Source organism: Humulus lupulus, chromosome X, assembly GCF_963169125.1.
Source record: "Humulus lupulus chromosome X, drHumLupu1.1, whole genome shotgun sequence".
Taxonomy (NCBI): Eukaryota; Viridiplantae; Streptophyta; class Magnoliopsida; order Rosales; family Cannabaceae; genus Humulus; species Humulus lupulus.
Window position 1 is genome coordinate 213,382,165 of NC_084802.1, and position 64,668 is coordinate 213,446,832.

The window sequence follows — 64,668 nt, forward strand, 5'->3', positions numbered from 1 at the left end:
GTGTGGGTGTTAGTGAGGTGCTAGCCTCTGTTTCGAGGCTAGCCGCGACGCTTGTGGGTAGGGTCGCGACTCTTAGTACCAGCTTGTGTTTTTAAGGGTGTTTAGGCTTAGGAACTCAATGGTTAAGGCTCGGGATGGATTTTATTACCCGGATTGATAGAATTCAAGGTCCCGGGGGTTAGGGTTATGGCTCAAAGTTATTTATTGGATTAGAACTTGATGGATGAGTATTGTTAATGTGTTGTGACTAGGGTTTCAGCGAGGCTCAAGTTAGAGGACTGTGCTCGGGACATCGGTGCTCGGAGAGCTCGGGACTCAGGTAAGAAAACCCTTGTTCCCATAGAGCTTGTGTGCAGGGCTGAGCCCAACGTGTTTGAATTGCAGGGCGTAGCCCTTTGATTGTATTTGCTAGTATTCTGTATTTGTCTATTATGCCATGAGTGCAATTATGTGAATGATCGGCAAGAGCCGGAAACGGTGTAGGCCGAGGTCGGCAGGGGCCGAGGTCGGCAGGGGCCGGGAACGGCAGAGGGCTAGGAATGGCGTTGGGCACGTTGGGTGCAAGGCCGAGTACGGCAAGGGGTTGGGAGCAGCGTTGAGCACGTGGAGTGCGAGTTGCCAGGGCAAGTCCCTAAAAGGATACCTGGGATATCCTCACGGTGTGGACCGCAAACCCAGGGCCTGGTAAAGCGCCTGGGACGGCTAGGCCGTATGTGTTTAGCCTATTGATGGCCAGTTTATATACTTGGTGTATGTTTTGCATGTGTTATTTGTTTTGGGTTTTCTTGCTGGGCTTCAGCTCACAGGTGCTCTATGGTGCAGGTAAGGGCAAGGAGAAAGCCAGCCAACCTTGAGTGTAGCAGACATGAGCAGCGTGTACATGTTTGGCTAGCCTGATTGCCACAGCCAGTGGATTTTGGGAGATGTTTGTAAATAAACCTAGATTTTGTCGTTTAGTCGACTTGTGTCAATTTATATGTTGTAATGTTTCTAAACTGTATTTTGGGATCCCAGGTGTTAAACTTTTATGATTTTCAATGAAATAGAATTGTTTCTAGAGTTTTTCCTCTGTTTATGGCTTAATTACACTATTTGACATAAAACCTCGATTAGCGAGTTAAATGCACGTTTTAAACTCACTTAGTAACGGCTCTAAGGAAGTAGGGCGTTACACAACGTGATTGTACATATGAGGGTGACCTGAAGGGAGTGGAGTTCGGCTATGTTATATTATAAATAAACGAGAAACTTGATTTTATATTTATATTTCATAAAAAAATATTTTGTGAACTTTATAGTTTACATAAAGCTTTAAAAGTATTTCATGAACTTTGTAATCTACATAAAGCTTTTAAATTTATTGATTTGATACATCTATAGTTCTACGTTAAGGTGTAGTAACGTCATGAAAATTATTTCTAAATGTATTAAGATTTGTATGTAAGATAAAGTTTTTATTTGGTTGTGAGTATTGTATGATTTAAAGTTATGAACATTAGTTTATATACTTTTTAATAAAGTTTTTTTTTAATTCATAATTTCAATATTGTCGTATTTAGGTTAAACTTTGTTTTACACTATATATATGTATGTTAAGAAAGGAAGTCGTTACAATATTGTTGTGAGTTTACAATCCTTAACTAACTACAATTTTGAACCCTCTACAAGGAGATACCCCAACCCTATTTATAGAGGTTTTGGTCATTAATGCTCTTAATGAACATTTAATACACATTCCCTCATTATTTGGGGAATAAATTGCTAATTAACCACATATGGATGCACTAACAAAAGCCATGGGTCCATGCAGATTGCACGGGGCTCATTTGCAGAAAGCTGCCCACCAACTACATGGGGAACAGATATCTGACCGTGTTAGGATACGGCGCACATTCGCACATGTCAAACGCCATTGTGGGAAATGCCGATTGTTGAGGGTATGAACTCTACACCACTAATCGAGGCTCACCAAAAGATGTCAAATGATTTGGTGGGCCATAGTCGCAACAACCGACACCTGGCAACAACTCTAGGCTCGAGGACAAGAATCCTAGTCCTAGGAGATTGGCGAATGAAGAGAGCGATAACCATCTGAATGGTCATCGGAACAGGGCCTCAATTGGAGATATTCAAACCGTGGAGATGGGCCATCGGAATTGGTCTTGCCTTGAGACATCCGCGCCACGAGGACAGACCTCGAGGCGTGGCCTCACTTTGAAGTACCCATTCCTTGGGGATGTGTCACCATATGTGGCCTTGCCTTAAGACATCCACGCCTTGAGCACAGACCTTGGGGCGTGGCCCCACTTCTTGACATCCGTGTTTGGTCAGGTCAAAGCACAAAACTTCATTAGTGCCTATAGAGCTTAATTACTCATCTAACGAATGCCACGTGTCATTTGGTGAAAACACAGATGACACTTTACTTTTTATAATTAGAGAAAAAATAATTTAGTTAAAGAGAATAGTGTGACAGAGTATTAGTCGGAGAAATAATAAGAAAGTTGACAATAATGGTAAAATGAAATTTAAGGGAAGTAATTATAAAAGAATATATATAGGACAATTTTTTTTATAGGGGCTTCACTTTAAGCCCTACTAGTGGGGCTCTTAATGTTTCTCGACCCGTGAACAGTTTTCGGCGTGACTTTTTTTATGACTGTGTATATTGTAGCTATTTAGAGCATCCTGCGAATTTTCAGAAAATTCCGAATAGTTTACAGTACCGAATACTAGGTTCAAACATGTTGTTTTTTACGCGCATAAAAAAAATTAGTCACGCATGCAACAACATATTTGAACCTAGTTTTCGGTACTGTAAACTATTCGAAATTTTATGAAAATTTGCAGGATACTCTAAATAGCTACAATATACACAGTCATAAAAAAAATCGCGTCGAAAACTATTAACGGGTTGAGAACACTGAGAGCCCTACTGGTAGGGCTTAAAGTGAAGCCCCTATAGCAGAATTCTCATATATATTGTAGCTATTTAGAGTATCCTACAATTTTTCAGAAAATTCCGAATAGTTTACAGTACCGAAAACTAGGTTTAAATATGTTGTTGCACGCGTGACTAATTTTTTTTATACACGTGGAAAACAACATGTTTGAACCTAGTTTTCGGTACTGTAAATTATTCGGAATTTTCTAAAAATTTGCAAGATGCTCTAAATAGCTACAATATATACGGTCATATAAAAAAGTCGCGCCGAAAACTGTTCACGGGTTGAGAAATACTAAGAGCCCTACCGATAAGATTTAAAGTGAAGCTCCTATAAAAAAATTGTCATATATATTATTTTAGAGTCTTACATACTACATCATAAAATATGCACCAAAAAACTACATAGAGAAATGTGTAGTTTTTTTCTTTTTTCTTTTTCTGATTAGTCACGTTTATTTTATATGAAAATCGTTGTGTATAATATCTTAATGTATGCACATATCATCACTCCTATATCACATTTTCGTAAAATTTTGGTGAATATATAATGTGAAAGGATCATTAGTCTTTCTATAAAATAGAAAAATGAGTATATTAAAATGGTAATTATTCGATGAGTAATGATATGTGCATCTAAAATATGCACTCAAATATTACACATATGATAATTTAGCTTAGTCAATTATATTTATTAAAACTGAGTCTCACTATTTTATTTTAAAGAACAATAACAAATAATTATGTGTAATATTTAAATAAATATTTTTGTTCAAATATCATTACTCTTAGTCGATTGCATTAATTAGATTTAACCGGCGATATGAGACAACATGATAGGTGCTAGTTTTTATTAATATCTTTTATTGAGTAGTGCATTAATTAAGATACTCAAAGAGTTTCTTAAACTCTGCATATTAATCAAACCAAAAAAGTTCTGTTTTACTTAAAAAAAAATGTGGAAATTATGCTCACTTGACTAATCCACTACGTCTTGAAAATTTAAGACTAATTAATTTGGAAAATTTGAATGGCAAATATCTAGAAGCTATAATTTTGAGTTTCAGTGAACTTAGAAATATTCATTTTGATTTTCAATTCTCTCATGTGGTTCGGTCAACGTTTGCTTTTTTATTATATTTTTTTAGAACAATTATTCTGTAGGGGATTCATTTTAAGCTTTATCGGTAGGGCTTTCAGTGTTTCTCGACCCGTGAACAGTTTTCGGTGTGACTTTTTTATGACTATGTATATTGTAGTTATTTAGAGCATCCTGTAAATTTTCAGAAAATTTCGAATAGTTTACAATACCGAAAACTAGGTTCAAACATGTTGTTTTCCACGCGCATAAAAAAAAATTAGTCACGCGTGCAACAACATGCTTGAACCTAGTTTTCAGTACTGTAAACTATTCAGAATTTTCTAAAAATTTGCAGGATACTCTAAATAACTACAATATACACGATTATAAAAAAAAAAATCGCACCGAAAACTATTCACGAGTTGTAAATACTGAGAGCCCTACTGGTAGGGCTTAAAGTGAAGCCCCTATAGAAAATTTCCCCTATTTTTTTATTTACTAATATGAACATAATATTTTTGGTTAATTAAAATTGCTGAAACAAAAATTATTAGATACCCCAAATTTAAATTCATTCTTAGCATATCTAAGTAATAATATGGGAAATTTTGAAATATCATTTTCAATTCTAAAACTAGGTGAGAGAAGGGAAATAATTGACCGTGGAAACATACCAAAAAAAAGTCATTTTCGTTCTTTTCTGGCTAACCTTTAACTAACATTTTCTTATTAATTATTTCTCAAATGAATATTCAATTTTTTAATTTTTTTTTTTTAAATTACTTTTACCTCTAAGAGCACTCCTAATAAAGAAGATAAAATATATAATTCTTTATAATATAGAGAAAAAATTATTAAATAGTTCTTCAATAGGTGATGTAAAATTATATTTTTTTACCTAAATGAATAGTATTTCTTTATATGTAGTGAAATACTATTCATCAAGGTATAAATATTTTTTTATTTTTTTATAAACTTTTGTATATATATATATATATGTGAGTGTAATACTATTATATTTAATTATTTTAGTTCTTAAAATAAATAAAATATTTTTAAAAATATAATATTTAAATGATGTAGAGAAGCTAATATACTGTATAATGTAAAAGTTTGAGGTAAATTATAAAAAAAATATGTTTTGGTGGTGTATTTTGAAATACACTTTCTCTATAATATTTACCTAAAACTCACAAAAACATCTTCCATCATCTCCTTTATACATATATTTATAATAGTTATACACAAATACCAATTAATCTATATCTATATCTACATTTACATAACATTTACATATCTTTTATGTAATATTTTAATATTATTATTTTTCTTTATAAGCTTTCTCTCTCCCGTATATATTTATTATTTCTTTTTTCTTTTTCAATTATTTTATTTTACTTTAATTAATAAAATATATTTAAAGATATAATATTTAAATGATGTAGAGAAATATATAGAGAATGTGATGTATGGTATAATGTAAAACTTAAAGGTAAAATAAAAAAATGTGTGTTTTGGAGAAGTATTTTAAAAGATGGAGTAGAACATCCATTGGGAGTGCTCTAAGTGATTAGCATTTTACATCTGATTTTTTTTTATATATATATGTACGCCCTGATTTTCCACGGGCTATTAGCGAGTTGAGATATGACCTAATTATATCAGCCACGTGGATACCACATGACCGGAGCTGCTGTCGTCAGGTCCTACTTCTTTAGCTCGAGGTAGCCAAAGATTCGCCAAGATTATTTAAGGGCCGAGACAGGAAGATAAAGACCGCAGGTCAGGAAGGCGTCCAGCTCGGTACACGAGCTGGAGTTGGAAGCCGTGACCCCTTATAAAGTCAACCATACAATGTAAACGTGCATATATCAGACATCACGTGTCTGATATATCCCTGAATTCTCGGACACGCAGCATGAACGTGCGTATTCAGGCACCCACGAATGGGTTGGGTCGTGCAGCCCATTATCCCCTTACCTGTTGATTAGACCACACTTCATTTGTCAGGTTTTAGGAATTAATCATGAATGTCACAGAAGTGGCATGATGGGTAAGGGGGTCACGGGATGACCCCCCTTACCAACTCCCAGGTGCCCTCTCCTATAAATATGGAGACACTGGGAGTTGCAAAGGATTGGATTCTATTGTGTAAGGAAATATCCTGGTTGAGTAGAAGGATTTTAACATTTGAACCACCTAAAAACGTAGTTGTGTCATCAGTCCATTTTAATATCATTTATCTATTTCAGTTCATTATTAAGCACTGATCTCTTTCTCTTATTTTCTTAATTACCTGGTGGTGAAGAACCGCGTCAACAATATATATAAATATATTTTTCTAGCTTAAGTAAAATATATATATACATTATAGTTTTTTCTCTTCTTTTTTTGGGTTTTTACCGGCGAAAATACACAATGTTTTCATGTTGTTCCACTTATACACCCAATCTTTATTTTTCGCGGTGAATATACCCAAACCCACATGAACTATGTCTCCGTCACTACTTAACCCCTAACAGCGTTAAAAATGCTTACGTGGCCAATTGCGTGTACAAACCCAGACACATATGCTTTAAAATATTAACTACAAATCAAAAAAAAGTTTTCCAACGGCTTAAATAGGGAATGCTTTCTTTATACCCACATTTCATGTAGAAAAGGCAAACCCACATTCAAAGTTTTTTCTAAAACTAATTTCTTGAGACTACGAAGATCACAGAGGAGGACGACGAAGACTGAGGACGAAGAACCCCCTGCTTTTTACCATTTCGGATTGAGGAGGACGACGAAGACTGAGGACGAAGAACCCCCTGCTTTTTACCATTTCGGATTGAGGACGATGACGAAGCAGGAGGAGGAACTAGAACAAAATGCCCATGCTTCGGACTGAGGACGAAGAACCCCCTGGATATGGTGAGCCCCTGACTGTGTTGTGCATGTACTTTTGTGGGATATTCTTTGTTTTGTTTGGGTAATGTGTTTTGTCGTATATCACATGAGTTTGTCCATTTTCCCACTAACTTTCTTTGTATTTTTTTATTATCTGATATGCTAGATCTGTGTGGGGGCCATTTTACTGTGGCAATGCACCATGGAGGAAATTTCTTCACTCCATTTGGCAACAAAAGGTATCATGGAGGTAAAATTTCTTTTTTTGACTGGAATCACACTGATTACTTCAGTAGATATGAGTTGGATTGGATGGTGCAATGCTTAGGGTATAAATTGCCTGTGGGTTTTTTGTGGAAGCCTAAGGAGAAGCATTTGAATTTTGCTGAAATGGTAATTGGTGATAAACAAGTTATTGAAATGGTTGAAGATATGATGAGGAGAAAGTATAGACAAGTGGATATTTTTGTGGTCCAACCAGAAAGAACTTTGGAGTTGGAATGGAGTAAGGAGAAAGATGCAATTCCTTATATCCCAGAACTTTCTAAGAAGACGGTGTGCACTATAGAAGAGTTGCCTGATGATACAACTATCCAGCAGATGTAGTGGTCAACCCATTATCAGATGATGAAGATCCTTGGTTTGATCACAATGAAATTAGATATGAGGATGGTCCTGAAGTTGTAGACATTGACTCTGTGAACTCTGAAGATGAGGACCCTTTTCTTGTTGTCAATATGCCAGAGGAATGGACACAATCTAGTTGTGTCATTGAAGACTTGCCTGATGATGCAGATGTATTTGTCGATGTGGTTGTCAATCCAAAACTCAATTGTGCTGCAGAAGAGGCCCAAGTTGGAGAAGAGGTTGAATATGAGTATGGGTATAATGATTTTGGCCCAAGTCAACATGATGAAGCTGATGTTAGTGAGAATATTCAGAGTGAAGATGATGTTGTGAAAGGGGTCTAGAGAGTCAGCATGATGAAGCTGCTGTTAATGAGAATGGGCAAAATGAAGGTGAAGGTAATGAAGAGTCTGAATTTGTTATGGAGGAGGAGGAGTACATGCAGAATGAGGGTGAGGCTGAAGAGATGTTTGCTAATGCTAATCCTGCAACATGGTGGCATTCAGTTACAGACGGTTGTAGCCAAGCTGATCCAAATGATGATGAAGGTGCTTATGTTAGTGAGGAAGACCTACAAAGTTTGTCTAGTTCAGATGAGGATGGTAATGCCAGGAGGAGAAAAAGATCCAACAACCAATTCAATCATGCAACAAACATGGATAACTTCATATTTAAATTAGGCATGTTTTTTGCTATCGTGGACCAATTTAGAACTGCATTGAAGGAGCATTTTATTAAGATTAACAGGGAGTATGTTTGGCTGGCCAATGACCAAAGGAGGGTAAGGGCAAAATGCAAGAGTGAAGGCTGCAATTGGGTCATTTATGCAAGAGTCCAACTGTCAGACAAGCGCTCATTCAGGGTAAATACATTGGTGGATAGGCACACGTGTGGATTGGTTTTCAACAACAAACATGCAACCTCCAATTGGCTTGCAAAGCATTATCTTGAACAGTTCAGAATAAACCCAAACTTAACTTACACAGGTTTCATGCAGCTAACAACACGTACTCAGTTTTCAAGAACAACAAGGTCAACTTTCTACAGAGCAAAGAATTGTGCAAAAGTGATGTTAAAAGGGACTATAAGGGAACAATATGCCATACTGGAAGATTATTGCAAGCAACTGTTAGAGACAAATCCTGGGAGCACATCAATATTGAAAACCAGAATGCAGGATGGAAAGAGGTTATTTGAAAGGGTGTATATATGTCTTAAAGCTTGTAAAGATGGATTCCTCAATGGTTGTAGGCCCCTTATCTGCTTGGATGGTTGTTTTTTAAAAGGATATTGCAAAGGAATGTTATTAGCTGCAATTGGCATTGATGCAGCAAATGCCATGTTTCCAGTGGCTTATGCTGTAGTGGAGAAGGAGTACACAGGCAGCTGGACATGGTTTTTAAATTTATTGAAGGAGGATTTGAAGATTGATGAACCAGAGAGAATAACAATGATTTCAGATAGGCAAAAGGGCTTAGAAAATGCATTTAGTACTGTATTTCAAGGTTCGGAAGTGAGATTCTGTGTGAGACATATGCATGCCAATTTCAAGAAGCAATTCCCTAGACTCTTACTTAAGCAAATGATGTGGGCTGCTGCAAGGGCAACAACTAAAGTGGAATGGAAAAATAGGATGAATGAAATTAAGCAAGAGAATTTCAAGGCGTATGAATGGTTGATGAAAAAAGACCCAGAAGAATGGACCAAGTCTCATTTCAGGGAGCATGTGAAATGTGACATTCTTATTAATAACCACTGTGAAAGTTTCAACAATGCCATTCTTGATGCCAGAGATAAATCTATTATCACTCTGCTAGAAAATATTAGGCATTGGATGATGAGTTTGTTCTGCAATAGAAGAATGAGTGTCTCTAAGTGGGTGCATCCTGTTTCCAAAAGAATTATGGACATCATTGAGAAAAGCAAGAATATTGCTAAGCATTGTTTCCCTATGCTTCCTGGAGGTGGTAAGTTCCAGGTAAATTTATTGCAAAGCATCAATGCTTAGTCATTTGTTGTGAACTTGGAAACGAAAACATGCACATGTAGGCTATTCCAATTGTCTGGCATACCGTGTGGGCATGCTTTAGCTGCTATCTGGTTTTCAAACCTAGATCCAGTGAGATTCATAGATGACTACTACAAGAGGCAAGCATATGAAGCAACTTATGCGACACCAATCGAACCAATGCCTAGCCCAGATAAGTGGCCTAACACTGGTCTGAATCCGATACATCCTCCAACAGAGACAATTTTACCTGGAAGGCCTAAAAATTCTAGAAACAAAGAGGCAGATGAACCACCACCTACTACTGCAACAAAAGCTAGGAGAGTTGGCCAAGTTAATCACTGCAGCAATTGCAAGCAAACAGGCCATTCACGAGTAACATGCAAGAATGCAACTATGGAGGTAATCTTGGTACACGGTATGCCAGACTTGTATTCATTTGCAGTTAAAATGAATGTGATTTGCTTAAGTATGATGAGTTATGTTTTTGGTTTAATTACAGCCTGCAAGGCAAAAAAAGAGAGGAAGACCACCATCTCAGAATCCTACTACTGAAACTATTAAAAGGAAGGAGCGAGCTAAGAGACAGAAGCAAAGGAATGGTGGTTCCACATCTCAGACCAACTAAGAAGCTGCTCTTTAATCTTAAACCCTTTTGATGTAGAAAACTTGTTTTCTTTTTGGTGTAGTCGCCATACAATATAGGCATTACCATACTTTTGACATGTACATATTCAGTCTGACTTTATCAATATTTTGGGACATCTTGGCCATTAGGAATACTTTTCACATGTAGACATTATGCTACTTAACAATATGTCATATGTTTGCTCTGTAAAGTTGAAAATATTAATCAATGACAAAATATCTGGTTTGGTGCATCATCCTATTATGCTTGAAAGCAACACTAAATAAATATATTTCTCTTACATTATTTCAATGAAGCCATGATTTTTTTTCAGGGAAGGGTCGAACACTAAATAAAATACATCATTTTTATTATGCTTGAAAGCAACACTAAATACAATAAACAGGGAAGTCAAACATTACATAATTTTTTTCAGCCAATACACAATTACAAAAAAAAAAAAAAAACAACATCATCTTCCTCACATTTCCCTTTACTAACCAGAAACTTGCATGAACTCTTCCATCCAAACTTCCATTCATATAGCCACAATTTTGACATTGAAAAGGCTCCACACTAGGTTCAAAGCAAGACTCATGTCTATCTTCATATTCATAATATCTGCCCAGATCACCATCAAACTCACGTACTCTTCTTAGCAAACCACGTATCACCATCTTTGACCTTTCACACATAGGGGGGTCAATCCATTGGAAATAGTTACAACCCCCATTCCACTGTTCACAAATAGTTTTCTTGAATTAATTTATTTCCAAGCTAATAATATATAAAGGAAAAAGAAGACAAAAAATATAAACTGACTCACTTTCATCCTATAACAAGATTTGAACCGTCTCCCTGGATTATCATCAGTCCATGATGTCCTCTCCACTGTTTCTGCCCCACAATCACAATGCTTACGACAAGCTTGAAATACACCTTGTGCCCTAGATCTCGACGACCTCATTTTGGCTCCACCTCGGTTTATTGATTCGCCCCAAGACACACTTGGGTCTTCCCCTTTCATCTCTTCTCTCTTCTTCTTCTTCTTCTTCTACAATGGAGATCTCTCGTGCATATGGTATTTAAGGATTTAAAGCTTTTTTTTTTTTCAATCAATAATTAAAAACTTACCTGGGCTAAATGATGTGTCTGGTTTTGTACACACAATTAGCCACGTAATCGTTTTTAACGCTGTTAGGGGTTAAGTAGTGACGGAGACACAGTTCATGTGGGTTTGGGTATATTCACCGCGAAAAATAAAGATTGGGTGTATAAGTGGAACAACATGAAAACATTGGGTATTTTCGCCGGTAAAAACTCTCTTTTTTTTACTGTGTATTTGATATATTTTAACACGTGTTATTAATAGCAGATAAAAAAAACATATTATATTAAATTATAAAAATGACAAATAATTAAAAAAATTTGTTATTTAAAAAATGGTATGATGCATATTTGATATAGTATAAACATAATTTTCTGATTATTTTTTTGTTTGCTTTTTTTTTTTGGTATATAGTGATTGGATATATGTTTTGTTTTTCTTTATTAATAGTACGTTGGTGTACTCTTGCTTGAGATGGATCCTGGGTCTATACTTGAAATATTTTCATAATGCCATATTTTATACGGTTTTTTTTTTTCAGTCAAGTTTTAAAATTTCTCCCATTCTCATATTTCGTCTCCATAGAGATATCAATTTAACCCACATGGTAGGGTTCCCGTGGGGACCCGCCTCTAATGGGGTGAGGGTGGGGAACATAATTTCTATCCCGAATCTGTCTCGTTTACATTGGAATTTATATTTTTAATATAAATATTATTAAAAATATATAATATAATAATTTATATAAAAAATATATATTTATTAATGGTATAAATCATTGTTTTTTAATTATTTTATATTAAAAAGTATTAATTTTTTTTATTAATTTTAGAAAAAAAAATTAAATATTTTTATTAAATGGGTATCCGATAAGGCCTCGACCCCGAGACGGGGCGGGGACGGGGGAGGCATCCCTACCCCGCCCTGACCCATTTACATCCCTACGTCTCCAACTACAGTCTTCAATTCCTCTATTTATTTCTTCCGTCCATCGTTAAATAAATAAAATGCATAATTTAACTTTGGATTCACAAGATTCATCCATAATTTCGATCAATTTTATGTTACCCAACATCACATTTAGTCAATCTATAAGTTATCAAGACTAACAATCGACTCCTAGTAATGCAAATTTTTTTATTTTAGTTGTAGACTAGTACTCTATTACTAAGCCTCAACCCAAGGTTCAACCCAAAACTCTATTATAAGCTTCTTCTTTTCTTTTTCTTTTTTTCTGGAATTACAATGGACTAATTTGATTGTTGTATTGTTTAAATATGGAGATTTTTAAAAAATATGGCTTTTTAGCCATCAATGTGCAAAAATATGGGAGTTAAACTTTATTTTATTTATATGGGAAAATTTAATTAAGAAAAACTTAGTTTATGGGAAAACTAATCTCATATTGGAAATCAAAATTAATCAAAACAAATGAGCAAAAGGAGGGATACTATGGTAATTAACATAGCCAAAACTCCTTCAGCCAAGTCCATCTTCTCTTTCATTTTGCCCTAGCCGCCTCACCATCTCCACCATAGCCAAAACTCCTCCACTCGGCTGCCTCACCATCTCCACCATCATCTCCCGCCACCCACCCTCACTACCTACCAAGAACACCCCAGTCACACCTCCGTGAAACCCAGGCACTCCTCCACTCGGCTGCCTCACCATCTACACCATCATCTCCGCCCACCCCCTTACCACCTGCCAAGAACACCCCAGCCGCACCTCCGTGAAACCCAACCACCTTCACCACCTTAGGCGCGCACCTCCATGAAACTCAGCCAAGAACACCCCAGCCGCACCATCGACGAACACAAACTCAATCCGCGCATCTCTGCGCAATTCCATTCGCGAGCCCCAAATCCAAAACGACGGGGATAGGCTGAGGTGAGGGATGTTCTAGTGGTGGTCGGAGGCGAGGAAGAAGGTGGTGTTTGGGCTGTGTGCGATTTGTGGTGCTCGGAGCTATGCAAAACAATGGGGATGGCTGGGTTTGCGACACCCCTCCTGATACATGTTATTTAACATCTAAGATTATTTTTTACATAAATGTGAAAAAACACAAACAAGTAACTGGTTACCCCTCTAGATAAATGTTATTTAAGCTAGCTGTAGGATTTTTTTTACATAACTTTGAAAAATTAATTAAGTAATTGGTTACCTTACCCAGGTTTTAAAAAAAAACGTACAACCTAAAAAAAAAGGAAAAAAAATGTTTACAATAAATAAAAATAATAATAAACACAATTCATATTACAAAAAAAAAATTTTTGCAAAACAACCATGGAAAAATTTAATATAAAAATAGTTATATAAAATTAATATAAAAAATAATAATCAAATAAGCTAAAAAAATAATCAAATAACAAACACACCCTTCCAAATCCATAAAATTTGATTAAGAGTGAAAATATGATATAAACAAATTTTTATACACAAATATGAGAAACTAAACCCATAAAAGTGAAATTAAAACAAAAAAAGCCATAGATTAACTCTTCTTGAAAAAATGTCATATTTTTGCACAATCTATTAAAATTCCCATATAATATGTAATTTTCACTTTAAATAATAGCTAAAAGTTGATAAAAATAAAAATCAGAACTCATTAACAGGACAATGTTTGGGCTTGTTAAAATCAGGCCCAGCCCAATTGATCGTGATCCATTCTATGAACGAGCTAGCGACGGTTAAATAATGGGAGGTGAGCGAGAGACCGTTATATAGTCATCCAAGAAACGTTTCGTCACAGAAACGCGCGTATTTCACCACTGTGAATGTGAGATTTCTCTCTCGTTAGGACAATACCGCTAAAATTTGGACTTAGAGTCCGGAGATCGTGAAAGCGAATCAGGTAGTGGAAGCAATGCAAGGAGGAGCATCAGGCATCGGATATGGTCTGAAATACCAGGTTCATAAACCCTCGAAACCCTAACATTTCTTCTCCATTTTCATTTCTCAATTCTTAGGGAGTTGTCAAGATCTGTCGAAACAATTCTCATTTCGTTTTGGTGCCCCAGGCTAGGTGCATATCCGATGTGAAAGCTGATACAGATCATACGAGCTTTCTCACCGGCACTCTCAGTCTCAAAGAAGAAAATGAGGTTCTTGTTCTTTAAAATCAATTCTCGTTCTAATTTTGATTGTAATTGTTGGATCTGATTGTAATGGAGTCCGGTGTACAGGTGCATTTGATCCGGATGTCGTCTGGAGGAACTGAACTAGTATGCGAGGGCTTGTTTTCGCACCCGAACGAGATCTGGGATCTTGCTTCTTGTCCCTTCGATCAGCGTATCTTCTCCACTGTCTACTCTACTGGTAATTAATAGGGTTTTAAGATTTTGATTTGTCTTTAGTTAATATTATTCTCATATTTGTGTTATGCTTCTGATCAACTGATCAATACATATCTACCAAAAGTAATTAAATAAGATCGCTCATTTGATATGCTTTTCATTGTTGTATAAAAGGTGAATCGTATGGGGCTGCAATATGGCAGATACCTGAGTTGTATGGCGAGTTGAATTCTCCTCAGTTGGAAAAAATTACCCAAATTGGCGACAATGTTGGTAAGACTAAGTGGTGAGTTTGCTTATCCCTGTTTTTTCTTAATATTATTTTAGATTTGACAATTATCCCAGGAAATGGATAAGGTCTTAAAGACATAATAATCTATATCATTCATTTATGTAGTTCCAGACGGATTCAAGTTGTTGTCTTGTTGAAATGAACGAACATTTATCGTGGTTGATCATTTTAGAGCTTAGACCCTTATGTGCTATTTGTGGCTATGAACAGCATTCTTTGGTGGCCATCTGCAAGGCATGATAAGCTGATTAGCATTGATGAGGAAAATCTTTTCTTGTGGAGCTTAGATATGCCAAGAAAAGCCATCCAGGTACAGTCTTATGGAACTTAAAAGCTACTCAAAAACAGTTTTCCATTTCTATCTCAACGCACTGTTTCAAAATATGTGGAATTGACACAGCAAATACATAATTAACTAGATAATATACTCCTCGTCCATGCTGCTTCAAAATTTGTTCTGATGTATAATTTATATAAAGGAGACGTATTATTTATTTATTTACTTTTAGACTACCAGTTGACGTGTAAAAATTTAAAATAGTTGACGCGAATAACTTTTAGAACTGAATTTATTTTTAGCTCAAAGTTATAATTCACTCTACATGTTCGCATAATTTTGTATTTAGTAGGTACAATCACAAGAATCAGCTGGTATGATGCACTACTTATCTGGAGGAGCATGGGATCCACATGATGTGAACGCAGTTGCGGCGACTAGTGAATCTTCACTTCAGTTTTGGGATCTACGAACAATGAAGTATGTTTTATTTCCAAACTAGTTTCTGTTCCGTTTTTCTTTGGGGAGTAATTGAAAAAACTGAAGCGGGGATGAGTTTGAGTCTGTATTCCTCGACCCTTAATAAGCATAATAATGGTAACCTATGAGTTTGTTTTATTTTTTTGATTCCCCCATAAAAGGTAGCTGAGGCTTCATACTACAATTATTAATTATAAAATCACCTGCCTATTTGGAATTATATTAAAATTTCCTCACATTAGAGCCTATTAAGATGGGTTGGATATGGTGCTCTCTCATTTACTGCCAAACAAGATTTTCTCAAATTTCAACTACGTAGTACATTGAACACTTGTCAATGAACATGGATGAAAACTTTTGGGTACAATTAGCTGTTTTGTAATCACCTTTTTATAATATTGGTCATTTAATGCAGGAAAACAAATTCAATTGAGCGCTCTCATGTGCGCAATGTCGATTACAACCCCAAGAAGCAGCACATACTTGTAAGACTACATTTTTCTATTCATCTTATGGGTGTGAGTGAAAAAAATTAGCTAGCACCATTTTCCATATGAAAAGAAATTCAGACTATTGAGTAAACTCAACATCAATTATATATTCTTTTGGTAACGATTTTTTTTAAGAAAATTCTTATTGGATTACTTGAGCCAGGGAAATAGTGTACTAATTTTTTTTATTGAAATTTATGTGCTTCCAAATGCTTTAAAACAACTAGGGAAAACTTTGCTAAGTCAAGTTGGTAACCAAATGTGGCTGTCAAACAATCCTCACATCTATATAAATGGAGAATGATGGTCTTTGAAAAATATTGATGGGGTGTAATCTCTACGTTGCAAATGGATGTGATGAAGAAGTTGTAAATAATTCGTCATGTTTTGAAATTTTTACATTGGCCTATGGATTGAAATAAAAATTATTAATATTTAAGAAATCCATTTGAGAAATTATTTCAAACCTAGGTGATCTTTTTATGTATTTTGTTTCCTTTTATTATTGTATGATTATCACGACTCATTTCTTTTCTTCATGTTATCATAGTTACAAGTTTGTGATATTAATGCAGGTCACGGCAGAAGACGAATCTGGAATGTGCATATGGGATCTCAGGAAGCCAAAGACTCCCATTCAGGAGCTTCCTGGGCACACACACTGGTATATACATTTTTCTATCATTGGGTCCATGATTCATCTATTCTACCTAGTTGTGACCTGATGAGAATTTTTATAGTGATTTTTGATTGCCTTTTCCAAAGAAGATAATCTGATTTTTTATTTTTTGTCAATCTTTGCCAGGACGTGGGCTGTCAAGTGTAATCCTGAGTTTGAAGGGCTTATTCTGGTTGTTCCTCTTTCCTTTTCTAACTCGTGTAAACGTGCTTGCATATTCTATTAATGATAACGAATGTTGTTTTCCACACCCCTCAAGGGAAAATTCATTAGGATACTTTATTTGAGTGGTGATAGGGTGTAGTGATAGTATAAAGTAAAATTGTTGTTATTATTATTGTACATGTTGTGCCGTATCTGTATAAAGTAAAATTGTTATTATTAGTTTAACTCATACAAGGTGTTACAGAGTTCTGGGACAGACTCAACGGTCAATTTGTGGCTGGCTTCTTCATCCAGTGAGGATGAGTTTACATCTGAAAGGTATCTTTTCTTACCCAGAGAACGCTTCCAAGTCTGATCCATGTTTGACTTTATCTTATATCCTGGTATATTTTTGTTTATTTTCTTCACATGTTTGGCAGACAAGTTGATTCACCAACTAGAGCAAATCAGCTAGAGCCGTTACTACATCCCTACAGTGATTATGAAGACAGTGTTTATGGTAATCGCTGCTAACTCTAATTTTTCGAAAACATGATTAAAATGCTCAGAACTAATGTTGTTTTCAACGTAACTTACAGGCCTTGCTTGGAGTTCCCGCGAGCCTTGGATCTTTGCGTCATTATCGTACGATGGAAGGGTAAGAATTTTTTAATTAATTTCTTTCATTTGTTGGATGAATAACCAATTAAATTAGTTCTAGTTTTCCATTATGGAAGTGACTCAGCCAGGATCATGTCAATATCATATGATTACAGCCCTCCTTTATTTTCATTTCCTCAAAGAATTTTATGCTGCTCTATTACTCCTTGCTCTTAGTGGTTATTGATACCAATTTTATAGTTTTATGATTTGTTTTCCTATGGAAAAACAGGTAGTCGTGGAGTCGGTAAAGCCCTTTCTATCCAGAAAATGAGAGTTCAATACAAATTGCACCAACGCAGTTGGTGGGATTTACAGCCACCTCTTTTACATCTTTGCGCATTTTTCTGTCGTCTTTGGAGGGCGACAAGAATACTCTTGAAGAATCGGATTCTAGTTCCAGATTTTGTTTAATCGCCAAGTGATTTTGTGCCTTTTACAGGCTACATTTTCCATTCCCTTTTCCTTGTATAGTGTGGTCGAACTCTGAGTGAGGGGGTAGTGTATGAGTCGAACTGTACAATAAATGACAGGAAGATATTTGAGGACAATTTAGAAGTACTTCAAACCATTTCTTACTTTTCTTGTTAGGCTGCTCCTTATTTTGTTGGTCTATGGGGTTTTCATGCTTAAAGGTTGCATTTCAAACCATCCATGTGCCCCGATGGCCCCATCTTTAATAAGATTCCAACTAGAATCGTACAGCTCCATACATTTCTCTTAAATTGGATTTAAAATAGAGCTACTCTTTAATATTAGTTGGCTTATCGTTAGCTTTGAGAAAATGGATAATCTTCAAGAGTAAGAGTAAAAAGTGTGATTAATCATCTCTTTGAAACTTTTAAATAGTGTTAGCATCGTCCTAAGTGAGTCTCACATATTGTAATTTAAAAAATAAAAAAAAACAACTTTTAGAGACAATTTTCAAGAAATTGGCAATGCGTCGCTGCTTGTATGGTCTCGGGTGACGTACTGCCTACCATTTGGTGACGCACATTGCCATGTGTGCTTAATGTTGAAGATGCTAGGTAATACGTCTCTAAAAGCAAGCGATGTATCGCCACTAAACTTGATTTTTAACCCCTAAAATTATTTCCAACTCGATACGTTTAAATACCTAGTTGTATTAATTTAAACTTAACTAGGTCATATTTTGATGTTTATCACAAAATTTAAAATTCATACCTACTTGTATTAACTCTACTTATACATAGTAATAAATAACTTTAGTTACAATAAAACTAAAACATGATATTCAATAAAATTTTACAAGATTGATAAAAAATTTGTAGTTATATATATCGGCCTATTTAGTTTGAAACATGTTAAATAAAATTTAACACAATAAATTGGTACACATCGACCTAAAAGTCCAAATAAAAGACAAAAGTAAATAAATACATAATCTTAACTTTGGGACGAAAATGCTATTTTTTGGAAATAGGATTAGTATTCCAACAATAAAAAATATTATTAGCCATGAGAACAATTGTATGTAGAACAAGGTCGTGGTTGTTAAGGTTCTACGATTGATCAAATTGTAGGATGTCAATATATGAAAACGAAGTCTTGCTCTTACGAAAAGAATCATGGTGAGAAGATGTCCAAGTGGCAAAATTGCCTTTGTTTTAGATTCTGAGTATTAAAAGATTGTGTAATATAATATAATATAATAAAATATAATTACCATCACAAACTTTTTGAATTTGCTAGTACCCAAGTATTCCACATGAAGTGACCTTAAGCTTATCCAAACACATAAGGGCATGAGTCGGATGAAATTATTATATATGGTTTCCTAGTCCACAGCAGAGACAATTGTCTTACATTTGTTCTCGTGCCGACACGTGGCACCATCTTTCACCATAAATGTACTGCCACGTGCTACTTTACACGTAAGCTACAACACTTCCAGCCTGATCCACAACCTCCACCAATATAAGCCACAGTCAAATAGTAACCCCATGACATGTCAAACTCCACCACCACTTGACACGTGGTAGAACTTGGTAGGGTACAAAAAGAGCCTCGTTATAGGTATCTATAATGTCTAACACTACCTCACATTAATTATGGGAAAAAAAATCAGCTGTCGCAAAATACTTATTTTTTCACTGTCACACTAATAAAATGCATATATCTGTCTATTTTTTTTATTACACGTTAGTTAGTGTAAAATATCCGTTAGCTTCAGTTTATAGTTATTGTCTTAAAAATATAAATTGTCATTATATTGGAATAAAAATATTTTATATTATTTTAAGAAAAAGTTGAGTCATACTTATTTTAAAAAAATTATTCACTTTTTTTTTTATATATTTATATAAATAGTGTCCTATTGTATTGTATGAGTACAAAAATCATTCATTTTATTTATATATGTTGCAACGTATAATACTTTTTTATTTTTTTTTAGAAAATATAATGTTTTTTTTCAATTTTATAATTCTATATATATATATGTATCCTTTGATGGTTTTTTATATGATAATTTGCTTTCTTTTTTTTGTCAGGATTATAATTTGCTTTCTTAGTAAAACGTTTTAAAAACAATTTTATGTTGTATAGTTTATTATTTTAGATTTTTTTCTTTCATTTTTTATACCAATAATAAAAAGAAAGAATGAGTTTAAATTTTCTTAAATTTTAATAAAAAAATTACTTAAAAAATATAATTAAAAAACTCCGTTAATTTAGTCTTGGAATACTTTTTTTCTGAAGATAAATATCTTTGTATACTTGTCATAACTATTTAAGCATATTAAATTATATTACTTTACTTTCTTTATTTGTACAATAAAAAATATTCATATGTTTATATATCTTTTTCAATTTTTATATAAAATATTTAATTTTTTTTAGATAATCTGTTTATTATTGTAATGTTTTTAACAAAATAATTCCCTTTTTAAGGAAAATTATTATTTTATATTTGATTAAGAAAAATTTATGTGTATGTAAACATACTACTCCCCTATAAAAAAATAAACATATTATTTTACTAAAATTATATTACTATATCTTTTGTTTGTTTCTTTATTTGCAAAGAGTAAAAAATAATATTAACTTTGTTTCATAATTTTATAAAAGTTTTTATTTAATTTTATATTTCTTCCAATAATTTGTATGCTCTATTGTAGTATTTTAGTTTTAAAGTATTTTTTTTATTAAAACTAAAGAAAATTTAAACTCGTGCTTTCATTTAATTATTGATAGAAAAAATGGAAGAAAAAAAATCTTGGATAACAAATTATATAGCATAAAATTAACATCTTTAAAAAAAAATGCAGATCATTCAAAAGATATATATAATTATAAAAATTGTAAAAGCATTATAAGTTGCAACATATATAAACAAAATGAATACATTTTGTACTGATATGATAGGTGATATGATAGGACATTATGTAAATACGTAAATAAAAAGTAAATAAGAGTTTTCATAAAATGATTTTTTAAAAATAAATATGACTCAACTTTTTCTCAAAATAATATAAAATATTTTTATTCCAGTATAATGACAATTTATATTTCCAAGACACTAACTATAGAGTGAAACTAACGGACATTTTACACTAATGTGCAATACAAAAAATAGACAGATGTATGCATTTTATTAGTGCGACAGTGAAGAGACAGGTATTTTGCGACAACAGATTTTTTTTTTTCTAATTATAGGATGTTTGTTTTGAGTAATTAAGTCAATTTGAAAAGTGTAGAAGAACTTATGATGAATGTGATATTAAATTATTGTGTATAAAAGTATTTATTTACCTTTAAAATACATGTATTTGGTTTGAGGTAAAGTAAATGTGAGAGTGAGAGTATAAATTCCTTTTTGGTTCAAATTTTAAGAGGGTAAAGTTAATAATTTGTGTAAGTCCCACATGTATTTTAAGGGTAAAGTGAACCATTTTGTACACAATAGTTTACTATTGCATTCATATTGCATTCATTTTAAGTCAATTTACAATTTTCAAAGCAACTCAACTATTCAAAACAAATACATTCATAATGTAATTTACCATCAAGTTTACATAGTATGGTGAATCAATTTTTTTTATAACAATATTCATTCAAGTTACAACAAATGTTTTATAAAATTTCAGGAAAATGTAAATAATTTAGAATGTCAAAATATAGTTCTAAATTTTTAGTATCGCCACACGCATAATGATGTTGTTTTAAACTTAATTTTTGGTAACTTAAATTATTATGTGTGTAACAAAATTAAGATCTCTCTGTATAAAAATGTTAGATTGACAATGATATTGGACAAAAATGTGCAATAATCCTCATTTAGTAATACTCATAAAAAAAAAAAAAAAAGTGTGAAGAAGGAAAATATTTTTTTTATGTCTTTTAATTTAAAAAAAAAAAGAAAGTTTGAGTTTGCGGGGGTTATTTGGCAATGGTTTTGGATAAGGTGTCGGAGAGAGCTTTTGCTTTCCAACAGGGATAAAAGTGGCCTTTGGGAATCCGTCGTTTGGGTAGTCATGTAGGACTAGGCCACGCTGTCCATTTCCCAAAACTACTGATTTTCAAGATCTGTCTGATTTCATTTTCTCTTTTTAAACTAAAATCTATCTTTATCTATTATTATCTACTTTAATTAATCTAATATAAAATAAAAAAGTGAGGTCACACGTGTCACAAATGTGTCAATTTTTTTTTCTTTAAATAGATTTAATACGATGAATTTGGTCTGTCTATAACTGGATTGGATTAATTAAATTAGTATTATTATTTTGACAGAAAGATTAATTAATAATTTATAATATTTTTAAAACATAAAAAGATATAGTTATGCTCACATATAAAATATTAAAACATATTTAAGTATAAAAGATAATAGTGGTAATGATGTTAGGCATGATGGAATTAATTCTTATTATTTGTCCACTAATTATATTTATATGTGCACACAAAAATTATATTAAAATATTACACATTTTTGTGGCAAGTATTCTTCTAGATAATGATGTCATATTTCTCACTTCTTTTTTTTTTTAAGAATATTTCTCACTTTTGACATATAAAGTGTTATTTATTATCACCAACTAGTAAAAAAAATGAAGATACATATAAAATTAGAATAAAGGTTAGGATATGAATTATTGTATTTGGGTTCCTACGAACCAATCATTTCAAATTATTATGTGAATAGAAGGATTTGACATGTCCCCTAAAATATGTCAAAATATTATAAATAAATATTTATTTATTTTTTAAATTTTTTTTATAATTTCTGATCATTATTCTCCTGGATTCAAGTTTTTCACTATTCCTCTTTTTTAAAGGAATATTTTTTTTACTATTCATAGAGCCTCAATCTTCCCCACTGCGTTGTACCTTGTTTCTAGTGAAAATTTGTATTATTATTATTTTTTTAATTTATTTTTTCTGTTCATCCCAATGCCGTTTACTTTAATAATTTAATTTTGTGAAAAATTTGACTCCACTTTGCACGTTATCTTGTGAAGAATAATGCAGACATTTTTTTAAAATTTATTATTTAGAATGGAATGAATACCTTTTGGCTACATTAGACAAAAACAAGGATAATATCCTACTGTTATGCTTTCCTAGATAATAATATTTTAGTGTCGGTGCATATTAATAATGCTGCTCATAATTTATAATATTATAAATAATAAATGGACAATATATGATTGATTGATGAGTTTTGTTGATACAGAAATTAAATTAGAACGATATTATCATATGAGTTCTTTGGGTTGAGTCGCGAATTTAAGACGCTTCGCGATTTTACTGGGTATATACAAGATAGTTTATTAACCACAGCATCCCCAGCATAAAACAATCAAATTCTCTGTATTGATATCTCTTTACAACGAAGAAGACAATTCACATACTTTTATTGCTCAAAAAATTCGAGAGGAAGGAAGAAATTTTTTGTTTGATAAAAGCATGTTTCTTCTGTTACGGGAAGAAGAAAATGTTTCTGAACGTGGGGGAGGTGGTTTCTGCTGAAAATTAAGGAGAAATAATATATTATTCAGTTTACTAATTTGACTGCTCTAAACACGTTTTTAAATATAATTTAATGAATAAAATAAAATTTATATTTAATTAAATAATTGTCTAAAAATAAAGTGTGACATGAATCGATTGGACGACGGCGGGTAGCGCATGAGTCCTCACTAATTTGCACAAAACTGAATACTCATTGGGGCACAAAACTAGACAATATATGTAGAGTTAGAAAAAAAAGGAGGGAGTATTAGTTAATTGATTGAGGAGTTTGTTGATACAGTATTTAAATTAGAACGATATTATCGTATGAATTTTTTGGGTTGAGTCGCGAATTTAAGACGTTTCACGGTTTTGCCTGATATGTATAAGACAGTTTATCAATCACGGCGTCTTCAGGAGAAAATAGTCAAGTTCTCTGTATTGTTATCCCTTTGCAAAGAAGAAGACCGTTCACATACACACTTTTATTGCTCAAGAATTTTGAGATGAAGGAAAATATAAATATTTTTTTTTATAAAAGCATGTTTCTTCTGTTACGGGAAGAAGAAAATGTTTCTGAACGTGAGGGAGAGGTGGTCTCTGCTGAAAATTAAGAAGAAATAATATATTATTCAGTCTACTAATTTGACTGCTCTGAACATGTTTTAAATATAATTTAATTAATAAAATAAAATTTATATTTAATTAAATAATTTTCAAAAATAAAGTGTGACACGAATCGGTTGGACAGTGGTAGGGAGCGCGTGAGCCCTTACTCATTTGCACAAAACTGGATACACCTTGAGGCACACCCTAATAAGTAGCACATGCATTGTATATACACTCCTCCAAGAGTGTTTTAAATCCATGTGAGACTCTTTCTCCTATCACACACCAAAATACACTTTTTCTATCTTTTTAATAACTCACTTTTACTTCATGCAAAAGTTCCAACAAGTTTTAATTCTCGTAAAATGGAATGATTTTTTATTTTTTTAATCCTTTCTTGGGTTGTTACGATGGTAAATTATACTCACAAGGAAAATATCAACAAAACAAAATACTCATCATAAAAACAATACGTAAAGTTTAAACAATTATGATACACCATGATGCAATTTCTTATATTGGAACTAATGATTGTTACTCAATACTCCTTACCAATTTTCCTCAATGAGTAATAATAGGCACATCCTTAATTTACATATAAAAATTATACCATATGATATATTATTGTTTGTAATCACAAAATTTAAATTGTGAGAAAGACCACTTAAAATTATCAAATGGTTAATATTTATCACACATTATAGTGTATAAATTTTATGTGTGAATGGGGAGTATGCTTTAGCATTACTCTTTGATATAATATAAATATATATTTTGAGATTTTGATGTAATATAAATATATATATTATAGTATGCTACTAGTAGATTCTCATTAAATAAGAAAGCAACGACAAAGAATAGAACACACGGCATACAAAAAAATTATAATTGAAGGAAAATTACTATAAAATATTTTAACACACTCAACATTATATAAAGAAACATTTTATATAGTGTTGCATTTTGGAAATAATTGTGTAATTATTAGACCATGTATTTTAAAATAAAAAATGTGTTTGGATGTTAAGTGGTAATTATTTATGAACTATTTATCAATACAGTATGTAGTTACAAAAAAAATTGTAATAAATATTATTTAAAAATTGATAGTAATTAGTAATTACACACAATTTTCATGAGACTATTAGAATTAAAGAGTGTAATTAGGACCCATGTCAAAATTAGTAATTACTCAAAATTACACTTAATTCTAATTAGAGGATCACGTTCCAAACACACCTTAAAACTATTAAATCCAATTCATACAATGCTATCTTATAATTTTGGGTGCCTAAGCAATACTTTAATCCAAAACAACATAGACAAAGACAGATTTATACAACATACTATATATATATATTTTCAAAAATTTTGCGAGCATGGTAAAAAAATGATATCATTCACAGTCACGATCACTTATAGAATAATGTATAACCATTAAATAAGAAAACGACGAGGACCAAAATTAAGACACTTGACACACAAGAAATACATAATAGATATAATATTTGCTATAAAACTTTTTAAATACTCAATTTTAGATGAGTTGATATTTTTTCAAGTAATAATAACTTCAATGGTAAATAATATAATGTCGTACCACTTAAAAAAATCTAAGGGCTTGATTGGTAAACAATTGAGATACAATTTTATAAATTTGAAAACTCAAAATAAATAGGTCCCACCAAAATAGTTGATTGGTTCATTATTTTGAAAAAGTTTTTCAAATCTAAACTCCAAAACTAAGGCAAAAGTTGAAAACACAAATATATCGTTTTCTCAAATTTTCAATTATCAAATCCAAAATCTACAGCACAATATTATTTTTCTTTCTACCGTCTATTCTGTTCATTTCAGTTTGATGGTGTCTTCTATTTTTCGTATTCTTCTCTCGTCTTTGTATTATTTTTTTAGTCATCTATATAAATTTAGTAAAATAATTAATTATAAAATCATATAACAGAATATAATTTGATTCTAATTTACAATATATTTGCTAAAAAAATTTATTGATCAAATAAAAATTACAACAAATAAATAAAAAAAAAAATTCACTTCAATTACTATTATACCAAAAATAAAAAAATATATATTTACATATTCAATTTTTAGATTTTCTACCAAAAAATTATTCAATTTTATAAAACTAAAAAATAATTAACGGACAATACATTCAATCACATTTTTATAAACATATTTTCAGACACTAAATCTAGATTATTTTTTCAGAATCATACTTTTTCAAAATACAATTTTTAAATCATTAACCAATCATGCCCTAAAAAAATATAACTTTAATTTATAAAAAAAATCAAAGTTAATGACAATGTAATATTGTTATGAATTTAATTAATGCACTATTATTAAATTTTAATTTATCAATATAATTAAATTTTACTTTCAGCTGAACCAATCACGTATTCAGTTTCTGTTATATTTTCAAATTTAATACCAATCACAGATTTAGTTTTTTAAAACTCAAAAACAGTTTATTGACATTGAACCAATCACATTTTCAGAAACATGTTTTTAGTCACTAAATTCAGATTTTCATTTCAGAATCCCACTTTTCAAAAATACAGTTTTCTAATCGCGAACCAATCAAACCCTAAATTTCTCAAAAGAAGAAAAATATATTTTCTAACTAAACAAGTTGTCTTTACATTTGTACAAAAACTTGTTATAATCCCAATGTAATTATAAAATGTAACTCTCTTTGTAAAAGTAGACACAACTACTAAATAATACGTGTTCACAACATCTTCCGAAAGATCTGACTAAAAAATCAGATCCAACGTTACCATCTACTCCACACATTCTATTAAATTTAATATTTTATTTACTATTAAATTTAACAATTGTGATCATAAACATAACATTAGCATAAAGAGTCTTGGAGGAATGAATGTAGTAAGATTGAAGAAGATAAATAAGTTATCTCGAAAATAGTCTTCTTATAACGATGACTAAAGAATATCCATTGTCAAAATTAAGATAAAGTCTGCTGGAGGTCGTAGAGGGTCAAAAAAAAATCACGAACAATAATTTAATAAAATAAAGGTAAAATAAAAATGTAAAATGCATGATCTGGAAGATTATTTTTCTGCTTATTTTCTTTTTCTATAATTTTGACCAACTCTAATATAAAAAAAAAATTCATAAAATGCAGATTGATTGCGTTGATACGACAATGAAATGGGAAGGGCAATCTCTTCCCAGCCACTGCTACTAGGAGATACTCCATCTAACCATCAAAACAAGAAAGCAACGGCCAAGATTAGAACACGTGGCAATCCAGAAAGGCCTAACAGAAGAGGTGGGGCCTTAGGTGCTCACGTGTATAATTCAAATCCCGGGATTTACAGCCACGGCCGATGGATCTCATCTCGCTCGCTAGCTCTCACCACACCACCGCCTTTCTCTCTCTTCCCTCTTCCTCTCACTCTCACGGAGAGTCCTCCTCACTTCAATCCCTGAAATGCCCCACTCAAACAAAGATTCCCCCCATTTTCACTCCTCCATTCCTATTGGTCAATATATTTATTTATCAAATTATTAAAATAAAAATAAAAAATAATTAAATCGAAAGTTTCTCTATAAATTCCCAAAACGCAGCCAGACGGTTTCTCTTTCCCGTTGGCCTCCCATTTCTCCTGTTCTTCTCTCTCTCTCTCTGTCTCGTGCTCTGCTAGGGTTTTTCTCTTTGTATGGCATTTTCCTCCTGACCTACACAGATAAAGTGTTAATGGCGGCGAGTTCTAGAGGTTTCGCGACTCAGTTCGATTTCAAGCTCAGGAGATTCGCCTTTCTTCACCATTCACCGCATCGTAGTAGTAACAATGGTTTGGAGTTGAGGAAGCGGAGGAGAGTTAGTTTTGAAGTCGACCGAGCCGGAGTCACTAGTCGAGTCGGATGTTGCTGTTCCGACTCGGTGGTTCCGATTCGGAGAGCGACCAGGCCAGGGAAGAGCGTTGAGAAGAACGAAGAATGGCGGTTTGATCTCAAGAAAACCCCTCGCAGAGTTCGAATCCAGGCCACCTCTCCTGCATTGCCTTTCGCTTCTCCTCAGTACGTCGCGATCTTTCTTTCTTTTTTTCGTTTTGATGATTATGATTGTGATTCTTGTTTACATTTCGAATTTAGTTGATCGGAAAGTGGCTTTGTTAGGTATTTTCTTACAAAGAACGCGATGTACTTGGGATTGTTTGAAGGAAATCTGTGATAAGGGACCTATTTAGTGTTTGGATCATACAGTGTTAAATGTTAATGCTACTTCTGTCTAAGAATTTACTATAAATAGAATCGCAGTTTTGTATCAATTTCGTTTTAGAACCACAGGAAGAACATTGAAGATTTGGAAAAAAGAAATCATAAGCGATGATGTAAACCTTGTGTTACGAACGAGAGTATTTAGATGGTCCTTCTTTTATGTTATGCCTTATCCGAGTTTGAAAAATCAAGATGCAATTTATGACGAATCTTTATTAAATTTTCCATGTTTTCATCTATCATGATTACTGCAGATATCGTTTTGATTCTAAACAAGAAAAATACTATCCTCGATGTAGCCCGAGAAATTCTGGTCCACAGTCCCGTGATAGTCCACCAAAAAGAGGTAATTTGTAATATATTTCAAAATAATTAGAAATAGACTTTTATCACAATGTATGCTATTCGACTTAAACTATGAAACTCATGAGTAATTCTTTCCTGTTTAGCATGCATAAATGTGTTGACTGGCATTTAAAAACTTATCTGATGGTCATATGATGTTTGCTGATGCCTTCCCTGCAGACACTGGTATTGCTAATGAGAAGGATTGGGGCATTAGCTTGTTAAATGAAAATGTCAATGAGACTGGTACAAATGAAGATGGCAGTACTTGGTATCGAGAAAGTGGAGAAGACTTGGGAGATAATGGTTTCAGATGTAGATGGACAAAGATGGGCGGTCGTTCTAACGATGGTTCTTCAGAATGGAAGGAAACGGTATGAGTTGATTTGTCTTATTATTGTTATTATTATATTGCTGTGGTTCTTGAAGTGAACCAACATCCATTAACCCAATTTTCAAGTTCAAAATAAGATGTCAAGCGGATGAATAAAATTAAAGGCTTTCTGCACGGGCTTCATTTTTGTTGGTCCAGTTGTTGACTAACATCTTAAAGTATAGAAATGCAGCTGATAGTTACTTTCTTTGTCAGCAAAATAAAACCAGCTTAAAAAATACTACTATCAATGGCAATCAGCTCCTAGGGCGCCTAGAAGAAAAGTATAATGTTGCCTAATCTGATTTTGGATTTTCAGTTGCACATAGTTTTCAATTTAAACTTTTGTATAAAGTTTTATGCACAGGTAAAAATATCACTAAATGAGGCTTATATAAGGGGGTTATATTTCTATCTTTACTCCTTTTTTGAAGTTTAACAGTTGATTTGTCACATGAAATTGGAGAAGGAAGTTCCCTGTATTGTCACTCAATACTGTTTTTAATTGACATTCCCCTCTATGTATCTTATTAAGACTTTGCCTGCTGCTTGTAATCCAAGCTTCATACGTTTGGTTGTTATTCTGAGGCTACAGTTGAGTTTCTTAACTTTTATGCTTGGTGTTGTTATATGAGAGATTAGATCACTTTCCTCTATTAGTTTTTATTTGTGATAAATAGAGCTGCTTCGAAATTTTGTTGATTTACCAGTTTTATTTTAAAATCGTGCAAATAAGGTTCTGCTGTACTGATGTGTGTACTTTTAGGAATATGATATCATACAACTAGTCAATTGTCATTATATTTCTATGCTCACTACATTAACTTAATTGAATCTGTTATGTATCACTAAGTGGTTGCACTAAATGTGGATTTGGTAGACAACTACTGCTGATAATGTACTTGTAGTAATAAGGCATCATACCTAGTCAATTGCCATCGCATTTCTAATGCTCATTACATTAACATTGATTATATGACCCTATTAAGTATCACCAGGTGGATGCATTTAATGTGGATTTATTGATCTCATTGACAGTGGTGGGAGAAAAGTGATTGGACTGGATTCAAAGAGCTAGGTATTTACCTTCTCATTCTATATGTTCTGGTTAATATTCCAATTTAGTTGGTAGTATTGACCCTTCAAACACAAACTTGTAAGGGTTATTTTTGTCATTTGATTTATTTTGCCCCTTTTCTCCCTTCTATTTTGTACAAGCATATGTGTATCAATAATTCTGTCACAGTAGTTTATATGATAAGGGTTATCTTTGTCATTTGTTATTTTGCCTTTTTCTCCCTTCCCTTTTGTGCAAGCATTTGTGTATCAATACTTCTATCACATTAATTTATATGATAAAATCTTATTGTTCTGTTATCTCAATTATACATTTCATTTCCATATTTTATATTTGAAAAATACTTTAATGCCCAGATGTAGGAATCTGTTATTTATGTGTACCACCACGCTTGTGCTAAGTCAGTTTTACTTGTCTTTTTCATAGGTGTGGAGAAATCAGGTAGAAATGCTGAAGGCGATTCATGGTGGGAAACGTGGCAAGAAGTACTTCATCAAGATGAATGGAGGTTGTTTTCGGTTACCGTACTGTATTTAATAACCTTTTACTTATTAACATTTTGAGATATTAATTTAGTTTTTGCTTCTTTTTTTTCCAGTATCTATTTAGATTACTTTACCGTTCTATGATAGGCATGCTCGCCAAGTTTGGTTTTGCTTTTCTTCTTTTTTGGTTTTTCCTTTTCCCCCCGTGTAACTATTTAGTTTTTGATCTTGTAAGTACTGCATTATAATTTTGCAGTAATCTAGCAAGGATTGAGAGGAGTGCACAGAAGCAGGCAAAATCCGGTTCGGAAAATGCTGGATGGTATGAGAAATGGTAAGCATGTGTTCTAGAGAATGACATATATACACAGTGCAGTTGAGCAATGATGACACATTTAAGTATAGTATAATAATGGAATTGCAAATTTGGATACAGGTGGGAGAAGTATGATGCTAAAGGCTGGACTGAGAAAGGAGCACATAAGTATGGTAGACTTAATGAACAGTCATGGTGGGAGAAGTGGGGAGAGCATTATGATGGAAGGGGATCTGTTCTCAAATGGTCCTCTTTTGTTATTTATTTTTTACTATTTTAATTTAATTATCACATACCATTGCTTAATCCTACACACTGAAATTATTCACTAGGAAGTTAGTATATTGTTACCTAGAATTGTTAGAAATGGAGGTTCTTTTTTAAAATGGCTGTTTATTCATCCTTTAGAAGCAATATGGACAGATCATAAATTTGAAAGAAGTCTAGTGCTAATTAGGCATAAAATCGAACTTTTTCTTTTTCTCTTGGTTCAATTAAAACTCCCAGTTGAATTTCGGTAGAATCAGTATTAATGTTTCTGATTTTTGTTTTCTCAACAACCTTTTCAGGACGGATAAATGGGCTGAGACTGAACTTGGGACTAAATGGGGTGACAAGTGGGAAGAAAAGTTCTTTGCTGGCATAGGTTCTCGACAAGGAGAGACATGGCATGTATCTCCCAGTGGTGAACGTATGTCAATTCTTGTACTTTTTGAGTGATAATGTTTAATTAGACTATTTTTATTTGATTGTAAATCCGGATTCATAATACATGTTGCATGTTCTTTGAAACCTTCTCTATGTACAATTTTTTTTTCTATGGTCATTTTTAGAGTGATTACATTACATTACATTACTCACCATTAGTATCAAACAAAACACACACCCAATAATATGCACCCTGTACTTTATTTATTGAGTATTTACATAGGGCAGTTTCTATTATTGATACTTCTGCATTCTTCTTGCCTCCATTTATATTTTAACCATATATCCTAGGATTTGTTGTAACTGAAGACTTGTTTTTAAATTCTAATGTCTAGGTTGGTCAAGGACCTGGGGAGAAGAGCACTTCGGAAATGGGTATGGAAACCAAACTATTGATACTATGAACTTATTATTGTAAAATGTCACTGCTCTTATGTGGTGATCTTTTCTCCTTTTCCTTTTTTTTTTATCAGGAAAGTGCACAAGTATGGGAAGAGCACAACAGGTGAAAGCTGGGATATTGTTGTAGACGAAGAAACTTATTACGAGTACGTATTTGCCTTTTCTTAGTAAAGTGAAGTTAGTTATTACTCGTCAGTGTTAATGATTGTGATTTTGTGACAACTTTTGCTTTTTAATGAAAGGGCTGAACCTCATTATGGATGGGCTGACGTTGTGGGTGACTCGAGCCAATTGCTATCAATCGAACCTCGGGAAAGGCCACCTGGTGTCTACCCAAATATTGAGTTTGGGTCGTCAACACCTCCTGAGGAATTTCCCCCGCAATTATGAAATCTATTTTGATTTAAATTGTTCAGAAATCTCTCTTGCATCCCTGTCTCATCGTTGAAATTAGTGCAATTGCAATATTTTGATCTCAATTTTTTCATTCTTTTAATTGGTCATTGCGTAGGATATGATGGTATTTTTCTGAACATTATCCCTTGACTAGGTCCGCTGCGTTATTTGTTTTCATTTTTATTTCTGGATTTACACAATGCCGTACTTTTTGTTTGAAGGTATTTTGAAATGGTTTTTTAAGTTTTACGGCAATGGTTGTGAGCGGAGTGGATTTATTTCTTTATAATTTAGTGTTTTATTTGGTCGACTATGTGGGAACTTAGAGAGCGTAATGCCTCTCGCCTAGTTTTTATGTCGTGGGTAGGAAGTTAAAAAATTATAGGGCTGCGTATTAAGGCAAGGTCCACCAGTCTGATTCAGACTGTTATATAATTGTGGCTATAAAATTGGGCCAACTGATTCAGTCTGATCATTTTACATAAGCATAAAATTAGACAAGGGATAAATTGAAAATTAATCAGTTTTTAATTAAAATTATCTCCTAAATATTTTTAGTTTAGTTCTACTTATTTTTATCACAGACAATTTCAAAAATACTCTTGACTACATGATTTTTTTCTAAAAATAGTATTGACAGATTATAGGGGTATAATAGGTATATTGATTGAAATAGTGAGTATTATACTAAAACTTAAAATTTATAGATAAAAAAGAAATGACTTGCCTAAAAGTGATTCCTGATCTAATATCTACGTTAAAGAAAGGACTTAGCTAAAAGTGACTCCTGATCTAATATCTACTTTAGACATAGATGTAAAAGTTTTGAACCTAAAATTGGGCTGACAAAACGAATCTTTAGAAATAGGTCGGGTCAAGTTACGCAGGGCTAAATATTTAGTTTTCTGACAAAATTTGGTTTAAGTAAATAATAATGGAGCAAAACATTGTGCCGGACAAAAAAATATGTGGGTATTATAAAGTTAATTGGGAATCAAGTATGGATCAATATTTGAGCTGGATAAAGAACAATGAGGAATTTACATGAAATATGGGAAAATTCACTAAAATTTGATATATATGGCTTTTTATTTTGTGTGCATTTTTTATGGTTTTTTTTGTTGTTTTCCTTTTTTATGGGTTTTGTTTTCCCATATTTATCAAAATATTGCTTTTATATCCCATATTTTTTTGTATACGTTTTTTTTTTTCTATAGGGGTATTTTTATGAGTAAATTTTTGTCTTTTTATTTTTATTATTTTGGTAAACATTTTTGTAAGAAAATTTTAATTCAGTAGTGGTTTATTATGCATTTATGTGTATTTTTGTGAGGGCTTTTTAGTCATTTTATGTGTTTTTTTTATTATTTTATTTTATTTTATTTTTGAATTTTTTTTTGTAAGGAAATCAATTCCCAGTATGCATGCAGGTACTTGAGTACCCAGCCTCTATCACGTTTTTATCTTCTTCACGTTTTCTGAATTTTATTAGTATATTTTATTAAGTATCACGTTTTCTTCAGTGGTGATTTGTGTTCTTAGTTTTCGTTCTTGTGTTAGGGTTTATTTGAGTTCTTTGTTGTCGATTTTCTGCCCTCTGTGCGTGTGTTTCGTTTCGGTGAGTACCTGGTTTCAGGTATGTCTTTTTCCGTTTGCTTCAGTATCACGTTTTTTATATATCGTTTGGTTCAAATTTTTTCTTTCTTTCAGCATTTGGTTTTTTGTGTTGATTTCTTCTTTTTTTTCTTTTTCTTAGGATTTTTATAAGTTTCTCGTTGTGGATTTGTGCCTCTTTGTGGTGTTTTCGTATCGGTGAGTACCCGGTTTCAAGGTTTATTTTATTTTATTTTTTTTTAATGTAAATTGATTGTTAATTTTGCTTTGTATTATATATTTTTCTGTCGTGGGTGGTTGTTTTTTAATCTGTGTTAATGACGGTTTTTATATTTGGTGCACGATTTTATCGTTAGTTTTTTAGTGGGGTTTTTGTCAGTTTTTGATCAGTTTATTATTTGGGAAGTTTATGGGTAGTTATTTGTAATTTGTGCTCTATATATGTGTATATCTGTTTTTCTTTTTTCATTTGTGTTGTTTGTTTTTTTTTATGCAGTGCATTGATATTTCTCTTGCTCGAATTTGTGTGATGGATCACTGTGGTGAATGCGGTGGTGTTTCTGGTTCGGAGAAGAAAATTTCTGGTATAGTAGAGGATGAATCGAAGAATGTAGGGGATGATATTTGCGAGATTCTTTCTCGAAGGAGTAACATTACACATTTGAAGTCTGTTGCAAGGAAGAAGAGTAAATCCCCTTCCTCTGTTGCAAGGAAGACAAGTAAATCGCCTTCCACTGTTAAACAGGCGAAGGATTCGTGTGCATCTGGTAGTAAGGATGCTGGAGATGATTCTCATGAGACTAAACATGTTGTGGTATGTGTTTATTTTTTTAATTATTATAATATAAAATTGTTCATCTGTTTATGTTTCTATTGTTGTGTTTCACATTGGGTGGATTCTGTTTGTTTTATTTTTTTATGGTTGTGTATTTGGTTTCTTGTAGTTTTGTAGTTAATTTGTATAATGTTCAATTCTGTTTTGTGTTTGTTTTATAGTTATTGTTGTGTTTTCTTTTGTTGTTAAACTGTTTTTTTTTTGTACCTGGTTACATGTGTTCCTGGTTACATGTGGATTCTATTTTTTTAATTTTTTTTATGGTTGTGTATCTGGGTTCTTGTAGATTTGTAGTTAATTTGCATAATCTTAAATTCTGTTTTGTGTTTGTTTTATTGTTATTGCTGTGTTTTTTTTTGTTGTTAAGCTGTTTTATTATTTTTTGGTACCTGGTTTCATGTGTACCTGGTTACATATGTACCTGGTTACTTTACAGATAACAGTGAACGATGTTGCTTAATGAGTTTTGAACTTGTTTACCTTAGTGAATGAATTGTTTTTTTTTATATGTATATTTAAACCATACAAAGTTAAATACATATAAGTCGTTTTATAAATGTAAAGTACTTATAAATTTTTCATGTTTATATTTTTTGAAACTGGTTGCATGTTTAATTGTTTTGTTTTTTTCTGCAGGCTCATTTAAAAATATACCCCTCCAAGAGGTTTGGTAGTAAGGTTCAACATTTTAATGACAAGAGTGTCATTACTGACTTGAAATCTAAGTTGACTAAAAGTCAGAAATCATTGTTTAAGAAGACCCCATTTGGGCACTTTTTAGAAGTATGTGATATTCATTTTCAAACTCAACTTGCCCAGCTTGTGTTATTGAGAGAGGTATCTCATGAGAGGGAGGAAGAGGAAATGTGGTTTAAGCTTGGTCGTAGAGTGTGTAGGTTTTCTATTGAAGAGTTTGCTCTAGTTACGGGTCTTAGATGTGATGGTGATTTTGATTTAAGTCGTTTTCAAAAAAAGAAGGTTTTGTTTAAGAAAAAAATATTTGGCCGTTTTGTTGGTAAGGTGTCGAAGTCTGAATTACGCAATGCTTTTATTAGTAAGGATCTAGTTGATGATGAGGATGTTGTCAAATTGGGTATAGTTCATATCCTAGTTAACTATTTGTACGGCTATACTAGTGATAAGTTGGTTGATGATTTCTTTTTTGAGATGGTTGATCGAGATTTTTCTGAATTAGCAAATATTAGTTTTGGCAAGTTTGTATGGGATAGGAGTTTTCAATATTTGAAAACTGCTTTGAAGGGTGGGAATAAAATATTTGATGGACTGTTCGTTGATGGGAAGGTTGGCCTTCACCCTTACAAACTTCTTGGGTTTCCCATTGCTTTTCTTGTATGAATTTATGAAAGTATAGCTGAGTTGAGTCCTGAGTTTTGTCAACGGGTTGGGAAAAAATTTCCCCGTTTGTTGAATTGGAAGAGTACAGATAATGCGTTCTATGCAAACTTGGTGGGAAAGGTTTTCAACAATCAGAAGGTATAATCTTTTTGTTTTGTAACTGGTTTCTTGCTAAATTTGTTTGATTCATTTTTGCATTTTTGTTTGTGTACCTGGTTTCAGTTGATGGTAACCAGTTTTCTTGATTTTGTATTTATATATTTTTAATTTATTCAGTTGACTATCCTGAATGTCTATCCGTCTTCTGAGGAGAGAAAGAAACTGGCAGTAAAGAAGTTTAAGTTTGAGCCTCTATACTTGCCGAAGGTGTGTGCTGAAGATGGAGACAGTAGTCCGGGTACCCAGGTACTGGTTAGTTTTGTTGTTTGTTTTAGTTAAAAAAAATATATTATTTTGTTTTGAAATTTATAGGTTTATTTTTAGGTTTTTTTGTCTTTTTTTTTTTTTTGCTGTTTTGTAAAGTATTTTATTTTGTTTTGTAGGTTGATAGTGAAAAGTTGAGATTGATTTGTGAATCAATCTCATCAATAAAAGCATGCCAAGAAACTATTATTAGTGACATTGCAGTTATGAGATCTGAGTTCATGGGGAAACTCAGTGATTTATCTGCAATGATTGTTAAATTTGTTGCAAAAAATTCTGAAAAAGTTGCAAATTCAAGTGATGAAAGTGCTGGTTTTAATGAAGGGGAAAAGCCAGATGATTTTGATAATGTTTCCAGTCCTATTTCTGATGATTCTAAGGTAACTTGTTTGTTTTTATGCTTTATTGTTTTTTTTAACCATTTTTAGTTGTAACCAGATTTTTTTTTTTTTTTTTTGGCTAGGATTGTGGAAATGATTCAGCTGAAGAGTCTGATGGTAGTAAGGTAACTAGTTTATTTTTCTTTCTGTAGTTGTTTAGTGTAACCAGTTACTGTTGTAACCAGTTTCATTATTTCTTTTAGGGTGTTGAGAAGGATTTAAATGAAAATTTTGATGCTGTTTATTCTGGGTTGGAGTTGTCAAATGTTGTGGGTGGAGATAAGGTTTTGTAATTTATTTTTGTTTTGTTTCTTGTATTATTTTATTTAAAATTGAATTTGTTGTAATTGATTTTATTTTTATTCATTATAGGATTTTACAAACAAGCCTGAGTTCAGTTCAGTTGGTTTAAGTTTTGAAGAAGTATATGTTGATCCAGAGATTTTGAGTGTTATTGATAGAACTGTTCAGTATGCAGAAGGAGAAAAGAAATTTACCGGGAGTAAGGATGATTGGAAGGTTGTGATGGTTGGTGATGATGATGAGGTTCCTGTTGCTATTGAAAATAGGGAGCCTAAACCTAGTACTCATGTCAAGTCTCCTTTTGTTACTGAGTTTGGTTCTTCTGATGTTAAAGAAACTGTGAAGAGGAAGGGAGTGGAAGTGGTGATTGTTAGAGGATTGGTTCCATTTGAAAATGAAATAGGGCAGAATGTTTCAAAGAATGATTGCCTGGATTATATTTCTTGGATTGAGGATAAAATGAATTTTAAGAATAAGTATGTTTTTTTATATTTTCTTTAATATTATTATTCTTGATATTTAATTGTTTGTTAATATATATATTTTTTTTGTTTTGAAGGAAGAAGAAATTTTCTGATGTCAATAACATTATCAATCCCCCAATGGATTATTCATTTGTTAAAATTTCTGAGAAAATGTGGTTTTACAAGCTTCAAACTTGTGGGGAGGAGCTTATGGACACTGTAAGTAACCATATTCTTGTTATAATGTTTATTTAGTAGTATTTGTTTGTTTAGATGTTTTTTTTTTTTTTTTGTTGATCATGTTTAAGTCAAGTAACCAGGTTCCTGTTAATAAGTGTGTAAAATATTTTTAAATTTTGGGTAGTAACCAGGTTCTTTGAAGCATTGTGTGTAACTTGTTTTTTTTTTATTATATATTGGCTAGTAACCAGGTTCTTGGTATAATGATTCTTAATTAGTCTTTGTTTTGTTTAGATGTTTTGTTTTTGTTGTTGATCATGGTTAAGACAAGTAACCAGGTTCTTTTTAGTACTGTCTGTAAATTGTTTTTTTTATTTATGGGTAGTAACCAGGTTCCTAACTTTTGTATGTTTATTTATTTTTTGTAGCATATAAATGTATGTTTTTATTACCTGAGGAAGAAGATTAAGCTGGTTGATGGTTTGAACAAGAGGGTTACAACTACAGACTCTTGGTTTGATGCAACTATCAAGGGTTTGTATGATAACTTTGTGGCAGCCAAATGTGATTCAAGCATCATTCGTTTTGATAATCTAATTTCAGATTACATTATTGGTGAATATTTGTTTTGTAACACTCCTTGGGTGGATGTGGATCATGTTCTTTTTCCTGTGCATGTGAAGGTTCAGTTGCATTGGGTTTTTATTCACTTTTCCATTAAGAGTAGGATGTTAACTGTCTACAATTCTTTGACGGGGAAGAAGAATGAGAGTATTGCTTTGCCATATGTGAAGGCTTACTCTGTTGTTTTACCATATTTTCTAGATTTTCTTGATTTTTATTGTTCTAGGAAAGATTTGGACTTGAATGTTGGTCCATATTCTGTTGGGAAGAAAGATCCAATTGATTTTAACTTTGCCAAAGACTTGCCATTTCAAGAGGATAAGTAAGTAACTGGTTTTTTGTATATTGTTGTTTATTTTTCTATTTTGTTTGTTTTTAAGTAATTTCATATTCTGTTTTTTGTGTTTTTTGTTTTTTTTTTTGCAGTGATTGTGGAGTATTTGTTATCAAGTATGCTGATTTGTTTATTCATGGGAAGATTGATGACATCTCGAAGAACATGGCTGCCAAAATTGCTACCTATCGTGATTATCTTGCCATTAACTTGTATAGTCATGCAAAAAAGAAGCAGATTGGTGGGTACAAGACAGAAGATGATGCTCCATCAAAGAAATCAAAGAGGAGGAGGAATTATAAGTAGAGATGTTGGAGTTTTTTTTTTTTTAGCTGTATTAACGACCATGTCTTTTTTTTCTTTCGTTGTTTAACAGTGAAGTTGTGGTTTGTAACTGGGTACTGTTTTAGTACTGGACTTATGTATGGTTTTTTTTTTTTTTTTTTGGTCAATGTAAAGAATTGGTTTCAACTTTTGGCTTAATATAAAGTTTTTTTAATGTATATTATTTTAATGTGTATGTTTTTTTATTCAATAGTGTTGGAGTTTTTTTTTTTTTAAAGTGTGAAGATATTGTGATGTACATGTTTTTTTTTTTCATATAGGTTTCAATTATTATTGTATGAAGATGGTGTAACCGGTTACTTCTGTGTTAGATTGTAAAAGCTATATGTTTCAGGTAACTGGTTACTGTTTCTTTAGTTTTTATTTCTATTTTTTAAATTATTTTTTATTTTTTTATGTTTGTTGTTTTTTTTTTTTGTGTGAACGATTTCTGATTATATAACTAGGTTTTTAAAGTAGTTGGTTTTATTAATATATAGTTGTTTGTTAAAATTTCTTATAGTGATTGCTTTTTGTTTTTTATATTTTTATGTGTTGTAACCAGGTACTTGAATTTTCAGTTTTTGAATATCTTGTGTTGGAACCTAGAAGTTGAGTATCAAGTTTATAATATTTTATGTTTTTTTGTTTTTTGTGAAAGATTTGTGGTTTTATAATTAGGTTTTTAAATCGTTGGTTACATGTATATGTAGTTGTTTGTTAAATTTACTTATAGTATCTGTTTTTTTTTCTTTCTATAATATGTGTTGTAACCAGGTACTTGAGTATCCAGATTTGGAATATCTTTGTGTTTGGAACCATGAAGTTGAGTATCAAGTTTATAAAATGTAAAATGTTTAAAAAGTTTGTACTTTTATTGAAGTAGAAAACATTAGGATACAATTTTATTACATGAAATGAAAATATTGAAATTGTAGTATATCTATTCTTTAGAAAATTATTTGTCTATTTTCTTTGACTTTGTTGTGTTTCGCAGCTTTGGGATTGGTTCATTCCTGCATGTTTTTCTGTTATGCCCTTGCTGTGCGCATCTTCCACATTTTATTTGCACCTTTGGTTCTCCTCTAGATCTGATTCTTTTCCTTCTAGGGCGGCCTGGTGGTTTTCTTGATTTTGGTGGTAGGACAATTATGTTTAAAGTCTCTGGGAGTGTCCATTCGCCTTCATTTGGCAATGGATGAACAGTTGAGTCATATGTTGCTTTCATAGTTGTAGTTTTGTAGTAATCAGCAACATAATCATATGTTTTCAGCCGTGTTTTGGCGAATACTGCTATTGCATGTGCACGCGGTATTTCGTCTTGTTGGAATCTTTTGCATTCACATGTTTTCTCCATTAGGTTGACCAAAAAATTTCCTTTCTGTTCAACCACAACTTGGTACAGTATAGTGTTTACTGGGAAGACCTGTTTATTTTAGTAGAGAAACACATGTTAGAAACTGGATACTGTGATATTTTTGAGTAACTGGTTACTAAGAGTTTTGATAAATAATATTCAGTGCTCAATATATGTCAGGTACCTGAAATTTAATGGCACGAATAAAGTTTTCTCTAAGCACAGTTTCAGTATCTGTTGTTACTTGTGTGAATGTTCCGTTTGCTTCGTTACCATTTTTCCATACCCATTTTTGAACTAAACTTCGAAGGCCCTCCATCATTGTAGTGATTGGCAGCGTTCTTGCAGCTTTCAATGCAGCATTTATTGATTCAGCTATAATTAATGTCATCATTGTATATCTTCTTGTTGGAGCATGGCATCTAGACCAAGTTGAATATCCAATTTTTTGTAAATACGGTCTTATGCGTGTGTCAATCTTGTCTATTTCATGCATGTAATGCTCAAATGATTGTACCCTGTATGCCTTTGCTGCTTTGACAAAGTTTAGGTTTAGGTCCTCCCCATGGACACCAAAATTGACTTTGATGTTGTTTAACAGGTGGAATATGCATGCTCCATGGAAAGCTTTTGGGTATACATGGTCTATAGCATTTTCTATGCTTTTATGCCTGTCTGAAATGATTGCCATACCTGTTTTGCAAAATCACAATGGAGTAACTGGTTTCATTAATTTATATGACTGTTATTTTTTTTTTTTACACTGTTTTCTCTATTTTATTGCTGGATTATTATTAAACTGATAATTTTATGAGTTTAGTTTGTTTCAATAAGAATATAAAGAAGAAAACCGTACCTTCTCTTTCTCCATATGTCTCCTTTAGCTTTGTGAAAAACCATAACCATGATGAATCATTTTCAGAGTCTCCAATTCCAAAGGCTAATGGGAATATGTTGTTGTTAGCATCCATTGTTGAAGCAGTGAATAAAGTTCCCCCAAATGATGTCTTCAAGTAAGTTCCATCTATCACAATGACTGGCCTACAGTGTTTCCATCCTTTGATGGAATTTGCAAATGCTAGGTATATATATTTGAAGTGATCTGTATTGTCTGTAACCAGGTGTGTAATTGTACCTGGGTTCGATACTTTTAGCATGTGAAGGTAGATGGGAAGTTTTTGGTATGAATCATCTTGGTTTCCCCTTGCCAATTCTAAAGCTTTTTCTCTTGCTCTCCAGGCTTTTTGGTACCCCATTGAAACACCAAAATCATCTAGCACGTCGTTGATTATGTCATGTGGTGTGTGTACTCTCTTTATTGACATGTATTTTGATTTTATTAGTTCCCCAATGACATTGCAATTAGCCTGCCTGTGGTCTTCCATAATGATATCCAAGGAGCAGGTGTGAGTTTTTACATACTTTCTGATTTTAAATGTTTCTGTTTTCCTGAACTTTGAAGCTCTAAGTAACCAGTTACAATTGTCATCCACACAGGTTACCAGGTACTCTCTTGGTTCAGATCTTTTTGTCTTGAATTGGAAGTTGTGGATCATAGCATAATAACATAGAGCAGATTTTAAGAGCTTTTTGTCCTTATAAATCTGGCCTTCTTCAACTTTGAAAATTTTATGATCAGTTATAATTTATGTTTCTTCTTTTCTTTTTCTTTTGTTTTCTTCTGTTCTCTCTATGATAAATTCTGCTACATCATCAGCTATGTCTGTAGTATATGGGAAGGTTTGTACCTGGTTATTTCTGGTGTAGGTTGCTTCGTGATATTGTAATTATGTAGCTGATTGCTCGTTGTTTAGTTGAAGAACTAGCTTTTCTAAATCTGTGTTCTGTTTTTGTGTTTCTTCTTCATATGTAGTGTGTTGAACAGTTTCAGCTATTGTTTGATCAACAGTGGTGATGCATAGTGGTAGCTCAGTTACTTCATTTTGCTTCTTTTTCAGCTCAATGTAGAATAGGACTGAATTGTCAGTGAGTAATTTCATTGGTGGCATACCTGGTGATAACTGGTAACTCGGCTCAATATTTTGAATATTGCATTTTATTTCAGTTTTCACTAAATGAACCAAATTGTTTAGAGAACAATTTGTTGGTATTATCAGTCCAGTCATGGTGTACTCATCATACTGATATCTATCTGTCCATTTTCCTCCAAATCGAATCAATGTCATTATGGTCTCCATATCTGCAATATAGCACAACATAATTTTTAGTGATGTTTAAAATGTATCTGGTTGTGTTAGTGAATGAACATTATTAATGTTGAAATTATTTTAGTAACTGGTTTCTTTTTCTGAATCGAGAACTATTTTCCAGTTTCCATATTTATTTATGTTGCATTAAATTCTGTTTTTGTGTGTGTAACTGGTTTCACGTTTGTAATTAAAAAAGTTTTGAAACAAGTAGTTTGAGTCAAGAATTTTATCAGGAAGTAATTTGCAGATTATTTGTGTAAATATTTTGCATGTCGTATATTTGAAGAAAGATTTGCTTACCTGTTTGAGAAATCAGAGAAGTTGATGGATTTATGCGTTTGCTGATGTGAACGAACGTAAAAGCAGGGGATGTAATCGGAGAAGAAGATCTGCCGGAGAAGAAGAAGAAGAAGATCTGCCGGAGAAGAAGAAGAAGAAGATCTCAAATTCAATTGAATTTTTAATTTGATGACTGGAGAAAGAATACGATGATGAGAGTAGCAGCCAGATCGGAGACGATGATGAGAGTAGCAGCTATCACTTCTTGATCGGATTTTGATCGGAAAGAATGGAGAATATGAAGCTGTGATCGGAAAAAATGGTCGATGAATTGCTGTACCATACAAAAATTTTCTTGATTGGCAGTGGGTGAGAAAATTATGGGAATCTGTTAGTTTAGTTTATGGGAATTCCATATTTATTATTTTGTATTATTGGGCTTAATTATTTTTTTGTCCATATATATTTAAAGTTTATTTAAGATTCCCATATTTATGTTAACATCTCAAGAACAATTTGGTTACGTGGGCTAAATATTGTTTCCTCACCAAAAAAAATATTTACATAATGGGCCTAAATTGGGGCCAAGTAAAATATTGTTGGGCTTGATATAAAATCATTTTGTTACGTGTGCTTCAAATTGGGGCTAAGTTTAAAATTTTGGGCCTACGTGGACCTAAACTTGGGCCGAGTCATTAAAATTATGGGCCTGATATGAAAGAGTCAAGTTACCTGGGCCTTATATTGGGCCTATATTTTGATCTTCGTGGGCCTTAACTGGGCCTGAGTACATAATGTTGGGCATAACTTTTATCTTTGGAAAAATTACATGTCCCACCGTAATTTAAAAAAAAAATCGTTTTATACGGTATATTACATTAATTACAAAAATACGGTTCTCCCCAACCGTATATATGTTGGCCCTTCTTTTCTCTGTGTAGTTGATGCATAATTTCAAACTACATCATAATTATGTATTTATATCCATACGCTTTGACTATAAAAGATAATATATATAAAAAAATTATTCTCTCTCACTGATCTCTTTTTAATTTATTTTTTGTTCCTTTTTTGTCTCCATTCTTAATGAGAATTCAGGTGTACCAAATAATATAATAATAAAAGTAATAATAATTATAGCTACTACCTTCAATAAAGTAGATTGATTTATTTTTATTTAAAATAAATATATTTATTAATATTAAAATAAATATTTATACAATTACTCAAAATAAATAAATATTTATACAAGTTAATATCGAATTAATTGAAATTAAACTTAAATTTATAAATCTTTGTAACAATCATGTAAATCAATTTATAAATATTTATGTAAATGATAGTTACAAAAATAAATTTTTTGGTTGTGAAATTAGTTTTGTAAACTGTTGTTATAAAAATGTAAAACTTGTTTAAAAAAATATTGTATTTCACCATTATATATATATATATTTAATAAAGTGTTTTAAGAAATAATGAATATCTTAAATTTATATTTTTAAGTTATATAACATAAATATGAAGGTTCTTGTAATTTTTTGGTACAATATTGTAACAATATGGAAAAGTATAATATTTTTATGTATATTTTGGCTATGATTTCTTAACTATAAAATATTTTCGTAAATGTTAGTTACAATTTTTTCGTAAATGTTAGTTAAAAAAAATATATGTTACTTGTTTAATGCAATTTAACACTTTAACTTAGTTTTATATATTTTTGTATGTTATATGTTAATTAAATTCACAACTTACTTTTAAAAATATTAGTCACAAATATAAAAAATTTTAGTTATAAAATTAGTTATGTAAACCATTGTTACAAAAAAAAAAAAAAAATAGCAACGAATTATTTTGTAAATATTGTCTACAAAAATGTAAAACTTGTTTACAAATATGTAAAACTTAGTTATATATTAGTAAATGTTGTTTACAAAAATATTTTTATTTAACTGGTTTACGTATCTGTAACACATGTTTACGAATTTGTAACGACTATTAACAAAAAAAGTTGTATTTCACTGTTACTCCGTATTTACGCTTTTGTCACGCCGTGTTTTTCATAAAAATTCCGTATTTTTGTAATCTACCGTATTTTTCATATATTTTTTAAATGTTAATGTATTTTTGTAAATTTCCCTTTATCTTTTTGGCATTCGCGGGCCTAAATATGTGATTTTGGGCGTAAGCGAGCCTTAATTAGGCCCTAAATCCATACTTTCTGGCGTAAAATTGGGCCGTTTTGGGCTATAATTGGGCCTGATAACATTAATTTGGTAAAGTGGGCCTAAGTTTATAATTTTGGTAAAACGTGGGCCTGAATATATTTTGTTCGGCCTAGAATTCGGACTGAAATACTTTCGGCTTGATTTTTTCTTTTTTTTTTTGAGGAAATTACATTTTATATGAGATTTTTATTAGAGTGTGCAAAAATATGACTTTTTTTTCAAAAAAAGTTAATCTATGGCTTTTTTTAATAATTTTCACTTTTATGGGTTTATTTTCTCATATTTTTGTATAAAAGTTGGTTTATGCTATAGTTTTACTCTTAATCAAGTTTTATTAATTTGGAAGGATATGTTTGAAATTTGATTATTATTTTTTTAGCTTATTTGTTTTTTTTATATTGTTTTTATATTACTAATTTTATATTAAATTTTTCTTTGGTTGTTTTGCAAATTATTTTTTGTAATATGAATTGTTTTTAAAATTATTTTTTATTTATTATAAACACGTTTTTTTTAGATTGTACGTTTTTTTTTTTCAAATTCTGCGTAAGGTAACCAGTTACTTTATTGATCTTTGATAGTTATGTAAAAAAAATCTTAGAGTTAGGTTAAATAACATACACCAGGAGGGGTAACCAGCTATCCTGAGATGAGTAACTTTCTGCCATAAGATGGGTAACCAGTTACCTAAGAGGGGTGACAAGTTACTCATATTAAATATGAAAAGAAACATCAAATTTGAAAGAAAAAGTGGAAGAACACTTCATTAAAAAAGGAAGAAGAAGTAACTATGATTTTAGTAACATATGTAACCAGTTACCATAAAGAAACCATAAATATACACACAACAGAATGTGAAGGTAACCAGTTACCCCCAGAAATATACACACATAGAACATGAAGGTAACCAGTTACCCATTCACGTTTTCATATTTTTATTAGTTTTCTTTCCAAATTTTGGTATTCCTATAAGTGTTACAGTAAAAAGAAAATGGTGAAAAAATTGATTTGAATTTTTTTTATCTATAGTGGAAAAAACTATAAAAAGATTACAATAATAAAATATAATAATAAAAAAATAGTAAAATAATTATGTAATGTTAAAATATATGTGCGAAAAAAATGAAAAAAAAAATGAAATGAGAAAAGAATAAGTACAAAAATGAAAAAAAAAAACAAAAGAAATGATGAATGAAAAAAAAATAGATGAATAAATAAGAATGAAAAGAAGAAGAAAAATAATAGAAAAATGTAAAGAAAAAATGAAAGAAGAAAAAAAGAAAGAAAAAAAATCTCATATGTGTGAAAAAAGATAAAAAAATAGAAGGAGAAAATAATAAATACAAAAATGAAGAAAAAATAGAATGAAAAAAAAAAGAAAAAAAACTGAAAAAATATGAAGAAAAAAAACAAAATAATATAAATGAAAGGAAAAAAATTAATAAATGCATAAAAATGAAAATAAGAAGAAGAAAAATGGAAAAATTGAAAGAAAAAAAAGGATAAAGGAAAAAATAAAAGAAAAAATAAGTAAGGAAAAAAAAAGAAAAAAAAATTGAAAAAATAATTAAAAATGAAGGGAAAAAAAAATTACCTTCATAATAAAAAAAACATAATTATAATAGAAAAATGTAGCATTTCCATATTTTAGTTAACTACTAATTGTGTTTTTCATATTTTAAGTTATTCTTTAATAAATTTTACAATAAAAAAAATATAATTCCCATATTTTTGCACATTGATGGTATAAAAGCCATATTTTTAAAAAATTCCTTTTTTTTATTTAGGTATAATCAAATTGGGCCAACATTTGTGAGTTTGGGCTTACGTGGGCCTGCCAAATAACTTGGATTAAATTGGGGCTGAAAATGATTTTTTAGTTATGTGGGCCAAAAATTGAGCATTACATACTTCGGTCCATTTTTAGTGGTCGTAATCTAGGGCCTGAAATTAAAAACTTTGGGCCTAATGAAATAAATATAATGTTCCGAAGGCCTTTTATTGGGCGTCAATTTATAGTTTTGGGCCTGATAAATTTGAAGAATTACGTATTTGGGCTCGATCATTTTACGTGGGCCAAAAATTGGGCCTGACGAACAATTTTGGGGAATTACGTATTTCGCCCCCAGTGTAGGCCTAAAATTGGGCCTAAACTTAATGAACCTGGAGGGCCCTTTGGGACTCCATATTTTTCGGCATTCTCTAAATAATTGAACCCACCAACATTAGGCCCGCTCAATTTCACGAGTGTTTGGGCGTGGAGAACACACAATTAAGGCTGTGTAGAAATTTTTACAACCCGCCCATCACAAATAATCCGCCCAAACTAACCCGAAAAAACAACCAAAAAACACAACCTAAATAAACCGACCAAAATTTAAACCGCTCAATTGTTACATGGGGCGAGTTGAAAATAATTATCAACCCGCCCAATATAACCCAACCCGCCCAATTAAGAATTATTATTAATTTATTATTTTTAATATATTCAAATAAATATATAAATTAATTAAGTTTTAATTTTTTTACTATAAATTTAAAATATTATTTTAAGCTTAAAAAAATAAACAAACTATTAGTACTAGTATTTAAAAGAAAAAAAATTACAAAAATGTGAAGAAAAAAAAAACCACTTTTATTTGGGTGGGTTGACCCGACCAACCCACCCAAATTATTATTGGATGGGTTAAACAAAAAAAATTTCTTAATTGAGCAAGTTACGAGTCACTTTTGCTAACCCGATTATGACATTGGACGGGTAAAAATACCTTGTAACCCGACCAACCCGCCCAATGATCAGCCCTACACACAATACATAACGCTTCACCAAGTTTGGGTCGTGGGCCCTAAGCTATCGGCTTAATAATTTGGGGATTTTTAAAAAATATGGCTTTTATACCATCAATGTGCAAAAATATGGAAATTATACTTTTCTTAATTTGTATGGGAAAATTTATTAAAGACAAAATTAAAATATGGGAAACACAATTAGTAGCTAACTAAAATATGGAAATGTCACTTTTTTTTATCATAGTTATATTTTCTTTGATTTTGAAAGTGATTTTATTTTTTTATTTTTTTCAATTTTTTAATTATTTTTTCAGTTATTTTTTTTCTTTTTTCCTTACTTATTTATTTATTTTTCTACCAATTTTTTTCTTTATCTTTTTTTTTTCTTTCCATTTTTCCATTCCACCTCCTCTTCTTCTTCTTTATTAATTTATCAAATTTTTTATTTCATTTGTAATGTTTTTTTTTCATATTTTTTCAGTTTTTTTTCCATTTTTTTCTTCATTTTTGTATTTATTATTTTCTCCTCCCATTTTTTTTTTCATTTTTCACACATATGAGCTTTTTTTTTCTTTCTTTTTTTCTTCTTCTATTTTTTTTTTCATTTTTCAAACATATGAGCTTTTTCTTTCTTTCTTTTTTTCTTCTTCCATTTTTTTTCAATTTTTTCTACCAATTTTTTCTTTCCATTTTCCCATTATTTTTCTTCTTCTTTTCATTTTTATTCATTCATCTATTTTTTCCTTCATCATTTCTTTTGTTTTGTTTTTTCATATTTTTTTTAGTTTTCTTTCCTAAGTTTTTTTTCTTTCTTTTTTCTTATTTTTTTCTCATTCCATTTTCTTTTTTCCCCTTTTTTCACACATATTTTAACATTACATAATTATTTTACTATTTTTTATGTATTATCTTTTATTATTGTAATTTTTTTTATGGTTTTTTCCACTATATATAAAAATTCAAATCAATTTTTTCAGCATTTTCTTTTTACTGTAATCTTTATAGGAACACCAAAATTTGGAAATAAAACTAATAAAAATATGCAAACGTGAATGGATAACTAGTTACCCTGATGGGAACATTCAAATCTAGAAAAAAAAATTATATGAAGAAGAAGAGAGAGAATAAGGGGTGGATCTAATTTTTTTTTCTATCTTCAAATTTGTGGAAACTGGTTACCTTCCCGTTATTTGTATGTATATTTCTGGGGTAACTGGTTACATTCACGTTTTTTGTGTGTATATTTATGTGGGTAACTGGTTACCTTCACGTTATGATGTGTGTATATATTTATGGGTTCTTTATGGTAACTAGTTACCTATGTTACTAAAATCATAGTTATTTATTCCTTTTTTCAATGAGGTGTTCTTCCTCTTTTTCATTCAGATTTGATGTTTCTTTTCATATTTAATAAGAGTAACCCGTCACTCCTCTTATGGTAACTGGTTACCCCTCTTATGGCAGAAGGTTACTTCTCTCAGGGTAACTAGTTACTCTTCCTGGTACATGTTATTTAACCTAGCTCTAGGATTTTTTTTTACATAATTGTCAAAGATAAATCAAGTAACTGGTTACCTTACCCAGAATTTGAAAAAAGAAACATACAATATAAAAATAAGAAAAAAAATGTTTATAATAAATAAATAAAAAATAATAAACACAATTCATATCACAAAAAAAAAAAAAAAGATTTTTGCAAAACAACCAAATAACAAATTAGTATAAAATTAGTTATATAAAGAGAATTCTAATTCAAATTTTGACTTAGGAGTCAAAGAATTTTAGTAATGGGGAAGTTTCATTCTAAGTAAATTAAGAGTGCAAAAAAGATAAGTAAATATATTGTGATTGTTAAGAATGAGTAGTATATCAAATCATTTGTGTAGAGTGGAATTAAAGAAATTCGATAGAAATTACAGAATGTGAAAGTCAAAGGGATTGTTTGCTTACCCCAAGTGTTTGGCTAATACAATTTTAGAGTAGGACCCAAGAATAGGAGTTGGCTAAGATATATAATAGAACCTGATTATCAACCTACCAAAACACCTAAAAGGGTGATCCCCATCGTTTATAATACTAAGACAAAATGTATATGCCCTCTTGCTATGTCTATATATGTGTATTTATTTGTTCCGGTGCTTTAATTGTACCAATGTCCTTTAGTGCATTTCTTTTTCTTAATATGTTCAGTAACATTCAATAAACTTTTTCTCTAAATTTTGTAGTTTTGCACCATTGATGAGGCTCTTGAGAAAAATGACCAATATTTTGTCAGAACTAATAAAAATCTCATGGACAGGAAAGGAAAATTATTATGAGAACTGGTTGATTTTAGATGGCAGGAGGAAGCTTTCAAGATATTTTTTAAAATGATTTTAAAATACCAACGACAATTCTTGCTTCATGCTTATTTAGTTGGTTTGATGGCACCTAAAATAATATAAAAAAGTTAAAATAAAATAATATAAAAATATGAAAACTACCCTTTATAATAACTGAAAATGTAAGTTTTTTTCCATAAAAAATGTAGTATAGAAAAGTTAAAAAAAATTAAATAAAATGACATTACAAAACTATCATTCTACTTGAAAAAAAAAAAAAAGTTCAATGGTAATAAAGATATGGCATAATCAGAAATTTTAACAAAAATGTGGAAAAAAAAAAGCCATAAAAATGATAAAAAAGTATAAAAAACCATAAAAAAATTATGCTGAAAAAAAAAGCCATATTTTTTAAAACTTCAATAAAAAGTCCATATAAAATATAATTTCCACTAATAATTTAGCTATATTTTTATTTGGCCTGGTTAGTAAAAACAAGATGGGCCTGTTTAACACAAGCAGGCCAGACCGGCCTTTTAAGCTCAACGATAGGATAAATAGTGTACAAACCCGCCTTTAGTCGACAGAAAAGAAAATAACAAAGAAAATATAAACATTTCTCAAAAACCATAGGCGTTAGTGAACTTACAATTACTCATAGTTGAGAGCGAGCCGGTGAGCAAATTGATTCCAAATTTACAATTGGAATCGAAAAAGGCCAGTTGTATGTGCATATTCTCCTTCTGCAGGTATTTTTTCTCAAATCGAGAGATGAAACTCAAGAAAATCCTCCCTCTTTAACAGACCATTACCATACCGTGCCATGTTTTTCCTCACAAGCTTCTGAAATGTCATGTAAAACGTGAGCAAAATCTTTTCTCCCATATTCTTATATACAAGATGGCAAAATCAAACCTGAAAGTGAGTGAAGGGAGAATCAATCTACGTACTCTTTGGCGAAAGGATTCAGCTGAAATTGTTTAGTCAGAAAGCATATCCTCCAGTTCAGGTTCCTCAGAGTTGACTCCATCATAATCCAAACCTATTCCAATGCCGCTCTGATTGTAGTCTTCCTCCATATCAGGCCATTCAGGGTCATCATCAAAATTTTGGTCCTCAAATATTTCCTCCCTTCTCGTTGAATCATCGTTTCCCTTTCCATGCTTCCTAGATCCTAGATCTCTCTTCTCCTTGGGCATGGGCTCTTCACAAATACAGGTCGACGGGTTTTCGTGGAACTCACCCCTACCTGGCCTCACCTCATTTGGCTCTCCCATGAAACCTTTCTGAAAAGTACGGGCTCTAGAGGCAAAAGCTTCCCAGGTCATGTTGTTTTTGTTCAAGAACAAACGGTATAGTTTTTTAGCATTAGGACGAATGGTTGGTTTGTGCCCAAAATATCTCCTGTGACCGGCCAAAACAAGAAAGATAAGTCTTCAAATAAAACATCAGAGAAAACAAAAAACATGACTATAAAATTGGTGTACCTTCGACCAGCTAATATTTTGGCCATGTTACCATTGTTGTTGGTAACAAAAACATCACTTTCATCGCAAACTATAAAATCAAGTGCAGCCATACGAGAAGAAAATGAAGAAAACAAATCCAGCTCCTCTTTCGTTGCTATAGTCTCTTTGGAATAGAAGTTTGGGAATAGTGCCTTTAAGGGTGCTAATGTCTCGTCACCTCCATATACATCTCCGGATGCCACATAGATATGAACATCACTACCATAGCCCAATGCCCTCAGCATCAGACCAACTTCTTCTGGCGTGAGTGGGCATTTACCATGCCTCCTTTCCTTGTCGGGATTGCTTATCTGCAATGGGAATAAAATCAAACTATTAAATCAAGAATTGAATCATTAAAATTCAAAACCATGAAAAAAAATGGGAATAAAATCAAACTATTAAATCAAGAATTGAATCATTAAAATTCAAAACCATGAAAAAAAATGGGAACTTATTTTTTTGAATCATTAAGACTTTCTTTGGATCTCAGATTTTACTAAGAAATAATTTTAAGAGAGAAACAAATAGAGAAAAGAGAAGGGAGCATGTTTTGCTATTAAATTATTTACAATTGTTCTAAAAATATATTCTCTAATTTTTTGTTTGTATTCAAACATAAGAAAATAAAATCTTTTGAAATTTTTTTTTTCTTCCCTAAAATTAATTTTTCTTGAGTTCCAAACAAGAGGGTAAAAGTAACAAAAACGCACTCAGGATGTGTTTGCTTTATTTATTTCGTGTGCTAGTTCTGTGCTGTAACCAACAAATAATTTAGCTTTTAAATAAAATAAAATTAATTAATATAAGAGTATGGCACTTTAGCCTTACATGTAAAGTTTTCCACCTCTTTCGTATTGCACCCAATTCCTTCCTTTCCTTGTCTCCTCCACCATAATAACAACCAGAGAACGCAAGCATATCAGGTTCAAACCTGCAAGAATATTAATATAAGAAAACTTCAAAATCACATCTACAATGTAAGAAAACCGAAGTTTTTAAGAAGTGCATGTATAGCGTTAGTTCTCAACAGAATAAGCTCTCCACTCAAACAATATCACTGCTACTTTCCTAACTGTCTTAAGCTTTGTTTGAATCTTGGATTTTACCAAAGAAATTTTTTATAAGACATAATTTTGAATATCTTCTCTTTTTGAATAAATTTATAATTGTTCTAAATTTTATGAACTTATACTACATTGAACTTTTATTTTTTCTAAAAAAGATTTCTTTTTTTTTTCCCCTCCTATCCAAACAGAGAGTTAGTGAAATTCAAGTATTAGGTTCACATAAGTAAGAATCTGTAATTCGAGAATGTGCTGATAAATGATAAATACAAGTAAGCAAAACCATTAGGCGCATTCGAAACTAAAACATCCAAAAAAAACACGTAACAATATCACACTGCCACAACATGGAAAAAAGTAATATTACATTCTGCAATTATATAAGTGGTAATGAAATATATATAGTTTAAAAAAAAAGGATAAAAAGCAAATCAGAATACCTAAGGTGTAATGCAATGTAATGCTTGCTTCTCATCCTCATTCGATGCACCAGTTTTTCACCCATCTTTCTTATTGGATCTGTAAACTTTAAAGCATGGTAGTTAACTCTACATCTCAGTTTCTGCAAGTCTGTATCCAACCGGTTTGCAAGTCTGTAATCAAACTTGGTAAGCCGAACAGCCTGTCGTGGAATGAAGATCCTTAAGCGCCTTTGAAATTGCTAGAAATTTATTCAAGCACAAATCTAGAACAGAAAAGCATGAGAACCCAATGTCTCAAATCAAACTCCAAACTCTTTATTGCGTGCCAATGGTTTCACAACTCATCAACTCTATATTAAAACAACAATAAATACTGTATGGTATTGGTGGTGATTCTAAATTCAGGAGGAGGGGTAAGGATGTTGATAAGAGGGGGGGAAAACTTAAGGCAAATATTGAAATCACTAGATATTCTATTCAGGGATAGAACAAAAGAGCAAATCAAGGTGAAATGAAACTCCCAAGTCTGAGACAATAGTTCAAAAACACCTTATTTGGGATTCATAGTCCAAATTAACATTAAAACTGGTGCCAGTGCTGAAGTCAAGATGGAGGGAAAGGATGTCAGGAGATGAAAAACGTGGGATAAATACTCAAAAACACAAACAACTTCAATAACCTCACAATATAACAAGGAGTTTGTCTCTGTCAAAAACTTACCACATACTATCCTTTCCATAACAAGAAATTAACACAAATTAGGATATGTAAAATGGCGATCCGATTTATCCCAAAACCAAGTTGCCACTCCATGGTAAAGAATAAGGGAACAGAATAAACAAATCCAAGCAAAAATATATTCCTGAATTATCTTACAAAGAAAATATTTGGAATAAGCCCCATATTAAATTTTAGGGCAAAAAGAGTGTTCGGGCACAGAAGACTTACATGCCTTTTCAAAAGAACAGGTAACACACGATTATTGTAGCATCTTTCACTACATTTCCTTGGAACACGCATGGTATGAGGACTCCATGTTTTCCCTCCTTTTCTTGGGAGCTCCTTTATGATTTTAACATCTTTTGCCAAAGTTGATATAAACCAATTAACATCAAAGATCTGAGAAAAGTTGCTGCAAGAAAGAAAAGTTGTCACCTATACAGAGAGAATGAGTAACCATCATTATCAAGTTTCAAGTTGAGAAAATATGAGCATTCCATGATTACCTTGCGTCTTTCCAAAAAGATTTCTGATCAAGCTTAGGAACAACAAGAGTGGCATTTAATATACGAGCAGCAACAACAGCATCTGTAATCTGAGAAAGGTTGAGTCATTCTAAGATTCAAAATTCAAAGAAATCATGGTAATCAATAATCACAAGATTTTCAACAATCCTTTTTCCTTCACTTGTTGAAATGTATCTGCAAATATTTCATAACCCCAGTCATTCTTTCTAACCATGTCACTAATAGTCTTAACATTCGATAGTCTTAACCAAAACGTTCATCCTTCCTAAATATTACCAATAACTTATTATTTTTTGTAGCTTTACGCCTTCACCTTCTAATCTTCTTCCTTCACAAATAATCACTCAACTTCTATTTCTCTCGTTTTCTTATTTTTATTATCATAATTTGTTTGTGCGTGTTATATTACTTTTTCGGCCATAATCATAATGAAGCGCTATTAAAGCTTAAAGAAATCATACAACTGTACAGGATTCAAAAGTCAAAGAAATTACCCCAGTTCTTTGTTGATTCAAGCCTCCGCTAGTTGCAATTGCCAAGTATCTATTAGGACGCGTAATAGCTTCAGCCTCTATACATGCAAATAACACGGATATACCATGACATTAGGAAAACTATGCGAAACAAGGATTCTTAAAGACCTAAAAATTGGAAAAGCAATCAGTTAACGATCATGTCATTTGAAGAGTGACCTAATCAATTTCAAAGCCTTAGATCTAGGTACACAAAAAATAAAAGCAACCTATCGAATTCAATCTAACCGGAACTGAAGATAAAATCCTCATACAACAAGAAAGAAAATGTAGGTCGGCTCGAATACGCACTCAAATATTTGTTGCTGGCATTGCAGCATCCGTGGAAGTACTTGGAATTCCTTGAAGTCCAAAGATCACGACCTGATCTCATTCCATTGTTCTGATTTTCGAATAATCGAGAAAATTACAGGAAAATGAACTTCAGATCAAGGAAAAACAACAACAAAAACATCTAAAACACATAGATATGAGAAAAAACCCTAACCGGAACTCGAAACACTGACACTCCTACAATCGCATCGTCCGTACCACCAATTAACTACACGAAAATTTAACCAAATCTATAAGAAAAGAAGAAAGCATTCCACATTCTCACCTGAGATCAAACGAGAGAGAGAGAGAGAGTGTGTGTACCGAAGAGGAGTCGCGCTGAACGCGCAGGGCAGGACTATCGGTATCGACAGGGTAAGGAGCAAGGAAGGAGATAATCGCGAGAAGAACAAGAAGCGCGCCGGAGACGACAGAGACGGCTTGAAGCAAATACCGAAACCGGTGGTAGTAATTGTTGCGCCGCCGTTGAAATGCCATCACCTGTCGCCGGACCGGAACCAAGCGCCGGCGCTACACCTACCTAGGGTTTGTTACCATACTCATGGATGGATCTCAGTTTACGACTCCAACAATGGCTGAAAAAGTTGTTTTGTAGAGAGAAAGGGAATCTTCTCTTTCTCCTTTCTAGAGAAAACGACACTGATGATGCATCGCAATATCATAAGCCGACTTTTACATATATATAGGAAAGAAATGAGAGGTTTATTACTGAGATTTGGGTCTGGGAAATAAACCCAATTCAGCCAGTTTGGCACCACCGCCTCTTGCCTCTAATCTATCTTTTTCTTTTTCTTTTTTTTTTCTTTCAGATTTTATATATTTTTGGTTCCAGTTGTTGCGACACATTCCCTGCTTCTCTTTCTCCACTGTCTCTATCTCTATCTCTATCTCGGTTCACTTTTACAATACTTTCTCTCACTCCCACGTGCATGGCACGTGCTGATGATGTGGGACGATGTTTGTTTGTTTGGATTAATTTTCCATTATTCTTTTTTAGCCGTTTAATTAATCTTTTTCTTCCTTTTCAAATGCTCAATGTACATATTTTAAAATTTCAAAATGTATTTATTATTAACTTAAGTTTTTTTTTTGTTAACGAAACATAATGATTGCGGTCTAAATAGTAAGTAAAACAATTGCACCGGTTTCAACTAAAAGAAGAAGAAAAATTTATAATTATGGCATAAATATTTCAATTCATCTATTTGAAAGTTTTATGAATGGTTACTACCCATAAAATAAAATGAATGATACTAATAATTATGATGATTTGACAATATAGTAACTTGGTATAGTAAGTTATCAATATGTAATTTTTTAAAAAAATTAAAAAAATCAAAATTTATTTTTAAAAATATTAATTAATAACTATAAATATGGATCATTGTTCTTAATCTAATATTAATATTAAAATAATTATTCATGAGTAGTAACTATTAAGAGTGCACCTATAAGTATTTATGATACAATTATTTTAAAAGAAAACGAAAGGAAAAATATTTATGGTGGTTAGACTAAAAATATGTATTTTTGTTTAAAAGTTTGTTATAAAATGCTCCCAAATTTTGGATGTAATGTTATGGTTCTAGCTTTTTCTTTTTTTTTTCTTTTCTTTTCAAACATTTATTTATGGAGGAACCTAATATGTATTTATATATAGGAATAGCTTTATAGAAACATAATTACAAGATTGATACAATAGTTAGATTCGATAGTGTATGCATAAAGCTGCTTCTTTTAATTATTATTTGTGATCGAATAATACCATATGTTAGAGAATAATATAGATTAAATGAAAATGTGAAACCAATATTATAATCTTATACAATAAATACACAATTGGACCAATGATTAATAAAATAAAGTTACAACACTATCTTGTGCTAGGAGATATCATGATGAGTAATGATATATGCACTCAACTATTACACACAGTGATGTCACTACAAGAAAAAACAGTATTCATAACACTTAAAAACTGCTAACCGGGAGTATTGATAACGCTTCTGAAAATGCTAACATAGCCCCTGTTATTAAAAGTCATGTCTTTTCTATAACAGTATTCGAATGTTATGTTCGATGTTATCTTAAACTATTCAATAACACATTTTTAGTTGCTATAATATTCAAATAATAACATTTAGTTAGAGTATTTGATTATAAATTTGGAGTTTAATCTTATACTTTATGCATAACACTTTTCCACTGTTACATTTGATTATTTTGATAGCATTTTTAGTTTGTTATATTATATAAATCATAACGATTTGTTATGCTTATAATATATTTCTAAACCATAACATATTAAAAGTCTAGTAATAAAATTTTGTTACTTTAGTGTGGATAATATATTTTAAATTTTATTTTGATAAGTATACTTATAAGGTTTTTTTTTAATTAAAATATTTTCATTATTGTATTTTGATAAAAAAAATCAAAATTAATCATAAAATGTAATTCTCAATAGATTGATAAACCACAAGTATTACATTAAACAATAACTAATTCAAACCATGAATATGTCTACTTCATGAGATCTTAGTTCTAACTTAAATTTGAAAGCATAACATAATAAATTTTTATAATCTTGAACATTTTTTACTTTAAAAATGAAAAACAAAAACATTACAAGATACACAAAAGTAAATCATGCATGAAACTTGCTCCATCCTTCAATTCATCATCCAACCAAGTACTTGCTGCTGAAGTTGTTTGTTGCCATCTGAAGCTCTCTAAATTGAAATCTCCTCAGGTTTCCAAGGCAAACCTCCTCATGATGTTGCTCTGAAATTTTTTAAAGCCTACAACTGTTAATCTCTTCTTATTGTCAAACAATTTAACTCTGCAATGAAACATATATGAAAAGCAAAAAGCAATGAAACCCAACACTACTTAAGTAAGTAATGTTAGATTAAACAAAAATATGTACAGTATAAACCATAACAAAGCAGCTTTGCAAGATATGAAACATATATGAAATAGTCATGTTCATTAGTGTAAAACTAAACCCAAATTCTCTTCTGAACTAGTCAGTAATGTTTTTTGCCTTATATTTTTTAATCCAATCCAATTTCACATTCCAAACATGACCTAAAAATACTGATGTTGTGCTTCTTGTAATGTTCGATTTGTCTCCAGATATGTTTATGCTTATTTTTATAAGAATTGCTCAAACCATATAGCAAATTAGATACTTCAACAAAAATCATGAAAAAGATGGCCTACAGCTGTGTTGAACAAGTCTAATGGTCAACCAATTAAGCAAATAAAATTTATTTAAGATTAATCATTCAAATCTATTTGAACAAACAAATCTGTAGATATGGGACATGCCTAACACATCTAATTGCAATTGTATCATGTGATTGCAATATGACAGCACCAAACAACAATCTCATTATTAATGATCAAAACTCATACAATCAATATTATATATTTTCACATGAATAAAAGCCTGATAAAATCATATTATAGAATATGCATAAATAAAATATGTAAAAGGCTCAGCACAGTTTAACTTCCAACATAAAACAATGAGCAATTAGTTTAACTTCAACATTAAATAAGGAGAAAAAGGCTAAAAAATTCCCTGACCACATAATAGAGTTTCTAAACATGTGCAAACAATGTCCACTAGGGCAGCGAGGGTGGATGTTTCCAAGAAAAAAAAGAACAAACCTGAAGGTCTCTCTATTCTCTCTGCAGATGGCCCAGGATTTAGAACCAATTTCCCACTTGGTTGCTACAAAAAGGGGAAAAACAGAATAAACATGAATAAGAGAGAGTATACAGAATAAATAAAGAACTTGTCAAAGTAGTAGGCATATCAGTATCTCCCATGCCTTTACTTTAAAAAATAACAGTACATGGTATCAATGGAAGTGAGCTGAAAAATTCACCACCAACCATCTGTAATGAGTTAATAATACCATACTCATATGAGAGTTATAAATGCTAACTTCACCCTACACTACTTGCAAGAGCATAAGATCATACCTCTATGGGAGTAAGCATCTTCTTTTCACTGTTCTTGTCGTATTTCTGTTTTTTCGTACCTGCTTTTAATCCCTGCCAAGGAAGACTAGTAAAGAAAATAAGTAAATAATATGGTGAAACAGAGCAATGAAACAAAGGAAAATGGATTTCAGCATATCACATAAGTATCCAACCTTCCCCTCAAAAAATACATAAGCACATAATCAAGAGACTCCAAATCATCTCTTCTGCTTTGCTCTGCATAAAGATTACATTCACAATTAGATAAAGCCCAAAAGTCTCAAGCATTACAGGGAGAAACAAATAACATATTCTCTAATTAGGAATTATAAATGGCTCACCAACTCCAAGGTGAGTGTTAACACTTGCATAACAAGTTGTTCCTGTGAGATTCTTGTTTTCCCTGAAGCAATAAATTAACATAATGATCAGAAATTTGAAGGTTCAAGCAAATTTGGATCCAAGAACACAAAATTGATAATGAGAAACACATAAGTATCACCCTAATGTTTGCCCAAACCAATCTAAAAAGTTGTTATTTAATATTAACATTTATAAGTTAAAACTCAGCAGAGTGATAATCATTACACATGATATAAACACCTTCCACTTTACTTAAGACCATAATATTTCTCAAATATCTGTTACCTGTATGGAATGTGCTTGTGCGTCTGAAGATCGCTATACTTTTTTGCAAGACCATAGTCTATGATATATACCTGCAATAAAGATTAAAAATAAAATTAAAAAACAGAGTGTTAGGCTGTCCCAACATCAAACTGTGAATTAATTATTCTAGCTTTGATAGATAGCATAACCAGGGTTTGGTGAAGCCACCATTAAACAGCTAAACAACAGAAAAATAAAATAAAAAAACAACAACAAAATGGAACCCATGGCACCCCAACCTAAATCATTTACTATAAATAAGAATTCAAGCATACAATGGAACCATGAAACACACAAATTTTACTAAAAGGAGCAAGAAAATTTCTTGAGCTTGTGAAACAGAAGTACCAGAACAGAAGACAGACCCAGATATTTAAAGCTTCTTCACTGATGATAAATAACAAATTAATAGTCCAGTTTTCTCACGGAGGTAGTCGTTTGAACTTTAAAAAATAATACGGCAGCTCAACAATATAAAGCATTGGAGGTCAAGTCCCTTTACAATGTCACTATGTACCAAAGAAGTAAAGTTATACTTACAACAGGGACAATGTCAATCAGAAGGTAAAACATGAGTGAAGATGTTATTGCATACCTCTCATGTGCCAATGTAGTAAAGACATGATTCTTAATCATATATCTTTCTTATAATATTATTATCCTAATTAATTTAGATCTTTGCTTTGATATGACTAAGCTAGTAGTTTGAATGCAATTGAACCTAAATGAATAGGCTTCTGATTAAGTAAAAACCTTAAACTAAATAATAAGGATACATAATGAAAATTTAATGAGACATGATTCAAATTACAACACTTTTACAGTTGATAAAAAAAATTCTCAAACAAAAAGAAATTTCAAACAACTTCGTTTTTGTCTCCTTTCATTTATACTAGTTTTTTCAAAGACAAAACAATATTTTTATGATTGAAACACACACAAAGTAACAAGAGAAGAGCAGCAAGAGCATATCCTCAAAAAAGGAACAAAAAGAACTTTAAAAAAAAATTATAAATGATCCTACCTACTGAAGTAAAGAAAGTAAACACATATATTTAAAACTATTTGAAGAACAAGACACAAAGGAAATGAAGAAACAATTACATCATGTACGCACCTGAGTGATAGCACCAAAACTTCCGAGGGTGATATTAGAAATGAAGTAAGGAATGCTAAGTGTTACTTTTTTGGGAAATACAGCCAGAAACTGCCCAACTTCCTGCACTCAATTGATAATATGTCAAACAATTGAAATATAGGACTAAGTCATAACCCAAAAAGGCTTGCACATGAACAATATTAAGCAAAAGGTTAGTCACCAAGTTACTCATGATTTTTGTAGAGTAACCTTTCTATGATATTCTCTATTACTTGAAAATATAAGATATTTGATTGAAATATTAGACAGGTGGAGCATAAACTGATATGCATTATTTTCTAAACTTGTAAAGTTATTGTATCACAATTTCAGCAGTGTTTTTGTCTTATTTCTGTGTTGTAGAGATACAAATCTTGTTTGTTATCTCAAGTTTACAAATAATGTTGGTATTATATCAAAATGGTGCATTTAGAGAATACCAATGTTGACTATGTGACTCTTTTAGATGACCTGTATGAATTTAATTAGTACAAAAGAATTAATAATTAAACAAATTATTAATTATAGGGTATTAAACTCTAAATAAATAAAGTCAAATTTTACTAAAATAACAGTCAGTTTATTTAGTTTCATCACCTCAGTTGCTATCAATGTAGGGTTCGTGGATTGGTTAATTTTCTAGATAAGAAGTAATTATCCATAGTTTCAGCTTGGGTTCGAACCCTAGACCCCTTACTCATACACAACTGAACACATTTTTTTTAGAATAGCATGTAGAACAGAATCAGAGAGATGAAAATAATTTACATATTATTATGCCCATGGTCAACTAGATTGAATGAGACTAGTGTTTTTCCTTTCTATAGTTATTTTTAAGAAAATGAAATCCTACTCACATGGAATAGCAGAACCCCCAACACACCATATGCTAAGGGCAAAGCAGAATCAACAAATGGGAATAACAGCTCCATATCTGGTGCCTCAACTGCATTTGGATCTGTGAAATATTTCACCACCTCTGGTGGAAGACTATTGATCTGTTTAACAAAAAGGTATGTTATTGAGAATAATTAGTAAAATGATATCTGTTGACGCGGTTCTTCGCCAACAGGTAATTAATAAAATAAGAGGAAGGGATTAGTGCTTAACAATGAACCGAAATAGAGGAATGATCTTTAAATGGACTGATGACACAATTACGTTTTTTAGGTGGTTCAAAGGTTAAAATCATTCTACTCCACCAGCCAATATTATTGGTGTATGCCTGATATTCTTTACAGGGTATTTCCTTACACAATAGAATCCAACCCTTTGCAACTCCCAGGGTCTCCATATTTATAGGAGAGGGCACCTGGGAGTTGGTAAAGGGGGGGTCATCCCGTGACCTTCTTACCCATCATGTCACTTCTGTGACATTCATGATTAATTCCTAAAACCTGACATGAAGTGTGGTCTAATCAATAGGTAAGGGGGATAATGGGCTGCACGGCCCAACCCAGTCATGGGTGCCTGAATACGCACGTTCATGCTGCGTGTCCGAGAAGTCATGGATATATCAGACACGTGATGTCTGATATATGCACGTTTACCTTGCGTGGTTGACTTTATAAGAGGTCAAAGCTTCTAACTCCAGCTCGTACCATGAGCTGGATGCCTCCTCGACCTGTGGCCTTCACAGTCCTGACTCGGTCCTTAAGTAATCTTGGCGAACCTCTTGATACCCCGAGCTAGCGAGGTAGGACCTGACGACAATAGCTCCGGTCATGGGGGAGTCCACGTGGCTGATATAATTAGGCCATATCTCAGCTCGCTAATAGCCCGTTGGAAAATTAGGGCGTACATTTGCCCCCCAAGCCCCTGCTCGTGGTACACGACGTCGTGTAGGGCTTTTAGGCTTCTCCATGAACTCTCCATATTCCACCTTTTACGCAGGCGCCAAATACGTGGAACATCGTGGTTGGTGATGGTACGTCTTCTGAGAACCGCATTAAATGGCCTAGCCTATACTCGGCAGTCGTTTCTCCTTTCGAGTAGAGAGCCTCGGATTCCACATCAGGGCAATCCAACGACCTTCCTCACGTGGCCTTTCACGTATATAAAAGGGGTGGCCACCTTACGCATGGGCCACCCGTTCATTTGAAAATTTTCTGAATTTTCCTTCTTCTTCTCTCTTCTCACCCTTAAAAAAACCCTCTTTTTCTCCCGGTTACCATTTCCAGCACTCCAGAAGTTCAGGTGCAAGGGCTCCCTTGAAGCTTTGGTATCAACTACTCCGACGAGGCCCCAACCCAGACGACCCCTTCATCCTCTTCTCAACCAGAACACTCCGTAAGTCTCCTGACTGTGCATGTTTTGAATTTCTTTTTCACTGTAGCCTAGGTAAATAATTCATGTAGCTGCATGCAAGGTTTTGTTGGTTTTTTTTGGGTATGAAGGGAGAAAGCTTTTAGGTTAGGGTATCGCTTGTAGTAGAAAACCATTTAGGAGCATGGTTTATAGGGTGCATTTTCTGGGGAAATTTTCTGGGTAGGATTTTTGGTATGCTTGTTTAAAATATCCAATACTTTGGGTGCAAAACTGGGTAGCTTAGGGGACACGCTTCATAGGCGGTTTTGCACCTCTTGCCTACTGAAACTTTCCTTCCAAGGCAAATTTCTATCCTGACCCTCCTGACACACGAATTCCGAGTAATCGGGGATCTGTTGGGAGCACAGGCACGTGTTCATAGAACCGCGTGGACTCACTCTCCACGGGCTGAGATTACCTCAGCTCGTGCAAAGGAAACACCCCTTTTGATTCTCCCTTATGCTTAGGTCGCCTTTTCTGAAATTTCTTCTTTTGTTCGCTAGGCGACCAGATGGGACCCAAGAAGAACACTCCTAAGAGGTTCGCAGGCAGCTCGTCCTCCCAACAATCCAAAGGAAAAGATGTGATGACAGACTCCCCAATCCCTGTCTTCGGGCCGGCCGTGGAGCAGAAGCTCGAGGTGGCGCCCGATGCTTTCTTCGAGGCCGAGAGGATCGTCTCGAAGATCACTGACCAGGGGAAAGTGAATAAAATATTCCTTTCGCACAACATCGAACTGGGGAGGGGCGCCCTGATCGCCCGACCTCCCGCAGAAGGTGAGCGGAGCTGCGCGCCGCTCGACGAGGAGTTCGCGGCCTGGAGTGATGAGCACTTCAAGGCTGGGGCTTTCCTCCCACTG

The 64,668-nt window shown here is 32.3% G+C and overlaps 6 protein-coding genes and 1 long non-coding RNA gene across 7 annotated transcripts; 4 read left to right on the forward strand and 3 right to left on the reverse strand.

Moving 5' to 3' along the window:
* Window positions 1-7,965: 7,965 nt before the first annotated feature.
* Window positions 7,966-9,552, forward strand: LOC133806738 (uncharacterized). Its single transcript, XM_062244828.1, has one exon. It carries the CDS (start codon window positions 7,966-7,968, stop codon window positions 9,550-9,552), a length of 1,587 nt encoding a protein of 528 aa, XP_062100812.1.
* A 4,464-nt stretch (window positions 9,553-14,016) lies between these two features.
* Window positions 14,017-18,161, forward strand: LOC133803627 (WD repeat-containing protein DWA2-like). Its single transcript, XM_062241728.1, has 13 exons — window positions 14,017-14,202; window positions 14,312-14,395; window positions 14,477-14,609; window positions 14,762-14,873; window positions 15,090-15,189; window positions 15,509-15,636; window positions 16,052-16,121; window positions 16,703-16,791; window positions 16,933-16,978; window positions 17,216-17,289; window positions 17,391-17,470; window positions 17,550-17,608; window positions 17,843-18,161. The coding sequence occupies exons 1-13, from the start codon at window positions 14,158-14,160 to the stop codon at window positions 17,882-17,884; spliced, it is 1,062 nt and encodes a 353-aa protein (XP_062097712.1). The 5' UTR covers window positions 14,017-14,157; the 3' UTR covers window positions 17,885-18,161.
* Window positions 18,162-27,604: 9,443 nt separating this feature from the next.
* On the forward strand, window positions 27,605-32,880 carry LOC133807010 (protein EARLY STARVATION 1, chloroplastic-like). Its single transcript, XM_062245115.1, has 11 exons — window positions 27,605-28,263; window positions 28,719-28,810; window positions 28,990-29,183; window positions 30,221-30,260; window positions 30,687-30,768; window positions 31,002-31,079; window positions 31,182-31,307; window positions 31,631-31,752; window positions 32,105-32,144; window positions 32,243-32,317; window positions 32,414-32,880. Exons 1-11 carry the CDS (start codon window positions 27,941-27,943, stop codon window positions 32,559-32,561), a joined length of 1,320 nt encoding a protein of 439 aa, XP_062101099.1. The 5' UTR covers window positions 27,605-27,940; the 3' UTR covers window positions 32,562-32,880.
* Window positions 32,881-33,031: 151 nt separating this feature from the next.
* LOC133807009 (uncharacterized) lies at window positions 33,032-39,501 on the forward strand. Its single transcript, XM_062245114.1, has 12 exons — window positions 33,032-34,203; window positions 34,324-34,379; window positions 34,678-34,995; window positions 35,653-36,510; window positions 36,649-36,777; window positions 36,915-37,175; window positions 37,259-37,300; window positions 37,379-37,459; window positions 37,548-37,954; window positions 38,038-38,161; window positions 38,551-39,068; window positions 39,173-39,501. Exons 6-12 carry the CDS (start codon window positions 37,002-37,004, stop codon window positions 39,384-39,386), a joined length of 1,560 nt encoding a protein of 519 aa, XP_062101098.1. The 5' UTR covers window positions 33,032-34,203; window positions 34,324-34,379; window positions 34,678-34,995; window positions 35,653-36,510; window positions 36,649-36,777; window positions 36,915-37,001; the 3' UTR covers window positions 39,387-39,501.
* An 861-nt stretch (window positions 39,502-40,362) lies between these two features.
* LOC133807008 (protein FAR1-RELATED SEQUENCE 5-like) lies at window positions 40,363-43,071 on the reverse strand. The gene is made up of 3 exons (XM_062245113.1): window positions 41,618-43,071; window positions 40,946-41,454; window positions 40,363-40,830 (listed from the first exon to the last, which is right to left on the reverse strand). The coding sequence occupies exons 1-3, from the start codon at window positions 42,315-42,317 to the stop codon at window positions 40,363-40,365; spliced, it is 1,677 nt and encodes a 558-aa protein (XP_062101097.1). The 5' UTR covers window positions 42,318-43,071.
* Window positions 43,072-51,097: 8,026 nt separating this feature from the next.
* On the reverse strand, window positions 51,098-56,368 carry LOC133807397 (O-fucosyltransferase 16-like; the record flags this gene model as incomplete). The annotated part of the gene is given in 11 exon segments (XM_062245713.1): window positions 51,098-51,432; window positions 51,540-51,993; window positions 52,077-52,408; window positions 52,929-53,031; window positions 53,605-53,786; window positions 54,535-54,718; window positions 54,813-54,901; window positions 55,328-55,404; window positions 55,658-55,748; window positions 55,854-55,907; window positions 56,003-56,368. Coding segments are annotated over 10 exon segments (1,710 nt in total). The 3' UTR covers window positions 51,098-51,432; window positions 51,540-51,569.
* Window positions 56,369-58,148: 1,780 nt separating this feature from the next.
* LOC133805016 (uncharacterized) lies at window positions 58,149-59,443 on the reverse strand. Its single transcript, XR_009878752.1, has 2 exons — window positions 59,378-59,443; window positions 58,149-58,541 (listed from the first exon to the last, which is right to left on the reverse strand). It is a non-coding gene; the product is annotated as an uncharacterized LOC133805016 (long non-coding RNA).
* Between the last annotated feature and the right edge of the window lie 5,225 nt (window positions 59,444-64,668).

Excerpts from the sequence above, each read along its gene's own strand:
- LOC133806738 (XM_062244828.1), top strand. The coding sequence starts at position 7,966 with ATGGAGGAGGAGGAGTACATGCAGAATGAGGGTGAGGCTGAAGAGATG.
- LOC133807010 (XM_062245115.1), top strand. The coding sequence starts at position 27,941 with ATGGCGGCGAGTTCTAGAGGTTTCGCGACTCAGTTCGATTTCAAGCTC. Across the intron at positions 30,769-31,001 it reads CTTCATCAAGATGAATGGAG|TAATCTAGCAAGGATTGAGA; the intron begins GTTGTTTTCGGT and ends ATAATTTTGCAG. Across the intron at positions 31,753-32,104 it reads TGTATCTCCCAGTGGTGAAC|GTTGGTCAAGGACCTGGGGA; the intron begins GTATGTCAATTC and ends TCTAATGTCTAG.
- LOC133803627 (XM_062241728.1), top strand. The coding sequence starts at position 14,158 with ATGCAAGGAGGAGCATCAGGCATCGGATATGGTCTGAAATACCAG. Across the intron at positions 16,122-16,702 it reads CCAAGAAGCAGCACATACTT|GTCACGGCAGAAGACGAATC; the intron begins GTAAGACTACAT and ends ATATTAATGCAG. Across the intron at positions 16,979-17,215 it reads AGTTTGAAGGGCTTATTCTG|AGTTCTGGGACAGACTCAAC; the intron begins GTTGTTCCTCTT and ends AAGGTGTTACAG.
- LOC133807009 (XM_062245114.1), top strand. The coding sequence starts at position 37,002 with ATGAGATCTGAGTTCATGGGGAAACTCAGTGATTTATCTGCAATGATT. Across the intron at positions 37,176-37,258 it reads CTATTTCTGATGATTCTAAG|GATTGTGGAAATGATTCAGC; the intron begins GTAACTTGTTTG and ends TTTTTTGGCTAG. Across the intron at positions 37,460-37,547 it reads ATGTTGTGGGTGGAGATAAG|GATTTTACAAACAAGCCTGA; the intron begins GTTTTGTAATTT and ends TATTCATTATAG.
- LOC133807008 (XM_062245113.1), bottom strand. The coding sequence starts at position 42,317 with ATGATCCACAACTTCCAATTCAAGACAAAAAGATCTGAACCAAGAGAG. Across the intron at positions 41,455-41,617 it reads GACATATGGAGAAAGAGAAG|GTATGGCAATCATTTCAGAC; the intron begins GTACGGTTTTCT and ends TTTGCAAAACAG. Across the intron at positions 40,831-40,945 it reads TTCGTGCCATTAAATTTCAG|GTCTTCCCAGTAAACACTAT; the intron begins GTACCTGACATA and ends TAAAATAAACAG.